This window comes from Rattus norvegicus, chromosome 1, assembly GCF_036323735.1.
Source record: "Rattus norvegicus strain BN/NHsdMcwi chromosome 1, GRCr8, whole genome shotgun sequence".
Classification (NCBI taxonomy): Eukaryota; Metazoa; Chordata; class Mammalia; order Rodentia; family Muridae; genus Rattus; species Rattus norvegicus.
Window position 1 is genome coordinate 258952262 of NC_086019.1, and position 72089 is coordinate 259024350.

Genomic DNA, 72089 nt, shown 5'->3' on the forward strand with positions numbered 1-72089 from the left:
GCAGAAGATATTTTTGGGTTGTTGTCCAAAGCCATCGAGACTAAGACATGCAAGTACATTTTCTGGACATGGTCCACCATTTTGTATGGCCTGCAATGGGTGAGCTCTGAGAATGCAGGGTCCTCAAAAACTTCATCACAGGATTGCTTCTTGCTGAAGAAATACCTTTCCTGTCATTATTATATAGCTTAATAATTCCTGGGCATCAGTCCACCCTATTGAGCAATTGTCCTAAAGATTAACAAGAAAATGAACTTTTTTCATGGGTTAATGCTTTTTAGATGAATTAATGACTTTATAGAATTTCTGATTTGACTCAAGTAATTTTAGGAAGAAAGTTTTAGGGGATAGTTTTAGTTGTTTTGCCAAACAAATGTGATAAGGTTTGAATCAAGAATAGAATGTACCCACTCCTCATAGAATAATCAGTAAAATCAGCATAATAAAAACTACAATGTGCTTTCAGAAACTATGTTAAGAAGAGATATAGGCTTGGAACAAATTTTCAGCCTAGGAAAAACATTTAATCTAGGTCATGTCCAAGGATGAAACCATACATGTGCACTATGATAAAACAAAGCCATATGAAACTGTTGCTTTGAACTTATAGTGAGCTTATAAGGTGAAACACAGCTTTGAACTTACTGTGATTTACTTCTGTAACTCCCCTTTTATGTAACATTTCATTTATGGCAGCACATGCTGGTAAGGATGTGGAGCAAGGGGAACACTCCTCCATTGCTGGTGGGAGTACAACCTTATACAACCACTTTGGAAATAAGTTTGATGGTTTCTAAGAAAATTGGAAATAGTTCTACCCTGGAACCCATTTTTTCATTTTCTTTTTGCATAAGTAGTATTTGACAAACCTTAAGCTGCCTTTGTCTCAGGCACAACACTGTCTTTTGTAGTGCTAGAGAAAGATTGCTGCCTCTTGTTGTTCAAAGAAAGTTACATCTTGAGGTATCCAACGTCCCCCAATAAATTGATCTCTGCTTCTTGAGAAAATGTAGGTATCTTTGAAGCTAAGAGAAGTTTGGATGCAAGAGCTTCTTTATAGTGAGCAATATTTAGGCACTTAGTTTATTTCACAAACACAGAAAGAGTTGAATTTTTCACACATGCACATATGCACTTACAAGAACATACACTCACATTCTGTTGTTGCTTGTTTCCATCTATTGAAAGTTACTAACTTGTCACCTTCTGATGCTTATAAGAGATATGAATAACATAACTGTCAGCAGGATTCCTCACCTCAGATTACTACTCGCCTGTGTATTGCAATGTCTACCGTTCTGTTACTTTCATTCTGGGTTTTCTTCATGAAACCCTGCTTCATTCATTGTGCTCTGGATCTGCCATATTCCCCTTACATCCATCTCTTTGTAGAGAGCTGATACGTACACGGCAGCAGCTCAGACAAGCCTCTTCCACATGCACGGTGGACATTTCCACTTCAAAATTACGAGTGAACCTTAACCTCTACTCATGCATTTTATTTTCTATTTCAGTTAATAACACTACATTTTAATCACTGACTCTCAAGATCACAGCTCTCCATGACCTGACTTCCTCCTGTAATTTCCATTCTAATTACTCAGGAGCCACAGTCTTTTCAATTTGACCCTGACAGGCCTTCTTATTTGTCTCCCATTACTCCCCCAAAGAAAATTAAAACCTTTTAAAATCATCACTGGCTATGACAATACCTATTTCTACTGTGTGAAACTTCTCCCAAACAACAAATTCTAATGCTTAGTTGTTGCTTACGACTCCAATATGAAAGGTCCATATTGTGACTGGTTATAAGGTCTGTGGTTCCTTACAGTTTTTTTCACCTTGCTTTACAGATTGTTTTTTTCAACCCCAAATATATGTGACTAGGCTTATTTTATTTAAACAGGAAAAATGTCTGTGTTCACTATTCTCCATCCCAAAAGATGAATAGCAGGACACTAAAAGATGAATAGCCACTGGAAGGAGGTAGATTAATATTCAAGGTTCATGATATAAAAATATGAAATTTTTAAAGAAAAAACATTGAAAAAATTAAAAAGACATATATATATATATATATATATATATATATATATATATATATATATATATATTCTAATCAAGTTCCTGATAGGAAAAATCTTTGTGACAGTATTATAGTTACCAATGAGATGCGAGATGATTTAAGCTAGGTTTATCATCTTGGTTTATTTGACGGATAGATGTCTTAAAAGTAGAATGGGAAAGTAAAAGACTCAGTTATAGAGACCGTATAGAAAAGGAGAGAAGGAAAGCCTCACGCATGAGAGTCTCAACAGACTAACCCAACCATGGCAGCAAAGGGTCACATATAACACTTGTGAGTCAAAAGGAAGCAGCCAAACAGCAAGCAGTCCTGACTGGATCCAGCAAGGGAAGAGGGCTTGCTGTCTTACAGCTGGAAGTAAGTGAACCTGACCCACCATCTGAATGAATCTGGTGATTCATGCAGGCATGGACTAGCCAGAAGATCAGCTTTATTTTCCAAGGGTAGAGGAATTTTAATTCAGCACCCTGGCTGCCCTAGCAAGAGATCACACCCATAAACCTTCTAGGTCTGTGTGATAGGGCTGGAATACAGACACACCTTTAATTCCAGGAGAGAAAGGCAAGTAGAACTCTGAGTTCAAGGCCAGACTGGTATAGAGCAAGTTTTAGGTAAAGAAAAATGTTAAGTTCAGGCATGGTGGACACACCTTTAATCAAACCCTGCCCTCAGCAGACAGGCGGGCAGATCTCTTGAGTTCCAGAGAGTTCTGTGCAGTCAGTAAGTTCATTCAGTGTATTTTGGGGCAGCTCAACTCTGTTCAGTCAGTGGACAGTCAGTGCAGTGAGTGGAGTGGAGTGGAGTTTATTTAAGAATTCACGCAGTTCGTGCAGGTCAGCAGAGGCAGTTGAAGCCAGAGAATGAGAAAGATCCAGACGATTTGAACAAATTGCCAGAGTTAGTTGAGGTCAAGCAGAGCAATTCAGTGAGAAGTCAGGAGAAGCCAGATTGAATCAGTCAGCTTGCAGAGGAGCTTTGAGACAGAATATATGAGTTGAACCAACCAGCCAGAGTTCAGAAAGAATTAGCCAGGGCGAGCTTATTCAGTAGTAAGCCTCTGACACAACAATTTCATAAAGTGAATAAAAGTCACATTTACAATCAGGTACCTGTAAACTCCTTGTTAGACTCCACTGAGAGAACCTAAAGAGCACATGGCCTGCCCACGTTTCTGAACTACACAGTCAATGATTGAAAACGGAGGTTAAGTTCTTAGTTAATCATCATGGCAGTAATGGCAGCTGAATATTCCATACTTACCACTTGCTAAGCTGGGTTATTTTTCTTTTTCTTGCTCCTACAGAGCCTGGCTTGCCTCACACATAACCATTATTATTCCTTCTGGAGTCTAACCAGAAAATGATACCACAGGCACCCTGGCAAACACGGGAAAAACTGAAGAGGCTAATTTAATTTTCCCAAGTATTCCTCATGCCAGTACTTTTTTTCCTTTCCCCACTCACTGTGGACAGATATTTATCACATTTCCTTCTCTGTGTTGTGTGGTGAACGTAAAGTTGACTTACTGCCCCCCATCCCAAAGCAGATCAAAACCAATTCCTCTATTCTTGTCTTTCAAACATTTATTTCCTTTACCATCCATACAAAGACATTTGTCTCGTATGTTCAATGTAACCATTGATGTATTTGTAATTTTTTTTAAAAAAAAAAACACCCTCCTGTTGTGCTTCATTGTTTTAGAGAAACCATGGATTCTTAAAGGACAAATTCACGTCATTCATTTATTCTAAGCCTCCCACACAATGTCTACCTAAGAACTGAATCAAAGAAGTGTACGATAAATATTGGGTGACTGCAGTTTCCCATTAAAACATGAAGGGTTCTCCTTTGTAAAAATTTCAGAATCTGTTACCTGTCTCACTGTACAGAAAATGTCATTGGTGTTCATCTCATTGCAATCCTGAGTGCCAGTGCAAGCTGCATTTTATTTAAAGGTGAATAATGACACATGAAAGCAACCAGAGAGTTTTGAGAGGCTGGTGTGTGACACTTCCTGTCAATCTGGGTTTGTTCTGTCAGAGTAACTGATGTGACTCTTTAAATTCCTGCTGATAGAGCACACACCTCTGCTGTCGAGGGAATTAAAATAATTCTTCACAACCGCACTGAGTTGTGGCTGCTAAAAGCTAATTCTGTTTGTTTGGTTTCTGGACACCGATGTCAAGTTGTTAAGGGACTAGAAGGCAGGGGGATGCTCGAAAGCTCAAGGGTGCTACTGCTACATTTCATTATGCTGTGAAGACGAAATTGAGGGCAGGGAGAGCCTGCCATAACAGTGCTTTGGCTGCGAGGCAATGTTGTCTCTTTGACTTCATTACTATGCATAGATATGCCTCTGACAGGTTAATAAACCTTTGCAAAAGGCTTTGGCATTATAGGTCATGCTATTAAGAGAAACCACAACACTAGAAATTAGATAGAAGAGGCTTCTTCAGGCTCTCCTGCTGCTTTTATCCCATGTTCATAGCAGTAGCAGGTGACTCCTAGGCATGCTTTGGCTTCATTACAAAATCAATTGAGACCGGAGTCATTGGCAAAATAATCACTTTGGCATGCTTTCAAAACACAAGTGACTATCCACAAACAACAGAGGCAGAATCATAGGAGTCAAATCTTCTCAGCAATACATCAAGGTCCCTTGCTCAAAGAATCTTGACTTAACTCAAATATAATCATGTGATTCTATCCTGCAGCTACTATGAAGACAAAGAGAAATAGATAGACCTTTAATGAATGGCTGCCTGTCAATTTTATGGCATCGGTGAAAATAGAATTCTATCAACATCTTTACGTTTAATGAGATAGTGGAAGCACTATGGATAAAGACATGTAGAATTGTATACTCCCGTTATATTATTTAACTCATAAAGATACGGTGGCTATTTCAACCATAAGAGTAACAGTAATTTTACCTGTGTACACTTTCTTCTCTGGGAAGAATGACCTTTTCAAGTATTCTGTAATTTAGAAAACAAAAAATACAGAGATTTTTAAGTTATTTGTTTAATAGATAGGCAACCTGCCTGAATTTACTAAAGGAAAAATGTAATGTATGTTATTGAATACTTATGAGGCAATGATAATAATAATGGTATTCAGTGCGATGTATTGTGTGATACTGGATTATGTTGTCTCATCATGTAATCCTCTTAGAAACAATCTATTCTATGCACCTTTTTCCCAAGGTAACAATATCAGAGAGAAATTTTAATTCTGAGTTCAAAGCAGAGAGTCTAAATTCAGGGAGGGTGCATACTACAGAGGAAATTAATATTTTGTTGGGCATGCAAATTCTAGTTCAATGAATTTATGATTGAGTCTTTATTGTGAGTGACAATCTGAGCCTGATGAAAATCTTTAATTAGTTATTTTAGATGAAATATTCTTTGTCTCTCTGAATCTCTTTGCATCTCTATTTCTTTTCCTCTCCTACACACACACACACACACACACACACACACACACACACACACACCCCACACACAGTCACAAAGTAACAATCTAAAAAAAAAACCTTGCTTTTCATTAACAGAATACTGTTTAGTCATAAAATTCTAAGTTTAAAATAGTTCTTAAATATTTGAAATATAGAATGCTTCCAATGGAGGAAGCACACTCATGATTTGACTTACACTGTATTGTGAGAGTACAGGAGAAGAAACTGTAAGGATCGGGAGAAATAGATTTCTAAAAAGCTGTTTATAAAGCTAAATATTACAAGGGATCCTGTAAAGTACCTCTTCTATGCACATTCATAAATCATAAACAGACTTCAGAGTTTTCTATGGAATAATTGTAGCCTCTGAGCATCCTTCATAGGCAGTCAACCTCAGGCAGATGATATACAAGAAATATTGCTGTTATGTCAGTGTTCAACTGTGTAGCCCAGGCTAACCTTGACCATGTGATCCTCCTTCCTCCTTCTCCTGAGTTCTAGGATTAGAGGAATGCATTGTGATATATGACTCTCATGTCTCCTTTTGAGATTTGTGTTATTCTTGCTAAGTACAAAATTACATGACACAACACTAAATTACTTTCTTCGTAAGGATTTTCACATTATGCAAAGAGAAATGAGCAGCTATTGCAACAAAGAGAGCAACATCCATTTCGCTGGAGACAAAGATCTCGCTGTAAGATCTGCAAGTGTTTTCTAGGTTAAGCAAAAAAAAAAAAAATAAACAAATAAATGAAAAAAAAAATAAATAAAAATACAATAAAAATAAATAAATAAATAATAAATAAAAGTAAAAAAATTAATGTTTTCTTTCACAGAGGTGTAACCAAGGTTAGAAAAACCCAGGTGTAGAAAAGGGCAGTGAAAAGGTGGCTTAGTGGATAAGAGATCAGAGAAGGGTTTGCCTTGAGGCTATCCCATTCTGCAAGAGCTATAAGGAGGAGGTTTTTGCTGCCTTGGGCTAGGGATTGGTCAATTCAGAAGCCTGAGGGAAGGAGAAAACCTTAAGTATACTTTGTTTAAGAAGCATTTGGTTCAATTGATCTGTGGAGACTGGCAGTGGTCTGGATAATCACTGAGGTAGAAATAATAGGCATTTGGTTAATCTTTATCTTGTCTGTCCTGAGTAACAAAGAGAGCTAGGGCCATGAGTCATAGCTAATCCTATGATTAAGGGGGGTTCTTTGTAGTAAAATACTTGCAGAATAGAACCAAGTTGAGTAGTTTCTCAAACTTCTGATGTGTGATGAATAAAAGAAAAGGATGAGTTGAGGAGAAAGAGACGCCTGCTAAAACTCTGGCCAGATAACAAATGCTAACAAAGGGAACAAATTCACCGTGAGTTGATAAAAGAAAAGATGTGTGCAAAGCTACGTGCGTGGGCTTACATGGGACTGCTCAGAATATTGTTTTATTGACTTACTGTAAAATCTCCAGGGATATTTAACCATATCTCTAAGACTTTACAGAAAAAACAAAATCCAACCAAACAAACACCATCAAAATCTGCCTTGAAGATTCGCACAGTGCCAAGGCTACACTCATGTGATATAATGTACAGTCTCAGAAGCCTCCGTCTCCAGAATAAGAAAGGAAAGGACATGAAGTATGAGATCTTGGCAATGAAATGAGCTTTCTCAGGATTTTGTTTCCCAGTCTCTGCTGCCAAGCCTGGCACGAGGATTATTGTAAATTTCCCAGGAATGATTTGGAAGATGGGTGTTCCAGGTCACCCTGAGTGTCTGATGGGCACCCTTTGCTCTAGCAACAAATAAAGTTGCTTAACACATTCCTTTCCTGCTTCCGGAAAATGAAAAAGGATATATTCATTTTGGTACACGCCTTTTTTTATTGCATTTTTTTCTTATAAAAATTTGTCAGCAAAAAGAAAACCCAATAAGAGTGCTTAGCATTCAATCATTATTAAAATGAGGGACAATATTCAATTTTAAATTCCTATAAATTCCTCATTAAGATATCAAAAACACATTACACATTCCCTTTTGTCTCCTAGGATATGACTTGATAGTTTCTAGACCGTAATTGATCATCACGTCTTTATGTCTGTTTTATGGAGTCCCCTCGTGAACAGCAATCCACTTGCCTTAATAGCATGCCCTTTACAGAGAAGATTATTTCCATTTACCTGCTCTGTGGCTGTGTGTTAAATCCAGCTAAATCAATTTTAACAAGCCCCATCTTCAAATGTGAAGAAGCAATTAGCACCCAGTGATGTCACCTGAATTCCCATAATTACAAAGAAGCCAAGTGTCTGCCATCTTTCCTTATAGGCTTTAAAACTCTGACAACTTGGCACTGTTACTGATGCCTTCACAAATGGAATTTAATTTGTCGTTTACAAAGCAGTGTTTTCTCCAAGTTGTCTAGAATCTTGTCAGAAAAGAAGATCCCTTGACATACATAGAATTTATGCTCTGTCCTCACTAGTGACAGTTTCTGTAATCATGGGGCTGCTTCTGGGAGAGCACCCAAGAGCACCTGAGAGAACCCTGCCTTCTGACAGACTACTCACCTCTTCTTTTATGGTCTACCCTACTCATGTGCCTCGGTGTTGAATATTTTAACTAGCTTCTTTCCTGGTTTCTGGTTCTTTAATTCTGGTCTCATTACATTATGCTAATGCTCATCCTTCTGAATCTATTGTCTCCTAGACCACATGCTAACACAATCAGAATCCTTCTGTGTTTCACAGCCACGGACATTTTGTCTTCTTTTATTTAAGATTGTTTCATCCTAGAGCATATCAAGAAACAGGTCTTCCCAATGGCTGGAAATCTCCCTTCTCATCCCAGACTCACTCTCCCATCTCAAATAGCAGAAGAATGACAGCAGCTTGCTTGAGAAAGGTGCTGTTTCTTTTCTTGTAAGAAAAATAATAAAGATCATTGATATGTTTATAAAAAGATAAAGGATGGTTATGTTCTATGGAGGTATGGTGAGGTATGAGGGAAGGGAATGCTTAAGTGGGCCCATGCTGAGGTATTCCCCCCCCCCCCCCAGGGACCAGCCACTTGATGACATAGTATAGAATAGGGTTTATTCAGGGCATAGGGAAGGGAGTCAAGAGGGTAGTAAAGGCAGAGAAAGGGGGGAGGAGAGAGAGAGAGAGAGAGAGAGAGAGAGAGAGAGAGAGAGAGAGGAGTAGAGAAGTAGAGTAGTAGAGACTGCCCATGAGCACATGGAGAGAGAAGGGGGGAAGGGAATAGGCAGAGAGGGGGGAGGGGAAGGCAAGAGCAAGAAAGCAAGAGAGAGAGGATGGGGCTAAGAGCCCCTTTTATAGTGAGTCATACACTGTTGCCAGGAAACTGGGGACAGAGCATATCTGAGTCTTGCCAGGTAATTGTAGGGCAGAGCCTAGACAGAATGTTAACATTCCCCTGTTTTGGTTTAATTAAGAAAGGAAAACAAAAACAGAAGAAGCATTGCTGGAGCAGGAATAGGGTGGTCTACATCTCTGCTTGTTTTGGGGTGACATGTCTCTCGGGAACCCAGGAAAGTGAGTATGGTGATGTTTGTCCAGTCTTAGGATTGGCTGTTTCCTTGTTGTCCAAGGTCTGTGGAACCATCTGAGGATAATTCACAAGGAACAGGTCCAGTAGAAGCATCTGTGTCTGTGGGAGGAAGTTGGACTCAACAAGATGCTGAAGCACACATATGTATTTATTATAGGTAGAGAACGAGATTGAAGTGCATTTAGGAGAAAGAAGTTTCTTTTCTTGGATGTAAATTTGAAACACAGAGGAACCCCACCCTCTGGAATACATGGGAACTTTAGGCAGACATACTTACCTTGGTGGAGTCTATTTGGTTCATGAGAGGTAGACCTGAGTGGGTGCTCTGTATCTTATAAGTTTACAAAAGAGAAAACAACATGAGTTAACAGCATGAACATTCTTTAACACGAGCTTTTAGTGGAGCGGAAGGAACAAGAATTTGTGATTATGTAGTTGGATCATATAGTGGAATGTTAGAGTTAGGCAAATTTATAAGAACTCAAAAGTGTTAGGACAGTGGCAGAGTAAGAAGAGGAAATAGGAAGCATTTAATCAATGGAACCCATGCTTAGGGAAGGAAGTAACCGATTACATCTGTGAAAGCTTAAGTAAGAACTAGTTCTTAGAAACTGAGTTTAGGGGCCTGCATTCTAGGTACAGTCAAGCTACAGTTACCTTAGCTGTCAATGTAGTCAGAAATCTGAAGAAGAATAAACTATAATCTACCATTCATGTATTATTTGAAAAATGACAGAGTCCATCAGCCAACCGTTCCCTGTGGTCTCTGGGGTCTTCATGACAACTTGGGCAAAGTCAGTGTGACTGTCAAACCCAGAAGACGAACAGCCTTTTTCTCTGTGGAATACCTGGGACATGAGAAATGATTTACCTTGATTTAGATAAATCATTTGACTCTAAGGGTATCCAGTTTTGTCCACTGTATTTCTCAGTGATAATCATATCATAACACAGGCAGATTATTGAAGCTGTGCTCATATATTTTGAGACCTTGTGCAGTAAATTTGTTAAAGGCTTTGTGAGTTTCTGTCTGTCATAAACTTAAATATATTAATAATTAATATATTTCTGACAAGATTGAGGGCTATACCTATTGGTTACATCTGAATAGAGCACACCATAATTCAATGGCAGTAGCAAAAAATCATCATCGATCAAGACAGGATAGGAATGAAAATCTTAAGTGTCTTTGACATGTTGTATAAGTAGAGAAAAACAGGTTTGTTTTTTTTTTTTTTCTCGAGGCTGAAGCGGCCCCAAACAGAACTACAATTTTGCTCAGAAGGCAGGGACCAAATAGGGGAAGGCAGGGCCAAAGCTGCCTTTCTCCTGGCTTTGAGCCAAATAGGTAGGCTGGGCCCAGTGGCAGCTTTGGGAGGCAGAGTGCAGGAGAGAGAGAGAGAGAGAGAGAGAGAGAGAGAGAGAGAGAGAGAGAGAGAGAGAGAGAGAGAGAGAGAGAGAATAGAGCATGCACAAGTGCAGGGCAACAGGTGGATGCCGGCCTGGGAAAGCAAGTCTGACAAACAAGAGTCCCTGTCAGGACACAAGAGGAGGGGCCAGACCTGCTTTTCATGCTATGAACCAGTGGCTGTAGCAGCTGCAGCAGCAATAAGGGAGGCAGCAGGGAGAAGCCTATGCTACAATAGCTAGCAAGAGAGTGTTGGATCTCCGTGTAGTAGCAGGGGGGATGCAAACCTGCAAAGTTTCTAAGTTCGAGACTCCGCACCATAATGTGTTTATAAAAAGATAAAGATAAAGAGAGGGGGGATATGTTCAGTAAATGTATGGCAAAGTATGGAGGAAGGGGGTGCTTCAGGGGGCCCATGTTGAGACATCCCTTCCCCATAAGTGACCAGCTACATGATGGTATAATATAGAATAGAGTTTATTCAGGGCATGGAGAGGGGAGTCAAAAGGGTAATAGAGGGAGAGAAAGGCAGAGAGATAAAGAGAGACAGAGAGAGAGACAAAGAGAGACACAGAGAGAGAGAGACAGAGAGAGAGAGAGAAGAAGAAGAAGAAGAAGAAGAAGAAGAAGAAGAAGAAGAAGAAGAAGAAGAAGAAGAAGAAGAAGAAGAAGAAGAAGTAGTAATAGTAGTAGTAGAGGAGTAGAGGAGTAGAGGAGTAGATGCTGGCCGTGAGCACAAGGAGAGAAATGGGAGACGGGAATGGGGAGGGAGGGCAAGAGCAAGAGAGCAAGAGAGCAAGAGAGAGGGGAGGGCGTAAGAGCCCCTTTTACAGTGAGTCAGGCCTACTTGGCTGTTGCCAGGTTACTGTGGGGTAGAGTGTACACAGAATGCAAACAATAATCACTAATGTTTTGACTCTTTAAAGGAAGAAAGCTGAGAGCGTGCACTGCATATTTAAGAATCGTTGGATGTTTACCACACACTCCAGGTAGAAATTACAAATCTATGGGAAAAGGAAGGGAATCTGAGATGACTTAACAATGCCTCATATTTAATGTCAGGAATAATCTATTAGAAGCAAAAGAAAAAGACAGTAGAAGTACCATAGTGTTGTTCTTTGAAAACCTTGGAACTTTGAAAATCTTGATGCAAGGTACCATAGCAGCTTTTCCAAGAAAGGCTGGTTTACTTCTTTATGAGGATGTTCAACTATATAGTATCTTTTTATTTTACTTCTGGTATCTGTTTACTTAATATCAAAACATCTAAAATTAAATTATGCAATATGCTACATATTAAAGGAAAACATTTCGCCAGGAGTTCCTTTACAGCTCTTGTCATTAAGCAGTAAGTCTGAGTTTTATATTTCTTACTTGGTTTATATTTCTTTAACCAACAGGTAAGAGCAGAAGTATTAGGAATGTGAATAAAGAAAAAAAGATCTGTTATGAGGCATGAAGAAACTGCTTACAGAAGCTAGTCCATGGCGAGACACCTTGGAGAGAGGGATTATAAAGACAGATGTTATGGGCCTTTGCTTATATGCGTAACCTAGATTTACCTATATACGCACATGTGCATAATGAGTAAATGAAGGTAGAAAGATAGAAGTCTAATACTTAAGGGGAAGTTGAGCAGCAGCAGGGGGGAAGAAAGAAAGTAACAAGGAATGATTATTGAGGGGAGGGGTATGTGGGTATAAAAATACCATGTCGAAGTGTATTCTGTTAGACAATGAATACACTATAAAAGCGTATAGAGGTTCAAGAGAGCATCCTCCTTACATAATGGCCTCTGTCTTTTGGGTTACCATATTTTTCTACTTTCTTTCTCCATAGGCACCTTGGCTTTTCTTATTCTTTCTTTTCTCTTCACCTCTACTAAATATTTGATTCAAAGCTTTTACCAACAAAACTGTACCACATGTATGGGGTTACTTGGTGATTTAAATCAGTTTGCACTTGGTGAAGAAATTAGCACTCTGAGGATGGGGTATTAAGAATTTTGAATAACCAAACTAGATGTATTAGGACAAATAAAAATTATGTAAAATGTTTGCAGAACTCTACAGAACTGTAGACATGTTATACTTCTGGTTGGACGATTCCTCTGATAGAGATGTCTGGGTCACACCAGTGTTGTGTGAGCCTTTCCACCCATGACAACTATATTGAGCAACTATAGAAACACAGAAGACAAACAGCAGTTCTCTCTGTGCTTGCCCTGACTGTACCCATATAAAAGCTATGAAGTTTCTATCACTCTATTGTAAATGTTCCCTTCTATTGAATTTGCAAAATATATTCTATTTCTTAAATTTTTATTAAAATCACAAAAGACTATGTTATGACTTAAATGTTCCAAACTAAGATATTTTTACATGAATATTGTCATCTTATAATCTGGTCTCAGGTGAATAAATTAAGTTTTATTTTGCAGGAGTGCCAGACCAAATATAATGGAGTTTTCCCCTTCCGAAGATAATTTCTATGAATGCAGAAATATTTTAAGCATTATCTATGTGACCACTTCTCTTTGTTCTGCATGGCAACTACATTTAAATATATTCTGTATACTCTTTAAATGAGGCCTTCAGACTCAAACACAACCACTAAATAATGCAAACAGAATCAGACATAAACAGTCTAGTTTCAGGATCCAAACCCTGTATGACAGTCTTTTAATAAGATCCAGGTGTTCCTGGGAATAAATGTATGTCAGCCCCATCTCAAGATACAGTAGCAGAGTATCTTCAAAGAAAACTAAAACTCAAATGAAAAGTTTGTGCTAAAGTCACTTAATTAGCAATTTAAAGTTCTGCAACACAAATTGGATTATAATACATCCCAGTGGGAAGTCTTGCTTCCATGCATCAGAGACAGTAGTCACAGTTTCTAGTGGGTGGGATGTCTGCATGCGGAACAGCAGGGGCATGGGTTGGTACCAGTGAATGGCCTGGTGTTGTTGTAAGTCATCCAGTTACAGAGAATTAATCTGGGCTCTAAAGTTCACTAGCTGGGTGATGCTTAAAAATCAGACCACTAAGCTCCAGTTCCTCCTGTGAGAACAATCTGGGAATTAATTGTCTGCTGAATCTCTACTATGTGGTGGGCTCCATGAATACTCTACACACAGTACTTCATCTGACTACCAATGTTACCTCCAAGTTACAACATGAGAGCTTAAGGTTCAAAGATGTTATATAGCTTGACAGGAGACCAGGGCGATTAGGAAGAATTCCAATCCAATTCCAATTGCTGTTTAATCTCTCTTTTTCTGAGCTGAGCAATGGTGCCCCCTAATCCCAGTACTCTGGAGGCAGAGACAGCGTGATCTCTGTGAGTTTGAGACCAGCCTGGTCTACAGTGTTAGTTGCATTTCCATAAAAGGGTAGGCTCACAAATTCTGCATGAAATATTTGCAAGCAGAATTCTGGAGGCCATTAAAAATGTCACAAACCATAATCAAGTTGGTTTTATCCTAATGATCATCCAACATATGAAAATCTATAATTATGGAAAACATAAATAACACCTATGAATATGTATCACATGATCATAATAAATAAAAATAGGCCTCTAAGAAAGACCAGTACTGGGGCTGGGGATTTAGCTCAGTGGTAAAGCGCTTACCTAGGAAGCGCAAGGCCCTGGGTTCGGTCCCCAGCTCCGAAAAAAAAATGGTTGTTCTTGTCCAAACCCAGGACATTGAACTGCCTGAGGATCCAGCTATACCTCTCTTGGGCATATACCCAAAAGATGCCCCAACATATAAAAAAGACACGTGCTCCACTATGTTCATTGCAGCCTTATTTATAATAGCCAGAAGCTGGAAAGAACCCAGATGCCCTTCAACAGAGGAATGGATACAGAAAATGTGGTACATCTACACAATGGAATATTACTCAGCTATCAAAAACAACGACTTTATGAAATTCGTAGGCAAATGGTTGGAACTGGAAAATATCATCCTGAGTGAGCTAACCCAAACACAGAAAGACATACATGGTATGCACTCACTGATAAGTGGCTATTAGCCCAAATGCTTGAATTACCCTAAATGCCTAGAACAAATGAAACTCAAGACAGATGATCAAAATGTGAATGCTTCACTCCTTCTTTAAAAGGGGAACAAGAATACCCTTGGCAGGGAAGAGAGAGGCAAAGATTAAAACAGAGACTGAAGGAACACCCATTCAGAGTCTGCCCCACATGTGGCCCATGCATATACAGCCATCCAATTAGACAGATGGATGAAGCAAAGAAGTGCAGACCGACAGGAGCCGGATGTAGATCGCTCCTGAGAGACACAGCCAGAATACAGCAAATACAGAAGCGAATACCAGCAGCAAACCACTGAACTGAGAATAGGACCCCCGTTGAAGGAATCAGAGAAAGAACTGGAAGAGCTTGAAGGGGCTCGAGACCCCATATGTACAACAATGCCAAGCAACCAGAGCTTCCAGGGACTAAGCCACTACCTAAAGACTATACATGGACTGACCCTGGACTCTGACCTCATAGGTAGCAATGAATATCCTAGTAAGAGCACCAGTGGAAGGGGAAGCCCTGGGTCCTGCTAAGACTGAACCCCCAGTGAACTAGACTGTTGGGGGGAGGGGGACAATGGGGGGAGGGTGGGGAGGGGAACACCGATAAGAAAGGGGAGGGGGGAGGGGGATGTTTGCCCGGAAACTGGGAAAGGGAATAACACTCGAAATGTATATAAGAAATACTCAAGTTAATAAAAAAAAAAGAAAGAAAGAAAGAAAGACCAGTACTTCTTCACAATAAAGTCCTGAAGGAAAGGATGGAAAGCACATGTCTCAAGATAATAAGAGCTGTATATGGTGAACATTTTTAGTCAGAGGGAAATGAACTGAAGTAGTTATCTCTTCAGTTAGAAGAACTGAATTTCAGTCAGAAATTAAGAACAAGACAAATGGTGCGCTCCATTTGCACTTCTCTCCATGGTCTGGTCTTAGCTGTAGCAATGAGTCAAAGGAAAGAATTAAAAGAGTCTCCTATACTCAATGTCCCTAAGAGCTCAGCCAGAAAGTCCTTAGGCCTGATAAATACTTCATATCAAGAAGCATGATGCAAAGTCATGCATAACCATCAGAAGCCCCTCTATATGCTAGTCATGAACTTTGCCATGAAGAAATCAGGAAAAGAATCTCATTCCCAGTATCTTCAAAAATTTAAATATCTGCGATTAAGCCTATGCACAAGGTGAAAGACCTTTGCAGTGAAAAAATTTAAGATACTGAAAAATGAAATTGAAGAAAGGGAAAAAAAACAGAATACAGACATAAGTCCTATTCTACTTCTTTGGCAGAATTAATATTGTTTAAATGGCTTTATTGCCAAAGGCAATATACATAGTGAATGGAATTCATAAAAATTTCAATGAGATTTTTTACTGTGGCAAAAAATCCTAAAGCTTATGTGAAAACAGAAACAATTGAATAGCCAAGAAAATCCCGATCAAAAAGCACAATGTTGGACACATCATATTATGTGGTTTCAAATTTTGCTGGAGACCTGAGAGGAAAACTGTATGGTTCTGCCACAAAGGTAAGTATGGAGACCAGAAATAAAAATCAAATAGGATATAGGAATAGAAATGGAGGGCCCAGAAATAAACTCACAAGATAATAGCCATATAAATTTTGACAAAAGTGTCAAAAACTTGCATTGTTGAAAAAATAGGAATTTTAAAACCAGGACTTGGGAAAACAGAATGTCCATATGTAAGGAATGAAAATAGATCCATGTCTCCCACCATGTCCAACAGTCAACTCAATATGGCCTTTATGTGATAACTGTCACCTTGAAGTCACTAGAGGGAAACATAGGTAAAACTCTTAATATCATATAGACATAAATCAGGAGTTTCTGTTTAGTACAAAGATTTATCCCAAGAACTGGCAAATGGTTTCCACGAAACTAAAAGGCTTTTTCAGTCAACCATTAGACTGAGCACGGGGACGCCAATAAAGGAGTTAGGGGAAGGACTGAAGAAGCTGAAGGGGTTTTCAATGCCATAGTAAAAACAATATCAAACAACCAGATACCCCAGAGCTCCCAGAGACTAAACCACCAACCAAAGAATTCACTTGGACAGACCCATAGCTCCAGCTGTATATGTAGCAGAGGATGGCCTTGTGGGGCATCAATAGGAGGAGAGACCTTGGTCCTGTGAAGGCTAGTTGCCCCAGCATAGGAGAATGCCAGGGCAGTGAGGTAGGAGTGGGTAGGTAAGGGAACACCTCATAGAAGCAGGGGGAGGGGAATGAAATAGGAGGTTTGGGGAAGAGAAACTCGGAAGGGGGATAACATTTGAAATGTTAAATAAAATAACTAATAAAATTATTTTAAAGGCTTTTGTGTAACAAAAGCAGCAGTGTGAAAAAATAGTGCTCTGAATGGTAAGAATTACTGTGAAACATATAAAATAATAGATTCACATTGAGAATGTATGAGGAACAAAAACAGTCTAATGAACTGAATAGAAATTCTCAAAGAAGAAATATAAGTAGCTAGTAAATATTTTAAAAGGTGTTCCACATCCTTAGAAGTCAAGGAAACATAAATAAAATCTGTTTTCAGATTTTAATATAGGTCCAGTCGTAATAGGAGGGAGGGTAAATTAGTATAGCCACTATGGAAGGTAGTGTAGACATTCCTCAGAGAGCCAAACCTAGACCTGGCTATGAGTCCCAGGTGAGTATCTGAAAGATTTTAAGTCCATTACCACAAAAGTACACATAAAATGATAAAGTCATGAAAGGATGAAAAAAAAGCATGAAACTAGAGATCATTGTGTTAAGAGAAATAAGCAAGATTCATCAAGACAGATACCACATTTTCTCTCATAGGCAGAATCTAGATTTAAATATAGGTGTACATCATCCTGTGACGCAGTGTATGTGTGTATATGTGTGTTCCCTGAAAAGAGAAACATATTCATAATAAAACAGTAAAAAAGATATTAAGTGAGGCCCAAAGGAGGTATAAAGAAAAGGGAAGTGGGATTCCTTTGACCTAACTAGGAAGGAAACACGCTTCGATGTTGAAGAAAGAGGTCAGCAGAAGAAGAACAGGAGGACTGGGGAGAATGGTGGGTGAGAGATGAACAATGAATAATGTTGATGAATATCATGCATGTATGAAATTCTATGAAGATAACAATTCCCACCATAGAATAATTTTAGAGATATCGATCTAACATCCTTCTGCAATACATGCATAATTCCACAGTATGCATAATAACAAATATTGTAAACATTAGACAGTCCACCTGAATTATATAAACCAAATAAATTCATTTTGATTTTTATAAACCTGCTCTGTGTGTGTGTGTGTGTGTGTGTGTGTGTGTGTGTGTGTGCAATGTTTCTGTGATAGAAAACTGGGAAATGAAATAACCTGATCTGTAATCGCCTTCGGGTAGATTTGATCTAAAATGTAGACTACATCACTAGCATATACATTTAGCTAAAGTCTCCTCGGCTGTTTCCAACAGCATAATCACTTCTCTCCCTTTTGTTTCTTGTCTCATCCTTCTCAGTGGGACAAATATTAATCAAGCAATCAAGAAAGGACCCTGAAACATGAGAGAAGAATAGAACTTGACATGTGATCGTTCAATATAATTGAATAGTCAAGATTCCTACAAAGATATAGTCACACAGACAGTATTCTAAAAATATTGTGTAAAGAGAATCATGTCTTCAAAGAGGGAATTGCATGGTGGTTTTCATACTGATGTGCTGTGGCAAGAATAAAGTAAGAACTGAGGGAGGAGGAGAACAGGCAGGAAGAAGAGAACAACTGGAAGTTCCTGAAGTCAAGATAAAATACACCATGTACTCCAGCATCCAAGGACTGTATCCACGTGGCCCATGTACCCAGGGTCATGGACACTTACTTTCTGAGGTTCTCCTAAGCAACCACTATTAGAACGCACACAAGATTTGGGGTAAAGATGATTTTTTTGCTCTTTTTTAAAAATTTCTGCAGGAAGATATGTAATATTTAATGTCACATATAATTACATGGTAAATAAAAAAGGGTATGATCTATGCACATTTGGTTGCTGTTAAAATTCCATATAATAAGAACACAAAAAGCTTTGTTCAGAAGTAAAACCAAACTAAACAGACAATAAACAGGAAACCAATAGAGATTATTACTTTCCAAAGGCTGGTATACTGGAGAAATTATATATGTGTGCCTAGCATCCATTTAGAAATATACAATATACAAATTGCACCATGGAGACCCTTCTCTTTTATTTTAAGGTTTATTTAATGTACTATGCTTGGCTAATTGGAATCTTTCATGGAAGTAATTGATTTAAAGATGTCACTAGCACCCAAGTTAATGAAAGTAAAATATTTTGTTTTTCTGATTAGCTAAAAGCCTGGAATTATACATACACACACTATTTTTAATCTAGCCATTGTCTCCTGTGCTTGTTCCTCCCTCCCACAGTTCCTCATCTAGCTTCTTATCCCTTCTCTGAGAGGATGCTCCCCCATCACCAGGCCTCCCCTTTCCCTGGGGCCTCAAGTCTCTCCAGGATTAGGCACATTTTCTCTAACTGAGACCAGATCAGGCAGTCCTCTGCTATATACGTGTGCGGAGACACAGACGAGCTCATATATGCTGTATGGTTGGTGGCTCAGTGTCTGAACTTCCAGGGGTCCGAGTTAGTTGAGACTGCTGGTCTTCCTATGGAGTCACACTCCTCTGCTTCTTCCTTCCTTCCCCTTAGTCAGCCATAGGTGTCTCTGATGTTAGTCCAGTTCTTGGGTATAAGTATTTGCATCTGTCTCAAGTCAGCTGTGGGTTAGGCTTCTCAGAGGACAGCCATTATAGCCTCCTACCTGCAAGCACATCCTAGCATCAGTAACAGCGTCAGGCCTTGGTATATCCCCACAATGTGGATCCCCAGTTTGGCTGGTCACTGTACCACCTTATGGGGGATTCATCAGCCCTATCTTCAAGTTGTACTGCAGAGCAATACTGATAAAAAACCACATGGTATTGATACAGAAACAGGGAAGTTGGCCAATGGAATAAAATTGAAGACCCAGAGAAAAGACCACACACTTATGGACACTTGATCTTTGACAAAGAAGCCAAAAATATACAATGGAAAAAGAAAGCATCTTCAATAAATGATTCTGGTCTAACTGGCAATTTGTATGTAGAAAAATAACAATAGATCCATATTTGTCACCTTGCACAAAACTCAAGTCTAACTAGATCACGGACCTCAACATGAAGCCAGATACACTGAATTTAACAGAAGAGAAAGTGGGAAAGAACCTCAAACTCATTGGCACATGATGAAATTTCCTAAACAGAACTTCAATGACTCAGGCTCTAAGATCAACAATTGATAAGTGGGACCTCATGAAACTGAAAAGCTTCTGTAAGACAAAAGCACAATCAATAGGACAAATTGGCAACCTAGAAAATGAAAACAAAACTTCACTAACCCCACATGCGACAGAGAGCTAATATTCAAACTATATCAGGAACTCAAGAAACTAACCTTCAAAATTCCAAATAAGTCAATTAAAAATGAGGTACAGAGCTAAACAGAGAATTCATAACAGAGCAATTTCCAGTGGCCAAGAAGAACTTAAGAAATATTCAAAGTCCTTAGTCATCAGGAAAATGCAAACCAAAACCACCCGAGATTCCACTTTACACCAATCAGAATGGCTACGATCAAAAACTCAGAAGACAGCACATGCTGACGAGGATGTGGAGAAAGAGGACCACTCCTCCATTGCTGGTGGGATTGCAGACTGGTGAAACCTCTCTGGAACTCAATCTGGCAGGTCCTCAGAATATTGGAAATAGATCTACCAGAAGGTGCAGCTATAGCATTCTTGGGCATATGCCCAAAAGATGTGCCACAATAGGAGAGACACACATGCTCCATGACGTTAATAGTGACCTTATTTGCTTCAGCCAGAAGCTGAAATCAGCCCAGATGTCCCACAACAGAAAAATGGATAGAGAAAATGTGGTTTAGTACACAATGGAATACTATTCAGCTATTAAGAAGTCAGCGTCATGAGTTTTGCAGGCAAATGGATGAAACTCAACAATATCATCTTGAGTGAGGTAATTCAGACACAAAAAGGATAGGCTTGGTATGTACTCACTAATAAGTGGATATTAGCCCAAAATAGAGAATACCTAGGATAACAAGTAGTAAGGCCAGGTGAGGATGCTTACTTAGTAGAGGGAAGAAAATAATCACAGGATGTAGAGGAAGGGAGGGATTTAGGCGGGAGAGGGGAAAAGGTGAACAAGATCAGGAATGGGGGAATGGACCGGAGAGGAGCCCAGAGGGCCAGCAGAATGAATGGAAATACGCAACCTCAGAGGATGGGAGGTGGGGAGACTCTCTAGAAAGTACCAGAGACCTGGGAGGTGAGAGACACTCAGGACTCAATGAGAGTGACCTTAGGTGAAATGCCCAACAGTGGGGAGAGGGAACTCACAGAGTCCACTTCCAGTAAATAGGCAGATGGTGTTACCAACCCACAGTAAAAATTTCTGACCCAGAAGTGTTTCTTTGTGAAAGAACTGCAGGGACAAAAATGGAGAAGAGACTGAGGGGAAACCCTCTTAAGAATATAATCTTGTGTTCTTGTATAATCTCAGTCCTCAGGGGTGATACAGAGGCAGGAAGATCACTGCTGCGTTAGACCAGATGGTCAACACAGCACCAACAGGTCAAAAAGTAAAGACAGAAGGGAGAGATGAAGACAGGAGCCAATTCCAATGACAGGATTTTATGATCTCAACATATCTGTGAATAAATTAAACTCCAATAATGATGCTTTCATTTCTCTAGCTTCTAGAGGGGTAGGTGCATATGAGATTCCCTTTAGCTTAAGTCTTTTCCCATTAGGCTGTATTCAACTGAAAAGTAGGAAATTCACAAGAATAAGAGGTGAACATCTTGCTCTCAGGAATGAAAACAGAGCTAACAGTGTTAGCCCCATGTGAATAAAGAATCAACCTTTCTATCAAATAAAAGTCCCGTATATGTCAAAAGCTATCACCAATGCCTCAGAACAACATGGCGTGTTTAGTTTTATAAGACATCTAACCAAAATCAAGAAACCCTTTATTCCTCTGTGTTGGCTCATCAGCTCTAAACTGATATTGTTTGTGCTGATAGATATCGCTTGGGACTGCTTCATGCTTGTTTTGTCTCAGACAAGGGATTTTCTCTTCCTGCAGTTTCGCTTGTATCATTGGCATGGCAACAGCATTAGAGATGGATTCCTGTGATTCCCCTTTTTTTGAAGCTTCTGAAAGGGTAGCTGCCACATAGTAACTACTGGTCAGAAGACAACTGATCGTGGACTTAATAGTTCATGTAAATTATAGATGGATTGTTTTAATAGCCTTCTTCATCAGACTCTCTTTCATCATAGGACAAGGAAATGTTTTTTTAAGGAGACAAGATAAAGGCATGGCTATGTAAGGTTCTGCATGAGAGTTTAGCTAGAAATTAATATTGACCTGGAAGCCTGCCACGCTAATAATGTTGGTTTAAAATAAATAAATAAATGAATAAATAGTAAATAAAATGAGTAGAGATGATAATTGAATATATACTGCTATTGAATAGAAGTTTTAATGTTAATAAATCATCCTGAGTTACTTTGAGTGCTATTAAATAATTTGTAGCTCTTAAAATAGTCAGATCAGCATTTTTGTGACAATAAAACCAATACAAGCTAAAGTTTCAGCTCATGGTGGGGCCAAGAACTTGACATTGTTAATAGAAAGGGTAATTTTTCAAAAGGGCCAGAAAACGAAGCAGAATTTAGTGGTTAATTTTTTTTTGTATTGACCTCAGCTTCGTGTACCCAATCCAGTTATGATGTGTTCATTGCAAATAAATCAACAAACTAAAATAAAGCCTAAAAATTATCAGTGCAATGCCAATTGAGTTTATTTCAAGTAATTATTTCAAGTATCATTACTGGTTATCAGTAACGTATACATTGTTGTGGCAGTTGCCTGGTTTCTGTGAAAGTTGATGTGAGATAAGGTTATACTGGTCACAGGTACAGAACAGCAGAGAATTTTATTGAATCCACCCAAAACACCATCCTACAGTGAATGGAACCGTGATCTGTTATTAATCTTTATTGCTCCTCTAGCTTAGATAGTGTGTGTCAGCCAGGTTAGCAAAGTGTAGCTCCCCATCCCTCTTAAAGGCAAGCTCCCCAGGTAGACATGCAGGAGATAAACAGAGGCCCAGGAGAGGTGTGTATGCACTGACCATGTGCTCACAACTTCGCTGAGTCTATGAGTTTCTTCCCCATTCAGCACATTCCACTGGTCCGTACTTTATGATCCTTCAAGTGTCCTGTCAAGTATGTGGCATCCCTGTCAGTAGACAAAGAAACATTGGTCTTTTGTGATGATGCTTCCTAGATGTTAAGCCCTGGAAGCTTTGTTAGGAGACAGGAGTTTGTAGTTCACATGAGATTCCCTTTGCTTGCCGATAGGGACCCAAAGGCTTCTCCTAACCCAATCACTTCATGACTGTTTCTTTCTCTAAATGCCCATAACACACAACCTCCTGCTTTCGTAGCTGCTAGCTTTTCTTAGTGTTGAACAAAGAGCAGTCATATCCCTGCCAGTTTCCTTAACACATTTAATTATGCTACCATCCCTTAAGCCACAGGGACTTCATTCTTCTCACCCTACCTTCATGTAACCACTTGGTAAGAATGAGCACTTCTAACATTGAGACATACTTTTCCATCATTCATAATCTCATGTTACACTCAGGAGTTTCCTTCCTCAGCTCTCTGCTTTCAGTGTCTTAACTGTACTTTGGACTACATCATGAATTTTTACAAATACAATTGTGCAAGCATTCATTTCAGAAAGATTTCCTGTTTCCTAATAACCTACAAACATGTCTCCTAGTTCCTTCGACCTCCCCTTATGTCTGCGGTGTTTCGTATGGAACCCAGGCAATACACAATGTTTAGAGCATATAACTGTGAGTCTTTTATTCCATGGGATAAAGGACAGGGAGATCACTGGGCTTTTGTATATATACATTCTCATCATGATATTGCACGGTGAATTACTTTGATACTTTCTAATGTTTGACGTCCATTATCCTTGAATAAGTATAATAGAGGTGTATCAAGTCTATCAATGAGGCGATGAGAAAACAGGAAATATATTACGTGTCACTTCTTAAGTGGTGACAAATATTTTACCCTAGATATGCACATGAGATAGATCAGTGTGGTATGCAGAGGGGATGACTTTATGTATAATCAAGTCCATTCTTTGTCATTTGCTTTACTGAGACCAAGTCACTGTCAATAAGAAAGAAGTAGTCTATAAAGAGTTTGGATCACGGTATTCCATGAGATTCTGAAAATCCATTTCCTCTCTAGTTTTGGTCCAGGTTCCCATTGTTATGTGCCTGCCAACTGGGTTTGCTCCAAATCCCTCCGAGTAATCTGTTCCTACTAAATTTACCATAGATCTAGCACATCTCAAACACAAATAATTTCTGCCTTGACACTTCCTTTCCTTTGATATGAATAGCACCATTAACAAATATTGAATCCAAACCGATTTCACAATGTTTACCACATGCTCAGCCTCGTTTTAGCATCAAACCTATCAAGTGATATAAAATGTATTCCCTGCCTTACACTTATGACCATGTTTCTAAGTCCTGGCAAACCTTGGCTGAGAATTGTAAACTTGAGCTTCTCTCTCTCTCTCTCTCTCTCTCTCTCTCTCTCTCTCTCTCTCTCTCTCTCTCTTCTCACTAAATGTTCCTTACTACTGCCATATTTCCACATTCTTCAATTCTCTCTGTGCACAAAGTTTTATTTACAAAGGTCTTAGGTCTAAATTAAACCATCTGTGCATAAGTCTGTTCAATAATGTTAGTATGAGACTGGCAAACCCATTATCCTTTAACTTTTCCTCAAGTTTTGATGTTTCTTAAATCAATGTAAAAAAATGATGCCCTTACAGCAATAACTATGAGTTCCAAGAGCTAAAACCAGGACAGAGGAAGGTCACAGGAGGTTGTAAGGTGCAAGCAAATGTGAGAAAAAGCTATAAGTGCGTAAGGCTTATGTCATTAATCAGCACACAAACTTCTAAGCAGTCAGACAGTGTCAGGCATCAAACCATATTCCAGCACACACAGGCTGTGCAAAAGCAAGCACAGGAACAGACATGGACAAGCATCTGGGCTGCGGGTACTCACACAGACTGACATAGGCTGGCCAGCAACAGCAAAAGGCAAGGACCAAAGGCAATGGCAAAAGCATGTACTTCTGTTCACCAGGCTATGCTCACACAAGAGTAACAATTTGTCAGGGTTAGAAATGTATGTAAAATACATATTAGAAACATATAAATATAAGCATATATATGTATATATACACATTCTCTCTCTCTTTCTCTCTCTCTCTCTCTCTCACACACACACACACACACACACGCACACGCACAAACACACGTGCATGCATGTAGACACACGCACTTTTGGGTTCTCTGGACAGGCCCTGTCAGCCATCACTAGCTGATTCATACTAAATATTAGTGCCATGCACTCTAAATATGAATGGGAACTTGCATCATTCTACTCCCTACAATATCCCTCTTCAAAGATGATGTTTTACATGGTGGACAGTTTTTGAAAACAAATAGTCACTAGAAATTACATAATTCTTATCTCATATTGCATACTTCCTCACAAACTTTATTTTCATTGGCTCTAATCCTATTAACAGCTTGATGTAATAAATAAAGAAAAGATATGTGTGTGCATATGTCCATATGTGTGTACATATATATGCATGTGTGTGAGTGCATGTGCACTTGTGTGTATTTCACAAATCTCTTCAACTTTAGGACATCCCCCATTTTCAGTTGAAGTTCTGACGCAGTTCCTATGTCTAATAAAATTTAACATGCTCTTCTGATCCACAAATAAGTGCGAGTTCCTATCCTGAAATGCAGGGCATTTGTCTTCTAACCCTCATCTTTCTTCATCATCTTCTGTCTTGTATTCTAACTCTGCCACTTCTAGAGCAACTCATATCTATTTTACTTCCCTAAGGAAAAAGTATGGTTACTCCAGGGGATCAGATACAAGATATTAACTAGGAGATTATCTGTGCCTTGATTAAAGACCCCATTTGCTGAAAAATGCAGAATGTCACTTATATTAAAAATAGGTGGCACAAGTGGGTCACAGACCACTTTTTTGTCACTGCACCATTTTTTGTCAGTTATCCACCTACTCATCTTATGATTGTACCCACACTTGCCAATTCTCTCTCATATCTTTTTCTCTCCCTTGCATACATGGGGAGTACATATATGCCATGGGCACCTACACTGATATAGGAATCATTGCAAATAAATCAACCAAGTTTTATAATTCATCCCATGTGTATATGTGTGTATGAGAAAGAAAGGGCTTAATAGAGAAAAAGGAATATTTCTATTCCTTGAGAAAAGTGTGTGTGTGTGTGTGTGTGTGTGTGTGTGATACCAAATACATTTTGTTAATGTTATTTCCATTAATTAACCTCTCTTCTTTTCCACTGAAAGCCTTATCCTTCCCAAGAAGCCTCCCTTCTGATTTCAGAGGTTTTTTTTATCCCCTGTGACCTTCTGAGTTTAATTGTAGTAGCCTGCAAAAGAATAAGTGAAGGAATAAATTATGAAAACATGGGTTACTAATCAATGACTATACCACTAAATCTAATAATTACCTTTCCCAGTAGTCAGCCTTTTCCTCTACTCTCTCCTGTCCTGTATCTCCATGGTCCCAGTTATGTTCAAACCTCGCAGTTTAAACTTTCTTGGTAGAGAATAGTTTCTTGAGTCCAGTGAAATCCAATCTTTGGTTAACTCAAATCCTGAAGGCTTCAGCTTCCAGCCTGTGTTTGCCAACATAGGACTAGAATCTTTCAGCCTCTGAGATTTTCTGCTGAATAAGCTCACCCTTTCTAGTTCTGTCTGAATTCTGGGTGACTGGTTCAACTCAGCTGTTCTAGCTCAAAACTTCTCTCCAAGCTGACTGAACTGAATGGAACTGCCCTGCCCTGAAATGAACTGAACTCAAATGACTTACACTAACTGAGCTACCCTCCCTCCCTGACTCATGCTGTGCTGGTCTTAAGTAGTCTCTCCTTTCTATCTCTTCCTATGAGAGTTGAGTGTATACTAACACTTATCTATCTGTCAAATCTTTCTCTGATTCCGCCCTTTGCTTGTCTCTCAATTAAAATCAACTTTAGACATGGCTGCTTCCTTCTACAAACTAATTTTACCTTCATTCCTTGGGATTAAAGGTGTGTACTAAATAAGGGCAGGGTCTGTCTGTATTTCAGCCAGAGGGATTAATGGTGGATCATTCCAGTTGGATCACAAAGACTTAGAAATTATTAGGATGGGATCCCTTGCGAGAGCAGCCATGTCGCTGGATTAAAATCTCTCTACAGTACAGTACTTCAGTCACTTATTCTGAGAATTTAACATCTTGTGACTGAGAAAGGTCAAATGTAGCAATAATCTACAGGTATAAAGATCGCAGCAGTAAATATACCACGACAAAAGACAAATACCTAAAAACAAGTTCCTGACTTCATTCTTTTAACAAAACAAAAGTAGCAAGTTCCCCCTTACAGCTTATGAATTCCCCAGGCACAGGGGCTCATGACTAGGCTTTTTATACTAGAAATGAGTTCCCTCCTACAGATGATCATTGGCTACCCCCATAAAAATCATGCCACTATTATAATCAGTTAGGCCATCTTGGCAGGCGATTCATTACTATATCTTGTGGATTTCCCAGGGGATTAGGGAGACTTACGACTTTTCTCTCTGATCATCCTTCATTGCTCTTTCTAGTACACTGAGTGTTATCCAGAAAAGAAAGGAATTCTCGGGCAGTTTCAGCTTAGTTTCTTTCACTACAGTACACAACCCAAGTATGTACTTCCTTTAAGAATTGAGCCATGCAATACAGTTCCTGTGAACAGTCCGGAGCCATGCCAATGGCTTCTTGGGGTTTGAGGACCTCTAGCAACTGTCTGACCAACTCCAGGGAGGTTCCCCATGTCTCTCATTTACCTGAGAGGAGCACTGTGCACCACAGTGCCACTATTTACATTTTCCTTTTAATTGTTAGTTTAATACAGTTAAAAAAGAGTGTTTCTGTGGGACTTTCTCTTTCATCCTCTTCTCTACCCTCTGCTTTCCCCTATGGCCATGAAGAGCATTTGTGAAGTCTAGCCATCTTCTAGCTGAAGTTACAGAACCAGACAACTGTCATGCATTGCAAAGTAGCTCATTCATTTCCATGACAACTCATGATAAAAACAGCATTTATAACTTCAGGTGAAACAAAAATAATAGCAAAAGATGAACTTTTAAAAGCATACTTTTTTCTATTCAACTGCCTTGAAGAATTAAAATACAAAACAGTACGTGACAAAACCTACATACAGAAATTAGCCAGGATTCTTTCAAAACAATGTGGGATTTTATTATAGAAAAGGCCCTGAAGCACTGAAAAGCTATTTAAGATTCAACAATCAAGTAAACAAAATTTGCTCAACACTCTGCATTGTTATTTCAGTAATGAAGGGTTTCAAAGACTCGGGCAGTACTAACATTCTAGGAGGCAGGCGGTCATCTTCAATTTAAGATTTTGGTTAATCTTAGTCCTGGCTTGCCTCACTCCTTACAGATCTCATGTTCTTAAAACCTGCCACTCTGAGTGCAAATCGTGCCTTTTTATGTGACCTCTCCACTCCCAAATAAAATGAGTTCCAAAATTTTCTTCTCGAAATCATTTATTAAACTCTCATTGTACAGGGAAACAAAGAAATCTGGAGGAAGCTGGCTGAATTTGGAAGGAGGATAAATGCAATGAATACCAGTCTTTACTATATTTTCATCACTGATCTCATTCATGAAATTAGTTAAGCAAAACCCATCGAATTACCTAGATTATCAAAATATATATTTATATTTTAACAGTGAATAAGCATTTTTCTTGTTGACCTTGTGGTCACTTCTTATTTATAATGCAACTTTTCTGACACCTTTTATAAATAAAGATCTGAAATCAGTGATGTTCTCTCTCTTGTAGTATACAAAGCAAATGATTGAAAAACAGAATCAATTTTGAAATCCTAGTCCTGCAATTTCTCAGCTGTATGTCTTGGGAAAACTAACTGAAACTCTCTGTAGATTTCCTCTCTGTAAAATAAATGTGATTCCCCCCAATCTAGAAGTTGTGTGAAGGAATATGAATTCACTTATAATTCTTCACAGAGCTCAGAGCAACCCAGTGATAGTTGTGGCTGCAATGTTTATTATTTTCCCAATGATGATTTTCTAGCATGTGTATTGGTCCTGACAGAAAGAAAGGTCATTTTCCTAACCTTAGATAGAGATCATTTTGCTAAAAGGCTGTATTTGGAACCTGGAAAAAAAAACAGAAAAGATAGAAACAAAATTATTTATGGACAATTCTACCACTCAAGTCAGATTTTTGAATGTGAGGTTCAAGTTTTATTACTGGTATGAGATAAGAAACAGCTGCTTGAGATCTGTGACTGTGACCTGGCTGTAGGACATTTGACTGCATGAATTACCTCTTTGTGTTTCTTGGTAGCACAGTGCTTAATGCTGCAGTATTGTAAAGTCATACTTTACAATATATTTATGAAATAATAAGTTGTGGTTGGTAGAGGGTTAGTTAGATCAGTCAACAAGATTCTCAGGCTGTATAACTTCAGTGGTCAACTCAAGTAATCAATAGTTATTATAGTCCATAATAGATTAAATCATCTTTCACTTAACCTAAGTGGATAATTTTCCCACTATTATAAGATTCAATTGTTTAAAGATAAACTGTTTCCTAAAATCGAGCAAGCAAATCTATAAATGAGTTCTGAAACCTTGCTATTTTAACCCGATATAAATATATTTCTTTGTGAAGCAGATTCTGGACTTACAGAATATCCATTTGTATGCTTGGATACTCCACCAAAGAAAAAGCTTCCACACAATTAAACTAAATGTTTAATCCTGCCTCCATATCTACATAATAAACCATACCCCTTCACTGTGGGTCAGTGCAGACCAGTTATGGCTTCTAACAAGTTGTACCTTCAACCTTGATCTCAATTTCCAAATTACAATAATTTTAAGGGGATAGAAAGTTTTCCAATTGTCAAATTGCAAATGGAACCTTAAGAACATGTAGCCTATTTTAGTATGAGCCTTCTATCTCTGTGGAATTAAAGGAAATGGTTCTATCAGTTATGCAGTTCGGAGGTTGACCCAGTACATAATGGCTAATATAATTACTTTTGAGATTGAATAATGTATTTATGCATTATAAGTCCAAACTATTTTTTCACAGTCCCAGCTAAAGTAGAAGAACGCAATGCCTGTGCTTGTATCTCTTATGCCTGCCAATTTTTACCTCAATCACATGATACTCACTAGAAGTGTGAGCCAACATAACCAGACTCAAATCAGTAAATCATTGTCCTTAATACTGAAATTACTGAAATACTAAAATTGTTGGTAGCAGCAAAACTTGTATCTCTGTTCCTTTTCTAATTATTTTCCAAATTACATATGAAAAAGACTACATTGAGAACCTCCATATCAGCATTGCAATTTACATGTAGATATTTGAATACAATGAACAATATAATGAATGTAAAATATGTTAATAATTGTGCATACATATACTAATGTACATTAAAGAGTATGATATCAATTGATGATTAAAATATCCTTTTTTTAAAATGTCAAATTTATCTGGTCTGAAGATAAATGACTCAGCTCTTCCAGAAGCATATTTGTAAAGTAAATCCAATAGATTTCCGACAGTAATCCATATGAGGAAAAAGTAAGTCGAAAAACAATTTATTGGCTCAAGGAAATTTGAATAATGGTGAAGAATTTGAACAGTTTAAAGTAGAGAATAGTATTGCCTATTCACAACTGCCTTATCCAATTGTCATGAATAGTTGAGTTGATTTGTTAGGGATTCACAATAATCAGTAAAAATATAAATGAACTTAAAAAAAATCTCTCCAACAGAATCAATTGTCTGTGGAAGAGTAAAATATCTTTCCTCAACCTGCATTGGAACGTGTGAGAAGTGGAGGTGAGTATGGAAAATATACGGGCCAGAGAGAAAATGAAGCAGATTGAGTTTTAATGGCCTCTGCAAAAAAGAAATTGAAGAGGAAATAAAGACAAAACAGAATAAGTTCATGAGAACAGATACAATATCTATTTTCATTGACCTATATTCTTGTGACATTTTAATCTGATATTGTAAGCAATGCATGAATAGGATAGAGCAAATTGGAAAGACACAAATATAATGCATTTGATACCATATGAAAATGAAGAGGAACTTGGTCATATTGGATCTACAGTCAGAAGATAGAGGTCAGGTCAATTGTTCCTTTTGAGACAACAAGGATCACAGTCCAGGGAATGGTGACACCCATAATGGGTAATTTTTCTCACCCCAATTAACCTAATCATGAAGCTTGTATTTTCCATTAAATTTTCTATACAGAAGACATATAAAGTATACATTTACATGAGTATTACACCAGATAAATAAGGGTACTTTGACTATCAGTTTGTAACAACAGGCTTCATTTAATTCTGTGTTCTAGTGTACGACTCAGTGACTGAATAGTATCTAATCTTCAAATCCAATCTCAGAGACATTCTTGGAAATGAAAATAAGAAACTGATTCATAAAATATTCAAGAAAAGGTGGTGAATATCTTATGTAACCTACAAAGACAGAAACAACTCTTGATTTGCTGGTAACAAACTGAGTTGTGCTTGTTTAATGTGTTTGGCTTCAACCAGTGCTGGACTTGAACCTTGGCTTGCTGTATTGCAACTCTATATCCTTGAATAATTTTCTCTTTCCACCACACAATATGCCCATTCCTAACTGTTAGGATAAACTTCATCTCATGATGATCTTCTTTGTTGATGACTGGATCTTTACATTTTAACTACGTAAGCAGGAGACAGGGCTGCACCCAGACCTCTAGAGGTTTACTCCTGCTGAGCTCGATGCATTCTCAGCCTATTGCACTGAATGCCTGCTGAGGGAATTTAGGGCTTATTTCTTTGCTTGGGTTTGGTTGAGCTCAGGAGACAGGGAACTGTTCCAACTTCTCATAAATAATGTGTCCTCGATAAAATTCCATCTAAAACTTTAGTAAAATTGAACAGAAGCTATCCCTATAGGGCACCTTGGGTAGATCAGAGCAGAATATCACAGAAACTTATCTCCCATCTTTTCAGATCATCAAACTAAATAATGAATCTGAAGTTTCCTGGTGTCTCTCCTGACATGAAGTTTAAATTAGATGTGGTATCCCTTGGGTACCATTCAAAGGCTCTCTAATGACAGCGTAAAAATATTGAGAGAGGCTAAATGAGATTCCTTTACTTAAATATACATAGCTATATGTGTACTATCTTCAATGAAATAAAAAGAAAAAGCTAGTTTCAAAGTTAATATCCCTCTCTCTCTGCTTTCCTTTATATATGCATGCCAATAATTCCAAGGTTTCACAAGATAGATATTTATAATTACTACGTATTTCATTTGCTTGAAAAAAACAGCATTAGAAGGTAAAAATTAGATTTTAATGAACAATTCTTTGGAAGGATGTCACAAATTGGTATCTAGAGGGTATAATCATGACTTAAAAATCAAGTAGATTAAATGAGTCTAGGAAAGACTAGATAAAGATAAAAATAACTTCAAAGACAGGCCTTCTTCAACCACTTTTCCTACCCCCCTGTGGGGGGCTGAAGTGGAAAGGAAAAAAATAAGAAGGAATAATAAATGTGTACTTTAAAATGTAATCTGTGTTTTAATTCTTTAGAGTTGATAGGGAAAATTTGTTTTGACAATTTTATAGTTGTGATTTAGCACAGTAAATTAAACCTTTGTCATCAAATAAATAGACACTTGGTGATGGGTCTTGAAATGGCCTTTCACAGACTACGGGCCAAACTCTGGTTTGGCTTATTACGTGAGTCCAGTACCACGTCAGGAGAAGTTGGTGACCAAGGTAAAGTGGAGGAACAGTCTTTCCAATGCAGCCTTGGAGGAGATCTGCTGCAGATGTGGATAAAAATAGTACTGGAGAATAAAGCTGAGATTCCAGCTGTGCACTCTGCTAAACTCTCCAGATATGTAAGAAGAACAAACTAGAGGAGCTGTAGGAACAAGGAGTCTTAAGAATACGAAGCTAGGATGGTTTTGCCTCAGTTTCTACTACCAAAAACCGTTGTGCATCATGTCATAATAACAACTCATTTTCAAATTACATTTAGGTTTCTAAACAATACCTTATATTTTTAGAATGAAGAAAAGAAGAACATGACCAACCTCTGTCTGCTCGCTGACAATGATGAAGTATCAGGCTTTTGATTTCAAAAGCTAGTTTAAGTTTGAAGTCACTATGACTACCATTTTGTGCATGCAACAGATTGTGAAGGACTTATGTTATTCTTGTACTGGAGCAAGAATTAGAGTTCTTTTGAGTTAATGGTGGAGTAATCCTCAGCACCCATTCACGTTCGTCCATGATCCTCTTTTCCTTTTCTAAAATATATCTTACTTTCTACAGTCTCAGCTTGAAATATCCCTCTATTTCCTATGATTATTTTTATTTTAAAAATGAAACAAGGAACAGCATTTTTATAGCTTCATCTTTGATAGTTCACAGTTTTGTTATGAGGCTACCAACAGTACATCATTTCAAAATCTGATCACCAGAGCAGTTTGTGATACTTTAGATCTCTGTGTGGTATTATTAGTTTTATGCAGTGAGTGAAGACATATGCACATGAGTTCATGTACACGTGCACAGTGATTAGAAAATGAACTCATATAATGTCAATAGGGAAAACCAGGCACATTAGCAGATAAAATATACACATATATTTTTATGGTCTTCTTTTCCCATCTTCTAATAATCCTATGTATATAAATAGATAAATTTTCTCTTCTATTCTACATTTGCTAAAGTATTGACTCTGTCAGACAACACATTTGTATGCAATGTCCTATAGGGGCTCTATCTCTGTCTCAAATTATTTATTCGGATTCATCTAAAACCACCATAACTGTAAGGCCACTCATTAACAGATCAATTAAAAGTTCCAGTAAAATATCAGATTTTCAGAAGTATCTATGTAGATCCTTCACTCACTGTGACACTTCAGTACTAATACATTTATTCTGGGAGTAACCCATGGCCCAATCATCTCTACTCTTATCAATGGTCATTAATACCATTTATTCTAAACATATTCACTGAAGGTTATTGAACGATCTATTCTTGAAATGAAATTTAAGGCCTATATAGAATTTTCTTTTCTATGGTTCTACCCTGAAAAGTTGAGACCAAAACATTACACATTACCCGGGTCTATAAACCCTTGCATTAAATAAAATCATTTTAAAGTGAGGTAATCTAGATTCAAACCTCAGTTCTATGGCAAGTTACTTTGGTTCTCTTTTCCTGTGAGTGCAGTAAAGAAACCACTGAAATGACCACTCCATGATAAGGATAAGGAAATGAGTTTTATTGTGTATAAGAGACAATATCCAGATGCAACTGGAAAAGTTCAGAACAGAAAAAAGAGAAGCAGATTGGACATGGCCAATGATGTCAGGGATATCTGTGAGAGAGAGGAGAATAAGAAGAGAGCAAGAGGATAGCCAGATATAGAAATGAGAGATAGAGATAGGAATAGAGAGAGTGTATAACAAGAGAGAGGAGAGGGAGGGGGATAAGAAGACTATCAATAAAGCAGGAGGGTAGCCAGATATACAGAGAGAGAGAGAGAAAGAGGGAGGGAGAGAGAGAGAGAGAGAGAGAGAGAGAGAGAGAGAGAGAGAGAGAGAGAGAGAGACATAATAAGACAGTGCATAGCAAAAGAGAGGTGAGAGGGACATAGAGAAGAAAGAGAGAGAGCTAATAGTAAGACAGAAAGAACAGGGTAGACACAGCATGTGAATTATGGATAGCTGGAGAGAGGGGAGGGCCAGGAACTTGTGTGACCTTTGAAATGTCTAGCAAGTACTTGTGATACTGAGGGAGCCTGGAGGCCAGCATGGGCTTTGCTAAGCTGATTGGTACTATGGGTAGCTAATATGTCCCTTCTGCCATAGGTAACGAAAATGACTTGAGTGTTTTTGGAAGATGGGAACCAGTATCAAACATTCCTAGGAAATTCTGGCTTTTATCTAACTACAAGAAATTTTCATATAGTTCCACTTGAGGTCATTTCTTGATAGGTGGTCTGCCTGTTGGAATCCCCAAGACCTGACATTAATCATCTTTATTCTTACCATTGATTTCTGTAATCAAGGGCCATTGAGGAGCTTATATGTACTTTTATGAACACTCCACAAATGCCATGTGACTGTTAAATAACTACTGAACTGTTATTTAGTGATAGGTGGGAGACATCGCAGTGCAATCCACAGACTGCACTATTTCTGCAGGCATGCTGTCTCTCAGTTCACAACTGTTGTTTTGCACAGTGCTTTTAGGTAAGTTGTGAGAATTCAGACAAACACTTTGCATGAACCTAGATTTATAGACCTTCTTTGGAGGAGAAAGAACTATTAAAGAAGCTTGATAGGATTTTTTTTCCTCAACTGGAAGTTAGTAACCTTGCCACTCTTGGACATGACAGACGTTCAATAGAACCTGCTGGTCTCCTCCTTGATACAAACTCTGAATGTTGTTTGCAACTCTTCACATCTGACCTGATCTAGTACTCCCTTCAAGCCGTCTATCCAGCACACATAGGCCCTGCAAATCAGAAGACTTAGAAATTACAAGGTAATCCATGAACAATGACTGAAGTTCACCCACAGAGAATGTTAGTTACCACATGGATATTTGCAGTAGCAAAGCAATGACTGTGATCTTGGTGGCACTTTATCAGGTATACATTATTCACCAGGCACTATAATAGAAACATAAGAACTCTCTCCAAATTACAAGGGAAATATTATTGATTTACCTATTTTACAAACAAGGGTTACTTATTCAAGGTCAGTGATAGTGTCCTCCACAAACTCATCCTCTATGTGATTCTAGTTCCAATCATGTCTACCACACTGAATGACATTTACCTAGTCAACATGTTTTGTATTGTTTGTTTGTTCGTTTTGTTTTGTTTTTTACAGTGTATGGGGAAATGATTAAACGAGGCTGGAAGAAGGACATGTATCAGTGGATAGTTAAAACATATTTAACGAATTTCCCAATGAAGAAAAAGACACTAGCAGTTAATCAAAGAACGGGGACAAAGACAGAGATTATTTTAATGTTAGATAAACTATGTAAAAGCATTCATTAAAAGGCTTGTCAATATAAATGGTACAACTAGTCTGTTTAATCCTCTGACATGAGATAAAAGCCCTTACAAAAGTAATTTCCCAATGCTGGCTCTGAGCTCTGACTCAGAAAATGTAAATGTGTATGATTTTGTATGATTTGAAGCCATGACAACCATGTTCTAATGAAGCAGAGAACCAAAGCATTTCAAGTATCATAATAAACGGAAACACGTACCTCAAACAAGGAAAAATTCACTGGTGTGCAGTCAGCTAGGTGTATTCCACATATTTTTATAAGTATGCATAACAAACATTTTCATAATTTTATTAAAAAAGATTTTTCAATTGCTTGTTAATTTTATTGTTTCATTGAGCTTCTTAGTTGAATCACTATAATATTCTTCCTAATTACATTTTATGATATTTCTAAGGCGAATTCTGCTTACACACTTTTTTTATTATTTTTTTTTCTGATTTTCTCAGGAACATTCAATCCAATATTTCAGTTTCAGTGTAAATTACCTTTGAATCCTTTGAAATTTTGTCTTTTGTCTTTCTCTTGGAGACAAATTAGGAGGAATACAAGTCATACATTACCATAATTATCAGGCAAGCTTGATAACCATTTATCAGATTATATGTATGCTTTACTAATTAAGAATTTTTTCCAGTGAATACTGCATATCTAGACCTATATTTAGGTCAAGATGTTGATATTGATATAGATACTTAAACACACACACACACACACACACACACACACACACACACACGCACACACACACACAAGAAATAATGCTTAAGAAAAAAAACAAACATTAACATACTTCAAAGGGATCGCTTGGAGATCAGGTTCACATACTGTGGAAATGAGTTCCAAGAGTTCATGAGCTCTTTAATGTTCATGAAGGGCCTATCCAGGGAGTTACTCTATCATTTTATCAAAAATTATTTACAAGGAAATGTGATGTTACCTCATAAGAGTGGCAAGAAATATCTTATCAGTCTTTCTATTCGTCATTGTCCTACTTTACCCTGTTTAAGCACTAAGAATCCACGGGGGGACTGGGAATGTTATATTAGAATTTACACAGGGTGCAAGAGTTCCTTGGTCGCTGCTGAAAAATGGGTATGTGGTTTTGAAATCCACAAGCAAAATACACAAATAATGAAGTTTCCAGCTCCTTCGAAATTCGCCTTACTCATAGTCAGATTTACAGGCTTCAGCTAGAGTAATAGAAACCGTCACCAAAACCCCCGCCTCTCTTACATTAGCGTGAATTAGCAATTACTGACTATAAAGAATGATCAGGTTTAACGACTTTAGCCGTAGAGTGTCACCATGTAGTTTCTAATCTGTATATACAAAATAATTCATCATTTCTATAGCACCAGCTCCCTTGAATATGTCAACACATCAGCCTGGCTTTCTGTTCCCTACAAGTTCTCAATCATCTGCACGGGAGTAAACAGCCGCCTTCTAAAGGAAGTGAGCATCTAATATATTCAAGCTATTATTGTTCCCTGGAAAACATCCCGAGCCTCAAGAAGGCAGTGATTGGAAATGCACAAAGTATTTTAATATCCTAATTATTTTGATTTAACTTCCTCTAATAGTTTAAATTGATACTGAATTTATTTAGAACCCATTAGAGAGTTGTGTTTTTTTTTCCCTTCACAGATCATAAACACAGGCTGAACTTAAGCTCAAGACAAAATTAATTATTCATGTCTCAAATTGCCACTGCACTTTTCCAAAAACCTGCCACCCCCTTCTCTGTTTGGGCTTTTATTTTAATTCCCTTTCCATTTTAGGAAAGTAATTACCAGCAGTGTAGATGTCATTCTGGAGAGCTAGGAAGCCTTCTACCCAGGGATCTGAACAAGAAACAAACAGATCCTGAGAGCTACAGGGAGAGGGAAGGGCAGTCTCATCCACCTACAGGCTACCAGCCCCTGGCACAGAGCAAAAACAAAGGACAGAAGGCCACAGGGACCATCTCTCTGCTTTATCAAAGGGGCCAATCCTTACAGCACCACACACAGGGTGGCAGGCGCTAAGCTAAGTGCTTTCTGATCATATGCTCTTCCTTGTAAGCTACTATCCCTTTCAGTTACACTGCTCTGCTCCAGTGGTTGCTTCAAAGGAGCAAGGCTTTACTATAGAAATATTGTACATTCGAACTTTGGGGAAGTCTCTGGGGAAAGGGAAAACTTTCGTGGTCTGATGTTTCCAGACCTCAGTGAAGTTGAACAATAAAGGCACATTTAATAAGACAACAATTGATCTACAAATGGCGTGAGACATTTAGTAGCTGTTAGTCAATCTTAAAAGACTGATGAAATACCTTTTATCACTCTCTCCATTTTGCCAATTAAAGCAAAAACATTTAAAGAATCCAGAAGTAAAATAACAAATAACATCGCAGACCACAGAGCTGGTAAATAACACACCCAGATCTAATATCCGGTTAATCACAAAGTAGTTAGTGACCACGTCTGTTCAGGTAGTTCCTACTCCTAGTTTCTCAGCCAACAGATACAGTGAGACATGCTTGTTCTGGGGTTTTCTGTGAAATACACCACGATGGGGCGGCAGCTCTTCACATTAAAGGCAGAAATAGTTAATAAATTCAGAATTCTACATTGTGAAGAATTAATGTACACATTTTGGATTTATTATTACTTTTAAGAAGGTCACTTAGAAACTTAAGTGGAAAAATTCCCCAGGCACAACTCATCTAGACCAGGCAGAATCGTCAAACCTGTGAGTCGGTAGGATTCTGCTGTGAACAGCAGCATTGCCATGTCTGAATTCCAACCCCCTTTTCCAGCATCTCCATCTGTAAGGAGGACACTTCACCATGTCAAAGACAAACATAAAATATACCAGAAGCCACTTGGAAACTACTAAGGTGTCAATCAAATACAGGATGTTGCTAGCTCTGGTTTCTAGCTGTGAGACCCACTCCATCCCTGTGTTGTTCTCCACTTCTGTATCCTAAAATGCACTGTTCAGGCTTCAGATTGTCAATACGTATATATGACTTTAAACTTGTTCTATAGCCCGAGATGAACTTGAATTCTGGTTCCTTATGCCTCTACTTCCCAATACTGTGGTTATGTGTATTGGCCACCATTCTCAGCAACTGTTAAGATTTAGATGAAGACATTCAGTCACTTGTGTGTTTTTGATTGCAGGGACTGAACCTATGATATGCAAATGTCCCAACTCTGACAACAATTTTACTTTTGCAGACGAAGTGTCAGTAAGTTGCCCTGGCTGGCTGCAAAGTTATTCTGCGACCTTTGTATCTCCTTGTCTCAGTCTTTGAAATAGCTGGAATTGGAGGCCTGTACTACCAGGCTGGGTTGATTAAGAACCGTTTTTGTTAAAAGACAGGACTACGTTTTCTTCATTGTCTTTCTCTTTCCTCAAGGCAAGTTTTCTTCAGGGTCAAAGGACTTAGGAGTGAATTTACCCAGAGACTAGGGCAGAAGGAATTACCAAAGAAGCAAGAGCTAACAATTCAAAGGGCTTATCTTTCTTGTAAGTGGTAGTGACACAGGAAGAGTTACCTTCATAAGTCATCTGTCCTGATACCAGTTGCAATTTGTATCTCTGCTCCCAGGTTAAATTATTTGAAACAACTACCAGCTGCACCACACGGTGCCAATAGCGCCAGCAAGCCAATGATATGATTGCAACAGATAGGATGAAGGTAAGGTACAGGCTTCCTAACACATGCAGGGATCCGCCATTTTTCCCAGTTTGTCTTTCTCTTGCCATTTTCATCTATTCAAATTACCCATGATTACTGTTGCAGAGTTTTGCTATTAAAGTAGCAGTCCTCCATGACCAGATGGCTTTCTGAGCTTGGCGCAAACTTAGGGATGCTCTTTCCTGGCAGGGCTACCCTGCCCCTTCCTGCCTCTCTCTGGAGAGTATCCCTGAGCACAGGTGGCTGGCCTTGGCTGGCCTCGTCCGAAAAGGGAACTTGTACAGAGCTCTCTGCAAGGCCACATAACTCAGCACACATGTCCTGCTCTGGCTTCCCTCTTTCATGATAATTAGGTGCTGTGTTATAATCAATAAACCCTTTCTGCTCACTTTACTCAGTGACCAAATAGCTCTTTCTATGCAGACCTCTGAAATGGCCCCTATGTACCCTGTCCCTGAATCAATAAAATAGAGTTGTCTCACTGCAGCAATTTCTGGACACTGTTCAGTCCACACTTACAGTCTTCTGAACCCTGTTCCGTCCTCAGGCTGTTGGCCAACATACTCGGAGAGGAGGGGCGCAGATTATGGCTGCACCATCCTTCCTTCTCTGTCTTCTTAGTGAAACTATGACTTTCTGCTTGTGTTTCCAGTGATTGACTCTTGGTGCCAATATTTCACAGCTGTCCAAGTTTGTTTGGATGAACTACTTAAAATTGATCAAAATTTTGTTCACTATGTAACTAATCTTAAGTATATAATGCTTAGCACAGTGTTTGCTGGGTCCTGAGATTAAAAAAGAAAAGAAAAAAAAAACCCACCAGCTAGTTTCAATACATATGCCTTAAATAGAGCTGTTCTTCAGGTAGAAAGGAAGATTTTGTTGTGTCCCCTGTTTGAGGGTTTACTATTTTTGCTCGTCTCCCCCTTTTCAGGTGTGGCTTTCTAATTGAATTTTGGAGCCCAGAACACACAAGCCGTTTCCTTCGTGTTTTCTGTCATATTATACAGCATGTATTCATAAGATGGGGGCTCTGCAGTGTTTGTTAGGCATACAGACAAATAAAAGGATGACTTATTTGGATTTTGGCATATGACTTTGAGCTGTCTGCTTCTGCATAGTTCGCTTGTTTGTACTTCCCTTCTCACAAGAGTTTGATATTTGCCTCAGCTCCCAGCTTGTGGACAGGTCCATCCTTTTTTTCAGATTCTGCTCCATACACCAAGCAGGCAGCATTCAGCTTGGCTCAGCACTGTTGTTCGTTAGGAAAGGCCAAACTTCACTCTGGTAATGCTGAAGGCACTTGGACTCTGGGACACAAGAGCAGAACATGAGTCTAGATATTTGGGTGATTGACAAGAAACCCCATTAAAATTTCAAGAGCATCTTTGAAGAGGCCAACTGTGCAAATATGTACTCACCAAACACTTAGGTTCTTCTTTCTAGAAAGACAAAGCGCAGCTTTCAGCTGAACACAAACTCTAGCCCAGCTGTGAGAGGAGAACTACCACAGTTACGCCCAGCCTATCAGTGGGGTAATGAAGGACAAGACTCCATTGTTCGTTATTAGTGTAAGTGAACATTTTGCAAGGGAACTATTTCCTTTTTTACAAAAGGGTGGGAAAGCCAGTTGTTCTCTTAAATCTTTCCCAAATGTGGCTATATGAATTATAAAACATATAGCACGGAGACTCACACAGTATTGTGACATACTCCAGCATGAAGAGGTGTATGGTTTAAAATAGCAGAATTTTAATGTCTACTCCCAAATAAATAAAACTTTCATTTTCATGGAACAATTCAGCTATAATTTTAACTTATCCAAGGCAATCACTTGACTTGGAGTCAAACTATGCATATAGAAAAGAAGAAAAATTTCCTGTGAAACAGCTCAGAGCCTATTTCAGGACAGCGACAGACTTGAACAAAAGGTGAAAGTGAATATTTCAAGACCTAGAAAAATGTTCCTTTAACTGAATGATGAAATTTAGAAAGCTTTCTACTTCATTTATCTGCTTGTTTGCCTTCATTGTCTAAGGTGTTTAAGTCAGAGAACTTTTGGTATCTTGGAAAGAATAAATTATGAAAATTGGCTGAGTTTTCTTCTATTTACTCTCCTGTACCTTGTGAGCTTTAAAGAGAACTAACTTAAGGCTCTGTTTTGTTAAAACCTGTACATACATGCACTACATGTATACATACATATGACACACACATACACACTGCACACACACTACACACAGTGCATATAGACACACATACATCACAAATACACTGCACTAATAGTACATACATGTGCCCTCTCCTCTACTCACATTGCACTCTTACATCCCAACACACTGTGCACACACAACCACACGTATGATACACAATGCACATATACACCCACACCGCCCCACCCCACACACACACTCACAGTCTCAGAGGAGATGCTAGGAAGGACGAGGGCAGAAGGTGTTAAAGGATGCTCTGTGCCTTCCTATTGTCCAATAACCTACAAGTTTCCTAAGTCACTTGGCAGAGCACCACACATAAAATTAAATCTGAAGTGATAATTTGGCACATTTTTTATTCACAACATCAATTCTCAACACTAATTTTGACATGTTCTCTTTTTTTAAGACTTCCAATTGGACCTGAAAAATGACTTGGCACAGTAGTATTTAGTGAAGATTATGACGGAGTTCCTGCTTCCGGCTAAAGAAGACCAGTGTTTCTTGCTCCTTCTGGGTAGTGAGAGTTATTTCTTTGCTGGCCCCAGCAGCTCCTCTTACTCCAGTTCTATGCCACTGGCTCCGAAAAGTTGACAAATGGCACTTATTTCCTACTCATGACCTAGTTTGTAAGATCATAAATCACAGAAAAGTCCATGTAACTATTAGTTTGAATTTCTTCTAGATAAACTTCGAAGCTAAGAATGGATCAGAGGTCACAGGTTCAGCTCTGAAAGCTGGGCTCTAGACTCTTCTATCAACTACTTCCGATCATTAGTGTCCAAAGAGTTATTTACCAGGGGAAGTGTGTGCCTGTGTGTGTGTGTGGGGGGGTGCGGGTGTAGTGTGCCTGTGTATGCATGTGTGTGGTGTGTGTAGTGTGCCTGTGCATGCGTGTATGTGTGTGTGTGTGTGTGTGTGTGTGTGTGTAGTGTGACTGCGTGTGCATGTGTGTGTGTTGTATGTGTGTGCCTGTGTGTGTATCTGTGTGTGGTATGCCTGAGAATCCCTGTGCAGGCATGTGTGCGTGTGTGCGTGTGTGTGTGTGTGTGTGTCCACAGTGTAAGCATATAACTGGAACCAGGAAAGGAAGACATTTGTGTTAGCTTTGGAAACAGCAGAGGGGAGGCTACATGGCCAGCACTAACACTCAGAGACCTTACACATAAATAATAAATAAAAATGTATCTTGAAGTTGGTTTCCCCGTGCTCAGAATTAAGATATTTCTTTATTGCCCAAAGAAGACTTCCCAGATTTTCGTGTTCCATGGACATTGATCTTTATGATAAAGTCTTATTGTATATCCTACGCTTTCCTCAAACTCTTCACAATCCAATTTCTGTCCTCAAAGTCCTGGGATTACAAGTGTGAATCAACACACCTGGCTTCCATATCTTAAAATATATCATCATGTAAACTAATGGGATTTACATTCTGCTAATGTGTTTTATATGTTCTAAGTCACAAAATTATTTAAGTATTTAAAAATCTCTAAGCATTTGAACCATTGTGTTTATTGCCAGCACTTGTAAAATACATCTCTGGTTTGTGAACTTGTGCAAAAAACCTCAAGCTTTTAATAACAAGGTTAGAATTTATTAACAAATAAGTTGGATTTGTATTTAAGAATGGACACTAATGGAGAAATCAGTGTTTGGGAAAGTAACACTACATTCCCAACTGTAGACACGTGCTTTTCAAGAGGGGGTCTTTAAAGTCAAGTTCTTCATAGGGATCCTACTGGCTACTCTATGTATCGTACTGAATCAAGAACTGCTGAGATGTGTTACAAAGTTCAGATTGCTAAAGTCCAGCTAGCAAACAGTTTTGATACATGGTAGACCCATGTTATATTAGTTAATCCCAGAGAACTCAGTTAAAAACATTCTCTCAGGAAAAGAAAACCCCAAACTTAACATATTGTTCATACCTTGAATCAAAACTTGATTGTGAAGGATCTTATAGTGAACAGAAAGTTATGGTATTTGTTTTAGCTGCAAGACTGATCTCGTAGGTAGTTCATGGAGCAATAGGCTTGACCAAGTGGCAAACATTTTCCTAGAATTGATTATAGAGAACCAAATACTTGAACGGCCATTATTTTTATGGGAGAAAAATGGAAAGAAAAATCTAACATAGTATACTTTGCTGAATTTTGTTTTTCTGTGACTTGCAAAAACATCTTGAATATAAAATTTATTAAAATATAAAATATATGCAATAAACAGCACCAAATTGAGGAAGATAGTTCTATTAGAATTAATCCTCTTTACAACGAGTTAAGAAACATTAATTTCAGGGTAAGATGGTTCACTTGGTAAACTGCTTGCTACAAAAGCATGAGACCTTGAGTTTAGCCTCCAGCATCCACATAAAAAGCAAGGTACAGGAGTAGACGGCTGCAATCCCAGGAGTGGGGTGGCAAAGATCAGGGGATCCTGGGTGGGATTTGCCAGACATCCAATCTAGTCAAATCGAAGAGTCCAGATTCAGAGGCAGACTAAAACTCAAGGGTGAAATGGTGATAGATGGTGTCTGCCTAGAGTCACCATGACATCCTGGTTCAGCCATGCCTGAATGGAACCCTGTGCTCAACTCCTCAGACCCCAGCCAGCTGCTCAGAGCCCTCTATCACTCCATCAGCCTGCCTATGTGCCACCACCACTGACTTTCCCTCTGCCAGGAGCACGCCTCCTGATGTGCTAAAACTGCCACCAGGACCTATGCTCCCATCCATGTCTTGTTGCTTCAACCACGATGATAGGAATTTTGAAGAACATTGACTAATATTTCTCCCACTAATAACATAAAAATCAATATCTCACTGACAAAACAGCAACACTCAGGAGTTGACAGAATCTTCCCACAGCATGTCAAGAAACCAGCCTGTGATGACCGTGAGAGAGCACTGACTATACAATGGGCTGTGCATTGTACTTGCCAATGGAGAGCAAACAGGTCACTCTAGAACTGCGCAGCCTGGCCAGTGACAAAAGCAACCCCATTTATGTGACTTCATTGAGACTCATTACCTGATTAAACAGGTGAATCCACAGAAGAACCCCAAATCTCGCATAGTAGAGTAACTCTTTGAAAAATACACCTTGGTATTAATCTATGCCTGCATTACTTGCTCTGAACATAGTGGTTTGAAATTAATCTGCATCATATTGATCGATTAATCTATACTGCTATAAAGGAGCCTTTTGAATAAATGCATTATATGTTCCTTTTTGTTTCATATGTCAGTATACAGTGCATCATTTTACAGTTTGGGAAACTATTGAGCAAAACAGTCTAAATATTGATACATCTCATGTTATTTATTGCCCTGTGGTCCATATTTGTTTATTCTACTGGTGTTTTGCCCTAGATGATTATTAAACAGACTTTTAGACTTCTTTATTCTACGTTGCTTTCTCTCTCTCTCTTCCAGTGTTTTGCTATATACTTTCTTGTGCCCTTGAATTTAATTTGTCTCTTTCATTTAGCAAAATTATTAGGCTTTCCCTTTTTAAAATCAGTGTATCAAAAAGTTCAAAACAACTCTGGGCTGTGATAAAATGTACTATGCTTCAGGGTTTAGTATATTCTTAAGACTTGAATTTTCAGCTCTGGATTTTATATAAAGCACCAATTTTTGCACTCATACACTGATAAAAGCTCAAAAAAACACTTTCCTCTTTGTAAAGCTACTGAAAAAGATCTGTCAGTAGAATAGGGGGACATGTAAGTTAATGTCACCAAATCCTTCCAGAATCTTATTTTGTGGGAAGTTAACTGTTCTAAAGAATTTCTTAAATTGTCTTGCATTTTTTTCTTCCTGTGCTTGAGAAAGCATGAGTCTTAAGATTATTCACAATTTACTCTTTTTGTAAGAATTTCTAAATAGTTTTAAGCAACCTGTGCAGGTATATGCCTGACAGATATTTGATTCATAAGCATGTCTCTCAGACACAATCAAATCAAACATTCTTTCTTGTGGGTCTGACGCTGCCCCACCACTGGGCAGTATGCTGGGAGTTTGACTGTACTTTCCCCAGACCCTGCTGGGGTGGGGGCTGGGTTATGGGGAAGCCCTGAGGCATGCTCTGTGGTGGTAAAGCATAGTCTGAGATGTGCAGAAGCCAGAGCTGATGCAGGGGTCCCCAGAACTGCGATGAGGGGGGCCATGAGGTTCTCTGACCCTTGAACATCCAGGTGCTGCTGGGATTTGCAAAAAAGCAAAGAATATGTCAGAGGACCATAGGCTGGGGACAGCATGTTGTCTGGGGTCAGAGGAGAAAGAGGAGCACTTGTTCAAGGAATGATTGTCCTTAGCTTGGTGGAGGAAGGCATGGTGGCAGTTGTGACAGGGAGCACACAGAGGCCTTCTACAGGAGAATTAAACTGTAACTCTGTAGTCAAATGCCTTTTCATGGCTTCCCACAGTGGATCTTGATGAAAAGAGACAGTCCATGGTTCTAAAAAGTTTATTGGTTGTTCATGGCAGAAAATAGATGCAAAGTGTACCATACTACTTATCAGGATAGACCTGAGATTAAATACCTTTTACAGGGAGGAGTGTCTGGGAAGGAAAGTTTTTAGCTAAGCCCTCCAGGCTTCTAGGTACTTCATTAGCATGGAAACTCTATTTTGAGCCTACATAACCATAAGGCACCTTTCTTTATGGGAGCAGTGTGACACATGTTCCAGGGCAGGAGTCTGGCAGGGAGTAGGGAGTCTCCTAAGTCTCAGGTGTGTGTCCACTGAGTATCCGATTCTCAACCTGCTTTACCTTACCTAACTCCCTGGCATAGTTTTATGTGCCACACTTCTCCCTTATATAACAAGACTTAGCGTACTTTATGTACTGGGCCTGCTTGCTTCTTAGATACACATTGAGGAAGTTAATAGTATCTCTGTTGTTTATGTGCCATACATATTAAAGCCAAAATATTCAAATAGTCCTCAGCAAACCAATAGTATATCCTTCTGTATATGCAAATTGTGCGTGTTTTATCACTATCTGGTACGAAAATACATGTAGAGCCCCATTCCAGTTGGTGCCATAAAGATTTCAGCATCAGCACCATGGACAGGTCTCCAAGATTGTTGACTCTTTACATATTAACAGGGCTGATATTATTCACACTGTACAACCTCCACAAAGACTTACCATAGTTCAGAGCAAACCTGGAGCTTCTTCTTGATGGGTTACAAATTATCGGTATGTCAGTTGGGTACATGATGCTACCTTTAGCTTTTACCTGCGAATGAACCAGAATGAAAAATCTAGTATGAATTTTTGCTCCATAGCCCTTCTCCTATCGTTTCTTGAGTTTCTGGAGGTGTAAGATAAAATAAATGTTTCCTTCCCAACTGTTTTGGCCGGTGTTTTATCATAACAATATAAAGCAAACTAAAATTGAATTTGATACTGAGATGGGAGCTGTTACTGTAGTGAATTTGACCACGCTGGTTTGAGAAAGACTTATGGAGAACTTTTGACATTTGAACTGGAAGAGCCATTAATTGGTCATAGTTTAATTGACTGTTGTGCACATGGTATTGTTTTTTTTCTTTTTTACTCAAAATTTTAATATGATATTTTTATCACATTCTTTCTTTCTCCAAGCCCTCCCAGAACTATAACTCTTCACTGTTCACTCAACTTAGTATTCTTTCTATCTTGCTTAAAAGAGAAATGAATAGGAGACAAAAATAATTACCAAGAAGCAATAACAAAATTTTATAGTCAAAAGAATAGAGTCCATCTGAAGGAGCTGAAAGGGTTTGCAACCCCTTCAGAAGAACAACGATATCAAGCAACCAGATCCCCCAGAGCTCCCAGGTACTAAGCCACCAACCTACCAAAGAGTACACATGGAGGGACCCATGGCTTCAGCTGCATATGTAGCAAAGAATGGCATTGTCTGGCATCAGTGGGAGGAGAGGTCCTTGGTCCTGTGAAGACTTGAAGCCCCAGTGTAGGGGAATGCCAGGAGTGACTAGGAAGGGGAGTACCTTCACAGAAGCAGAGGAGGGAGAATGGGATGGAGATTTGTGGAGGGGAAACTGAGAAAGGAGATAACATTTGAAATGTAAATAAATAAAATATCCAATTTAAGAAAAAAAAAGAATAGAGTTGTTTATGTTGCCCAGTTGAACCTGAGCATCAAGTCGACTCTGGATAGACCCCATGTCAGTCGCATGTATATTAACCCTCTTGTGTCTGGACAATGTTATTTCCTTGGAACCATCCACCATCTTTGGCAATTACAACCATTCTAACTCTTCTTCGTTATAGATTCCCAAACTCTGAGGATAGGGATTTGATAAAGACATCTCTCTTAGGGATATTTGCTCTGAGTTGTCTCACTCTTTGCCCAGTCCAGTTGTGGATGTCTGTGCTAATTATCATCTACTGCAAGAAGAACCTTCTCTGATGAGGGTTGAGTATCAGTGAACTGATCTATGGGTATAGCGGTATTCTTTTAGTAGTTATTTTATTGCTTTGTATGTTTAGCATAATAATAGTAAGTTTCCCTTGGGGCCCATGACATATGTAGTCTTAGGTCTTTAGTTCCATTAATAGGGTCAAGTTTGATTCTTTCTCATAGAGTGGCCATTAAAGCCAATGAAAATGTGGTTGGTTGCTCTCGTGACTGTTTCTTCGCTATCGTTCTAGTATATATTGCCAGTGAGCAGCTGTTGTAGGTTGAAGGGTTTATCACTGGGTGAGACTGTTGGTTAATTTTCTCCTGTACTAGCCTCTATAGTACCATCCAGAACTATAAATGCCTGTCATTAAGGATAAAGTTTCTAGTCAAGTTAGACACTGTGTGGTGTGGCAAGACCCAGAAAAGAGGCTGTTGTTGGGGTAAGGTCTCATTTGCAATGAAGACCTCAAGATCGAATGGCAGCAGAAAGGAGCAGATTCTGTGCTTTGTGTGTAAAGACCCTGATGAGAGGCTGAGAGACCAAAAGAGGCCATTGTGAAGGTGCAGCCTCCACTGCAGTGGAAACCCCCTCTGGAGAAGCCAAGACTATAGAACATCTACCAATGGCAGAGGAAAGTGTGGGCAGAGCTAACCTGAGTCTATAAGACAAGGTGTGTGTTATAGACAGCAGAACAGTAGGAGTGCTCAAACCCTCTGTGTCCCAGAAGATCATTAGTAGGTGAGCCAGTGAGTAATCAGCATTTCGTCTTGGTTCCTGCTTCACAGGCCTTGAGTTCTTGTCCCGATTTCCCTAAATGAATGTGACCTGGAAATGTAAATAGAAATAGATCCTTTCCCTAGTTGGTTTTGGTCAGTGCATTATCAATGAAATGAAAAGACAAGCAAAACATACCTCTTGAAGCATGTGATGGAAGGTTAGGTTGGCAACTCAGCTGAAGAGACTATGTCTATGTTGAAGCTGTGATGTCATGGGTAAGCCCAGTAGATCAAGCTTTACTGCTTTTCTCAGCACCGTGCGTCCCTTTAAGGTCCAGTGCAAACAAGCCTTAACTCCTGCTGTCCTTTGATGTTCTTTGTCTCATTTCAATTTCCATTTTATGTGAACACTAAAAGGACTCATGTGCAGAGCCCTAAAACTCTTCCTTTCATTATCATATATTTTGTAGCAAAATTTTCATACCGTTCATGTACCCTTTTCCATTTTACACTTCCTAGTGCTGCAGAAGCTTACTGATTCAAAACTGTCAAATTGTAAACGGAATGTTGAGATGTAGAGCAAAGTGCATTGTGTACAATTGCCTTCTTATAAATTGGTGGAATTCTGGGTTGGTCCTGAGGATATGTGCTAGAATGTTTCACTTGATGTAAATGTAGGAAGCCCTGGATTCCATCTCCAGCAGAGAGGAGAGAGAGAGAGAGAGAGAGAGAGAGAGAGAGAGAGAGAGAGAGAGAGAGAGGACTTCCAGTATGAGGCTCAACATTTCTAGTTAGAGGATAACTGAAAACATAAACTACAATGGAATATCTAACCTCAATTTTGAGTGACCTTTATTAGTAACACAAGAAATGAATATACATGTAGATGTCAAAAAATTATAATTATAACTGTAACCTTTGTGTTTGTTGGTAAGAAAATAAAATATCACAGTTGCCATTAAATAAAAAGCCTTGAATTTTTCAAAATATAAGCAGATAATTTTGTGTGATTGAGCAATCTTACTCTTGGTGATATCCCGTCCTCCAGTCTTAATCCAGGATTTGAAAGAGATACTAGTTTATCTTGTGCACTAATATAGATTTTGTACCTTGTACCTCTAAAGTCCTAATCCCCAATGTAAAATGATTTGGACATAAAAGGTTTTGAAAGATCACTGGGTTTAGAAGAGTTTTCATGTTTCGATAGTGATTGTTTTCTTAGAAAAGGAATACTAAATCCTCTCTCTCTCTCTCTCTCTCTCTCTCTCTCTCTCTCTCTCTCTCTCTCTTTCTCTCTGCCATGTAAGGATAGTTAAGAAGTAGGGCATCTTCATGTAGAAAGAGCTCACCACAAAGCCTGACCATACTATAACACTGATTTTGGACTTTTTGCATCCACAATTAATATAAGAATCTTTATTATAAATAATAATTTATTTGTTATCTGTTCAGCCTGTATATGCTTCCTCAGTCGTTTTCTCATAACAGCAGGAGCTTGTTAATTTACCCACATTACAGCATTTATTTTCCATACTTAAGAAGTTGAAACAACTTCCTTAGGTATAACCAAACAGCTAGTGAAAATACAATCTGTCTGTGCAAACATTGAAGTTTGCTGTCTTATGGATGAAATTTAAAGATACCATTAGTTATCCACATACACAGTCATAAAATAATGTTTGCTGATCCACTGAATTCCTAGAAACAGAAATAATTGTCTTTGCTGGAGTAGGCAAGGCAGAGGAACTTTGTTTCATGAATATGATATTGCACTAGGGCAAAACAAAACAATTTGAAATCTTTACACAGTGATGTGCATCCAGTCATGTAAAAAACTGAATACCCAAAAATGAAAGAGAACCCAAGCTGTTAACTACTCTTTTGCTACCAGGGTCTCCAGTTAACTAAATAGCATCTGTTCATTAGTTTAAAATCAGCTCCTTAACTTAGACTTGGAAGCTAACCAAGAACCTGTACAAATTAAAATGTTACTGTCTTGGGCTGAAAGTCAGCCAATTGTCCCAGAAGAAGCTAAATATTGTATTAAAAAAGAGAGAATCATTTCCTGCAATCTACAAAGTAAGCCATGGCTTGTGAGACTAATTGTCACAAGTCTATCCACGAGTGAGAACACGTAGTCCTAAATACCATGAGGTTGAAGTCATATGGGAAGCCTCAGCTCTCCTTGTCCATGAAGACTTCATTTCACTCTTACCTGGTTAGAGCTTTAGATATGATTCTCATGTAGGTAGTAACTAATTCTATTCTATGTGGTTGGGTGGTGCTAACTCATCTCTGGGCTTGTGTAAACAAACATTCTAGGCACATCAATCGGAAAACTACTTCCTATAGGCCATCAAGAGAGACTCAGAAATTACGTTGTGGTGGTCTAAATAAGAAATTTCTTTTAGCAATTAATTCATTTCAAGGCTTTCTTTCTGGTTATCATTTCTGTTTGGGAGGTTATAGAAAATTAGGAGGTACAGCCTTGCTGGAAGAAATAGTCCAGTGGGAACGGGCTTTGAGGTTTTATAACCTTACCCAGCTTGGTCTTTCTCTTCCTTCTGTGCAGTTAATCATGAACAAGATAGCCCCCTTTGCTGTTCTGGCCTACCGCCTTTCCTCTGCAGTAATTATGGACTATAGCCCTGTGAAGCAAGAAGTCAAAATAAAACCTTTTAGAAGTTGTTTGTGGGCATGACATTCATCATGTCATTGAAAAACAACTAATCCACAAGTTAGTACCAAAAGTGAAGCTGTTGTAGTTAGCTTGTCCATGTGTGTGTGTGTGTATGTGTGTGTGTGTATGTGTGTGTGTGTATGTGTATGTGTGTGTGTGTGTGTGTCTGTGTGTGTGTAGAAAAGTAGAAGACTTGAGAAATTTGGAGTAGAAAAGTGGTTGATGGCTGTATTAATGGTCATTCTAGCAGGATCCTGGAATACACTAGTACTTAGAGCCATATAATCAGTGAATCATGAGTTTCAGAGTTGATACAAGACTGTATTAACCATTAGGACAAAGGCCATTTGCTAATATATTGATAATGAATCTAGTTATTTTTTTCTCTATGTTCTGACAATTTATGTGAGGCTGAAATTTAAAGTAATGGACTAATTGCTTATGACATTTCAAGATAGCAAAATCCTGAGTCTGTGGAATGGTTTTTATAGATTACTCTTATACACACATACACCTATAAAGAATAAGTGGGCAGGTTTATAGTATCAGGCAGGATTTCCCTCCAGTTAAATATGTCTGAAGTCCCACTGGATGGCTATTGGTTAATGTCAAGATATAACTGCCACTATGAAACAAAGTAGGCTATGAAAGGGGGCAGGGGGAGGGAAGGGGAACATATAATGTTTGAATTAAAATTATGTTTAAACCTAAGATAAAAATAAGAAATAAATAAATTTACAATATTTAATAATTTAAAAGTAAAACTTTTAAGTAGTAAGTAGAGAAAAATAGAAAATGTTCAGTTTGGACATGAGGGTAGCACTTAAGGCTACCCTCAAAGCAGTAAAACAGGAAGAGTGAACATATGGGAGGACCCTTCCAACTAGTCTTTCAGCTTCTGAGAAAAAAGGCATAAGAGGTTTCCTGCTCCTAGAAAGCAACAGCATACAAAACTTGCTGCTAATGTGATCCAACTCCCAAGACTAGCAGACAAACTTGGCAATGCCATTTATGTGGTACTAGTAGACGTTGGAGGCAAGAAAAGTGCAAGTTTGAGTGGAAGATTCTTCCATGGTTTCAGAAAGCCACTGAGGCCAGGGAACATGTCATGTCTTTAAAAGAAGGCCCTGCCAAGCTAGTGCCTGGAGCCATGAAGATGAAACCAGGGTTGTGGTAGAGACAGAAAGATGTTAGAGAGGTCAGATCTATGAGCATCTGTCAAGGAGAGCCTGAAAAGGAAGTTGAGTCATCTCTGAAGCCCCAGATGCCATCTATCAAGCTGTTGAATTCTGTTCCCCTTCCTAGCTTTTAGTTTTGCCTTTCCTAGCTAAGCCTCTGTTGCTCATTTTGGAGTGATAATGTATATGTTGAGCCATTGTATATTAGAAGTACATAATTAAAAGGAAATAATAGGGATTGTAGTTAGGAGATTGCCTTAAATTTCTGAAGTGATTTGAACTTTGGACTTTCAAGTAGTGTTGGGAATGCTACAGATTATGGATATTTTTGAAGTTGGATTAAATGTATTTTGCATCATGAGATGGCCAAGTACCTGTGAGGACTAAGGAGGTGAATGTTGTGGTTTGAAAGAGTAATATCCCCTATAGGATCATGATGTAGGTATTGAGAAACATATTCTCTGCTGGCTAGTTTTCAAGTTGGGAAAAGGTGACGTTCATATTCTGGAAGTCATTTTAAACACAAAGGAAAAAGAACCAAGAGACAGGCAAGTGATGTTTCCTGAAATCTCATGTTTGAATTGCTAAAAATGTTCTTTCTATTTAAACTGGTTTGAGTTAATATTCCTTAATTTACAACAGAACATGATCTAAAAATATATCATCAAAGTTTACACACACACACACCAAACTTCATATATACTTCCTTCCATCTGGCTTGCAAATCCTGGGAAAGAATTTTGCTTATTTTCTTATGGAACCAAATTTTTGAGGGTTTTTGTTTTATATTTTGTTTTTAAGTTGTATTGTTCTTCTCTTGTATCAAAAATCCAATCACATCTACTTCAGGTAGACAATAAGGCTCAACAAGTAAATAAATAAATGTCATAGAAATTAAAACTCACATGTATGTCTATGTATACATGACAAAAGTAATTTATTTAGATACATTTTGGTTCATTCTATATACTCTTTCTCCCTAAATTGTCAATCTTTTGTTCTAGACTGTCTTCTGAACTTATGATTTGAATATTATCTTCTACATCAGGGATGCAACAAACCCTGGTGTGAGTGCAATAGGCTTAGTATCCTTCAGTTTTCAGCTGGGCAACATTGTCTTTGTTTGATCTCTAGGAATAAATAGCAAATGAGATGGCCATTTTAAGGTCCAGAGGATATAAAGTGATGAGTGTACTGATTCCTCAGCTCCTATATGAGCTTTCCCTATGGACACCAATAGGTCTTCCTCAGCTAATTTATGCAGAACAAGAAAAAATGTGAGCACTATCATAAGTAAGAAGGTGACCTACTCAATATTGCTGGAGGAGAGCACGGGAGTGAGTCCACGTCTGAGCCTAGTCAAGCCCAGTATTTTGATGGACAGTGTTCAATGACAAGCTTCTAGGATTTAAAGCACCACTAATTTAGCGATGTGACCACTCCTCCATGAGACTCAGTTTCCTAAGTGTAAAGTTGGTTCATGATACAATATATTTCTTCAAGTAACTGTGAGGATAGAGTAATCAAGTATAGAGATATATAAAATACTTAAGATACTTGACAGTGTAAATTCTGAGTAAATGTCAGCTTTACATCATGGGAAACTATAAAAGTGGATCACGATTATTTTCACAGGGCAAGGAAGACTCTTTAAACAATTGATGAGTAAAATATCCATCAAAATATGTTCATTTCCTCCACAGCAGTTTTTTTTCCCCTGCTTCCTTCCCTGACCCTCTTTGCCTATCTATTTCTTGAAGTAAAGCAATTGCAAAAAAAACCCAAAAACAAGAAAAATGAATATGTGCTGTTTGTATGGATTTTTCTATGATACACTTTTCCACATATAACTACTTTTTAAAATGTGTGTGCTTTTCTGTATGGGTGTCTCTATATGTGCTTTTTTATATGCGTTTTTATGTGTATGTGCTTTTATGTAACTACACATGTTTTTCTGTGTGTGCTTTTCAATAAGTAATTTTCTATATGCATGTTTTTATATTTGCTTTTCTATGTGTATGTTCCGATGTTGTTGCCACTCATGACTGGAGGATGTATTTTCATGAATTTCCCAGTCATGTTCTGATGACTTAACCTTAAGAAATGACCATACTGTTATTTGTGAAGACATGTTTTCTCTTAGCTTTAGTAGTTAGGGGACACGTTTTGCCAGGGCAGCTCCTCTGTTAGCCCCTGTTTCATATTTGCCAGCTGCATGAGAATGGGGAATATGCAATCCCACCTTCTCACTCGCCACAATCTTGGGTACTGATGTACACTGACTGAAGCAGACTTTTGCGCACATACCAACAAAGTACTCTCAAAGAAATTTCATCTTCACCTTCCCCCTTTCCAAGCTGAGACCATTATCATTGCTAATGCTTGAGTGGGAAAGAACCCTGCGTGTGCTCGAACGCATGGTCCCTCACTTGTAGCACTGTTCTGGAAAGTGGTGGAAACTTTGGAGAATGGTTCACACCTGGAAATTATAGAATTTCCACATAACTGGGGGTAACTTGTAGAACTGTCCCTGGACTCTGCTCCTTACCTCGTCTCTATCTTTTCATTTGACGTGATATGACCAACAGTTCCACACTTCTACCTGAACGGGCTGAGCTTCCAGCCCATCCATGCCATGATAGAGTGAAATATCCTGAAACGATGAGCCAAGTGAAGTACTCTCTCTCTCTCTCCTGTCCCAAGCGCTCAACACCCACCTCAAGCATTTTGTCACAGCAGTAGGAGGAGTAACTCACAGAATCCGTCTTGCATCCTTACTTTTGCCTTCAGACGTGTCGGTTCTTTTCTGAGCATTTACTACTTTTCAGTGCCAATGCAGTAGTCACTTCTCACCTGTACTTTTCTGTTTTAATAGGGAATACAAACTTTTGAAAAATAAAAGTAGAAATTATTTTTTGTCAAACCCAGGACAGTGGTTGGTTGAAGTATCTACTTAACATATCAACACAGACTTGTCCTTCAGGCTATAGGACATAACTGACATACCCTGCCTTCTACCCTGAACTCTCTAGCCTAGGGTCTGGGTTTGGCCTCCTGGCTGCTGTACTTAGTTCCCCTCTTTCTTTTCCCCTTCCTCTCTCCCTACATGGTTCAGGGTCATGATCCCTTTGGAGTCTCCCAGATACTTCTGCCTCTGCCTGTGCACATCCATTTGTCTATCATAACTTTCTCCTCTATCATACTTAGGAGCAGCTATTTCCTTTCCTTTTCTTTTGATTTATTTTTTCATTCAATTATGTTCTTTCCTGTTAAAAGTGTAGAAAACTTCAAAAGCCTTGAAGTTTAAAATGGACCACATCAGTTTTAAAAGATGTAAAAAAAAGTCTGAAAATGATTAAAAATAACAACATTGATTAGAAAAAAGAACACTAGGAATGAAAAAGTTAAAATGACAGCTGTGCTCATTGTTGACGCACATCCTTATCAGCTATGCCTAGTGTTTCTCGTTCCTCAAACTATTGAGTTACAACATTAGAGTGGATAAAACCACCAGAGAGGATGGTTTGGATGACCAAATGTGTCAACCTATGACTTCCTACATAAGTAACTATTTCCTTTTCTCTTCTAGTCTTCCCCATGATTTTCTTTTTAGTAAAATGTAATAATTTGCATGTGAAAAAATGTAATTAACTGTACATACTGAATTTCATCCTAGGAATTCCTTAAGCTATTAAATGAACTAATGTTGAATTTGCACACAACATTTTACATCTTTTTCATGAAGTTCAATGAGAATTTTTAAATGAGTATCCTTGTGCATGTATAATTACCGTGTCACACAACAACTTCATTGTCTCTTTTCATTCTTCCTCAGCAGCCCTTGTAGCCAGCTTTCAATGAAAATCAAATAAGCTGCTATAAATAATTTTGCCAGGGTTTTAACTCATAACTAAATGCCCGAAGGATGTAGTAGTTGGATATATGATAATACCTTGTAAAACTATCTTCCAAATGGCTTTCTAGGGAATTTTGAATTCTACAGGAGTCTGAGGTTTTGATTATCTTTCTACAGCAAACATATGATCCCAATTCTCAAGTTTATATGCTCTTAAATAATCTCCTCCTTGAGTTGTGGTTGGATCTCTACCCTGTTTCTCATTGGTAAAATATGCCACAGTGGTATGTAGCGATTGTTTTACACTATTTAAGTCTCTGGTTGGCTATTACTTTGCACACTCAGTACATAAACTGACCTATCATTAAAGCACACATGACAACCAAAGTCAGTCTTTAGTAACTGGAGGGAATGTACAGGAGCTGAGATCACTCCTAGCTGACAGTCGGTAAGGTCCTCACTTTTACAGTCTTAGAAAAATGATCCTGCCAAGATCTGAACTTGAAGGTAGATTCTTCCCCGGTCCAGGAACTAACTCCAGAGAATGATCCAATTCCAGCATGGTGAGACACAAAACAGAAGATCCAATTAAGCTACACCTAAGCTCCTGACCCACAGAAACTATAAGTGCAAATTTTATTAGACTCTGACCTTATATCTGCTGGTTTACTCGTTAATTAATGAGTTAAATAAAATATTTGGCACTTGTTAATTACCGCTGTATTAGTTAAGATTTCCAGGGAAACAGAATCAATAGGACATGAATAGAAGATTTATTATAAGATACATAGGTTCACATACTTACTTTTTAGTACAGAATAGGCAGTGTGGATCAGTAGCTAGAGTTCTAGGAGAGCAGTCTGGCTTCTAAAGAGGCAATTTCCTCTTGCTGACAAAAGTCATGCTTCTTATTCTCCAAGAATTCGGTTGATTGGATGATACCAGTCGACATTTTATATGGCCATCTGTTTCTCTTCAACTGAACTGATTCCAGTGTGAATCTCACCCCAAAATCTTCTACAAGTGTCTTCGTGCTCTAGTGCTCTGAAGAGACACCAAGTCTATGGCAACTCTTATCAAAGAACACATTTAATTGCTTGCAGTTTCAGAGGTCTGGTCCATTATCATCATGGCAGGAAGTGTGGTGGAATGCAGACAGACATGGTGCTTGGGAGGTGGCTGAGAGGTTTACTGCTGTGTCTGTAGTCAGCAGGAAGAGCTAGCTAGACACTGACCCTAGCTTGAGACTTTGAAACCTCAAGGCCCACCCTCAGTGTCTTACTTCCTCCAACAAGGCCACACCTGCAAAGCTGTACTTCCTAATCCTTTTAAAGAGTGCCGCCCTTTAAACATTTAAGTACTTGAGTCATGGGGCCTATTTTTATTCAAACCACAACACTAAGTCACCACAGTGAATTAGCCAGGCCAGACATACCTGTGAGACTTGGAAATTTTAAATGAATCACTTCTTAGGAGAGGGAACAAAGAGTGCAGAAAGCTTTGAAGCGGTGTACTTCAGAAGATCTTACCAAAACAAGAGGGGACTAGGAAAGCAGCCTAGAAGAGCAAGCCTCCCCTGTGGGAGTCCCCTTTCTCTCAGAAACCTGGAACCTGCCAAGGTGAGAGGATGAGGACAGTAAGGATGAGGGCAACCATTGGAAGCTCAGGAGCTGAGAACACAGAAAACCAGTGGATTTTAATCTACGTTACATGGCAAGACGTTCTGTGCTATGAGGATTTAACTGAGAAGTAAACTGGCAAGTTGTCACTATTAACATCATTCCAGTTGAAATAGGACTTAAAGGTAACAAAGCAAGAATTCTGTCAGCTCTGTCCAAGTTGTCCTTGCTGTAGCTGCCAGAGCAAATTGTCCACAGCCACAGGATGCACAGCAAAGAAGCTCTACCACTCACTTGTTTTCTCTCATGTGATTCTGTCACACAGGCTATTGCCACCTTCCCTGCAATCTGTGCCAACTTCAGAGCATTAGTTGATGATCATGATATAAATGCAAAGGCCATAGCTTTGCGTGCACAGCAAGAGAATTCAGATCCATTTACATATGGATAGTTTCAACTCCTCTCCTTCCTCAGGACTAGGATTTGTGTGCATCTATGGAAGCCACTTCTGCCGCTTACTAATGTTCTTTTCCTTAAAAATGTCAGCTGGCTTATTCTCCAAGGTTCAGTCTACTCAGTGATATAACCCCCCGCCCCCATTCCTGCATCTGGTGGGTAAGAAACATTTCTCTGGATGATGCTGTTACAATATTCAACTGCAGCTCCCTGGAGAGAAAAGATAATTCAAAATCTTAAATAAGATATTCAATTTGAGATTAGTTAAGTGGTTATTTGGCTGAAAGGGATTTGACAAACAAGAGCTCCCCTCTCTCTTCAGGTAAAAGAAACATTTTGCTGGATTTAATTAGCACTCGGGTTTTTCTGGCATTTCTCCATAATAAATCTTCAAGCATTTGAAGGATAATTAAAATTTCTACAGATTAATAATCACAATAAAGTCTAATTTAAAAAAAAGATAATTCTCTGCTACAAAGCAAAATACCAGTGTGTTTTCCCCAAGTGTAGTTCTTCAGAGATCATAGTTAGTATACAGTTATATATTTTATTAAGAGTTGTGGCCTTGATCAACTTGCTTTAAAAATCACGGGGCTTTCAAGTCTAATATATTTGAGCTTGGAAGAACATATGTCATGAATGAATGTTGGCACTCATTTTAATATAAAGCCCTCACTAAGCCCACTATATAAGCACAGAAAGAAAAAATGAGTTAGAAGACAGCCCTTCCTCTCTTTCAATGCTCTTGAAAGGGATTCTTTGGGAAGATAACAGATCAGCACAAAAGACCGTGCTCACCAAAATCAGAAGTTTGGTGAAATGTACCAGTGTCCTGACAGAGGTACGTCCTGAGAAAAGTAGTCCAAGTTTTATTATTCTGTATAGGTTTTATTTTTCTACAAAATCTTATTGACACATTTTCTACCATCCTTGCAACTTTCGTCATCACTATTTTAACCCCTAGTGTGGAAGAAGGCTTTGAATATTAAGTTTGGCCCATCGCAAGTCTTTGAGATGTGGTAGCTATGAGAATCTGGGAGAAGCTTGGCTTCCCTTTCCAAACATTTCATCCATAAAGAATGTGGAGGGCTTAATGCAAAAGACTTCAGAGTGGGAACACAATGCTTCTGTGGGGTTAAGCCCTTCTATACAAAAAGCTGAGGGGAAGGAAAAACAGAAAAATTAAAGGGATAGTAAACTTGAGGGGCACATGATAAAGATGGCGGACTCTCATGAGACGCCAAACTAGGGTGAGAGGCTATCAGGTTGATAATTTGGAGAGGGAGTCACTTTTCTTTAGGGATATGGAAGCCAATAGGCTGTCATGCCCCAGTGGACGGCTCTATAGCTCTGCATATATTGGCAGCATTAATTACAGCCAATGTGTTAAATATGGACCAAATAGAACAGGGAGTTGGGAGGAAAGTGTGGTAGGAGTGGCTATGCGCCAGGCACAGCGGCTACAGATGGATACAACCAAGATAGATTACATGCATGCGTGAAAATCTCAAAAAAATGTTAAAACATTATTTTAAAGTTTTTTCATGATCTCTGGATGCTATGAGAGGATGCCATACCTTGTGATGTGGTTCACAAGGCAGAGGTATGAGTTATTGTCTATTTATAAATGTAATATATTAGCATTTTTTCAAGAGTCCAGTGGTCTAATTAGTGTATTAATGGCTAGCTTGAAATTAGTCTTCTGGGAAAATATTCTATGTTTAAACCTAGAAAATGCTAGTTGTGTTTATTGACCATTGCTCTGCACTTTAATTTGTTTCCCTGACTCAAATAGCTGTTGGTTTGAGAGGCCTATGTGAGTTAAAACATCCCTAGACTATCACAAGGCTAAACGTGTAGAAGTATGGTGGCCCTGGACCTGTGATTTCTGGCTGTCCAGAAGATACCCATTTAAGTGCTCCCCGAGGCCCGTGGGAAGACTAAGCGCTACTCAAGCCCATTGGTGCACCATTATAACAGATATGTGATGGACAGGTGGAAGATAGAAAAATGGAGCGACGCATGTGCCATGGAGAGAGGTGGAACTGGATACTTGATGGTGTTTACCATTAAGCGGTCTACATGCTGTCATTTTCCAGTAGGGTCAGGGATAATGTGCAACAGTCTGGAGTATATCCTGAATCTGTCATGGGGCAACGGGATACCAGGCTCTGGGAAATGACGCAGGCCAGAGATGAGGAAAGGTTCACTTCCTAGATTAGACCTCCCTGAAAGAACACTGTGGGCCACGTTATTACCAGAGGGCATGTGGTTGTCAGTGGTCAATGCTACCGCCCCAGACTGTGATGACGCCTGAGGTGCATGTAGATTTAAGCAGTCCGGGTTGCAGTCCAATATGTCGGTGATATTCTCAGGTTTTGCTGCCTGCAGGAGCCATGCTGATGTGAGTGGTTTGTGTAATTGCCGAGACCTGGTTAACGCCCATTCGTGGTCCATGTAGCTGCTGAAGTCAGAGGTCCTGATACGGTCAAAGGCCGTGTGTGTTTATGTCTGCAAGCTGTGTTACCACCGAAGACCACATGAATGTCCATAGTCAGGACTGGGCCTGAAGCTGTGTTAATGTCTATGGAGGCGGGGCAAGTGACTCCCACCGGACAGAAGAACTGGTAAGGTTGAGCTAGCTCAGGCTCTGAGGAATCTCAGAATTGAGAACGGCAAGCATGCGGCCATCTCCTGGACAAACTACCAGATCTGGAACACATATGGATGACACCCCACTGAGAGGACCATGGCAATGTGGTTGTAGCATACAAACCTAGAATTTTCCTTGCTATAGAAGTATCTAGATGGAGCCCGACTGTTCAGCCAATGAGCTTCCCTTCTTGAACTGTTCCTTTCTGCAAAAGGTATTTACTTCCCAATTTCACCCTGAGTAAGGTTTAAGCATTCACATTCACCATCAAATAAAACAGTCCGGATAAACAAGGACTCTTCCTTCTTCAAGGATCACAGAGGGAGAGGCCTTCCTTAAGAGCCATGCCTAAATCTCCAGAAGAAAGCCTTTTGTCTCCCAGCCACTCCATACTCTTGGCACTCACTCACTCGGAAACAAACCAGATTCTACCCTACCCCCCAACCCCCGGGGGGGGGGGAACCTCAGCCTTCCCCTCCCTTCCTGGCACAGACACCCTGGGAGGACTTCATTCCAGACTTCCAGAGACTTCCGGTCCAGGAGACAAGAAACCACAGCATCCATCTCTGTCTTCGCTGTTTCTCATTCATGGACTGTGCCCTCCTGTCCCCCATTACAGACTGTTCTGCCTCCCCTGAACAGTTTGGCTGCAGCGCTTGGGCACCCCAGCAGCAAGGCAGACTCACAGGCTGGGCATTCGTGGGCACGGATGAGTTGGCTTGGTATGGCCGCCATAGCATCTCCTCTGCTGATATGGGTACAGGTGAGAAAAGACTGATCTTCCCTTGGAGATGCTACCCACTAGTAATTTGACAATGTTTCAGTAAGAATATGGACCACAAAAATGGACTTCCATTCTTTTGCGGGGAGAGGCATGTTACTGGGGAAGGGAACACCAGAAGACTGGAAGTAAGCACATGATGGGAGCTTCCCAATTTGTCAACAAAAAATAAATTTTAAGTATTATATTGCTGGCATTTTCTTCATTACTTTTTACAGATCTTTATATTTGTTTACATGTGTGCCTGTCTGTATATGAGAATGTGTGTATGAGTGTGGGTACCTATGGAGGCCAGAGGTATTGAATGGCTCTGTAGCGCGAGCTGCCAGGGGTCATGAGCCGTGGGTGCTGGGCAGCAAACTCTGGGTCTCTGCAAGAGCAGATTTATCACTTTATCAATGTTTTCATTCCTGACACAGAAGAAGGCTCTAAGAAAATACGTCTGGTAGATTTAGTTCAGGCTTTGGATTTCTCTGTTCTTTCTCCCTTATTGATGTGAAATACCAACGTCTCTTCCCTTCCACCAGCTTCAGTGAAGGCTGGATTTACAGAGCCTCTCAGCAGCGGTGACATCAGAGTGTCTGGCTTCAGAGGCAGGCCCCCAAGGGCACCAAGATTCCTTCTTGTTTTCTTTCTCTTGTAACACTCTTGGGGAAGCTGGCTTGTCATAAGTACATAAGCTTGTGTTTAAGTAGCGATTAGTTGTGAGTCTCCCTTCTCCTCAGGGGCGATGGCCCACAAAGACAAAAAGAGCCAGAGCAGCGAGCAGGGTTCAGAAGATTGTGAGTGTGATGGAAGGACTTCGAGTCTGCTGCAGGGAGACGACTCTGCTTTATTATTCCAGGGTTTGGGTGTATGAGGGCTTTTACGGGTATGAGTGGAAAGGGCTAATTGCTCATAACATAGTACTTAATTATCACGTGGGAAGCCAGAGAGGGGCTCGTATGCTGAGTTATGCAGCACTTGCACAGGTCTGTACAAGGTCGTTTTTCAGACGAGGCCAGGCACCTTTGCTCAGGAGCACGCTCCAGAGGTCACGCAGAGCAAGGGCAGCCCTCCAGAGAAAGGGAGAGCCGTCCCGACATGGAGGACTGCGACCTTATTAGCAGGGTTCTACCACAATTAGTATCCCAAACGATGAGGATAAGGTTCTCGTGAATGACATGGCATTGATGTATGTCTGTGAGTTCTCTTACTATGGTAATCCTGGCTGACGGCAAGGCTGCAGTCTCTCGAGAAATCCTGAGTCAGACTGCTTTTCTTTTCCTCATTCTTGAATCCTTACCTCATAAGAACTGCACTTTTAAAAGTGCTGGTTATTTAAAGCTGAGAAATTTCGGTTTAATGTTTAAAGTAGCAATAGATAACTGCTGTAACACCTGTCTTTTATATCTGCTGTAAAATCAATTCCGACAATGGAGTTTTGATCATTCCATCTGGATGCAAAAATCCTCCAGAGGAACTACAATTGAATTTCCTTCTCAGAAAAAGGCATATCATTTCAGTCAAGTATTCAAGGTTTTATACAATATATTACCAACACATCTCTTCTGTTTCATAGCCTAGAATACTCCACTGCAGTAGACGTTTCAGCCAATTGGGGAGATTATCTACTTCCTGTGTGATGCTCTGTGAAACTTGTATTTGTTTCTAAGGAAGAATGCAGGGAGTTTTTTCATGGTGACCATGGAGACTTTTATTCTCAACACCATTTACAAGCATCATCCTTAAGGAAATGCTGGCATGGATGCGTTACAGTGCAGGGCTGCGTATAACTTCAGGATGATATGACAGAAATAAGAATATTCTTTCTGTGGTTTGATATTTCTCTTGATGAGGTCACTGGTATAGCTTTGCTTTGCATCAACACAAGAGGTGTTGTCTCTTCCTCTGTTGACTTTGGGCCCTTGTCCTCTAGAGCTACAGGGTGTGGACCATCTTGTTGGAAGGTTGATTGCCTTGGCTTCTATTTAACCAAAAGGTTGTGTCTTAGAACTGTCCACACCTGCCCATATTACAAAACTGCTCTGTGTTACATATCTAGCCCAGAAGAAAAAATAATACTTACCATTTTTTCTGTTTCACTTGGTCATAATATTTTAGTTTTGGGGGCTTTATTTTCTGTTTCTAGCTTCTCTTTAGGGTCAAGGCTTACTCTTTGGTTTGTCTTTCCATGGCTAGCATACTTCCATTTATGTTCTCCAGATTGGTCTTGATCTCAGAGACTTCATATGCCTCTGAATGTTTAATGTAGAGGTATTCTCCACCACACCTAGCCTTCAAGTATGATACTTTATAATTTCTCCTTGGGTAAAATGTTTTCATTAACTTTTATGTTATAAAAGGTCCGTAACACTGCGTAATTAACGAAGAATAATCTTTGTTCAGCTTCTGGTTTTCAACATTGGAAAGTACAAAGGAGTGCTGCTAGCATTTTGTGTGTATGTTACATCCCTGCCAGTTCATGAGCTCTAGGTTCAGTTCCTGCCTCAAAAATAAGATGAAGAGTGACAAAGGAAGACACATAGCATAGACCCCTGACATCCATACATATATGCCTGGCCATGTATATACCCATACATATGTATGTGATCAAGAACATAGTCACACATATTCACCACACATATACACTCACAATTGTTATAACCCATTAAGCTCTGCAATCCTCCAAGGCTGTGACTCTAATAAAGCAGTTTGGTAGGCTTGATTCTTCACAGCATTGTCCTCTGAGCTCTGAAATGTGTTCCCTTGTTGGGTTACTTTCTGTCTCTGCTTTGTAGGCACGCATGGCAAATACTGTCATTCTGAAACTCGAGAGTAGGCCACTGTTGTTGGTTTTATAATCCAACCTGGAAGTGCTTTCGCTGTGTCTGTCTAAACTGCTTACCACACATTATCACTTGTGCTCCGGAATAAAACACACAAGCTTTCAGGCACGTTAAAAAGGTTTGCTTGAAAAAGTGCTAAACCTGAGTTAGTTACACGTTCCCTTGTTACATTGTCTTCTAAAGCTACCCTGCATATGTCCCAAAGGAAGGGTAGTACAAAGAAGAAAACATGAACCTAATAATGAATGAATGTGAATTCTCCTGTGTCAGGTTCTATGTCACGCCAAAGAAGCTTTGAAGGTGAGGGGAGTTCTATTATCACAACTTGAAAAACAGTGGATGCACAGTGTCCCAGAACCATCTTTCAGCCAAAATTAAAACCTGTGTTGGGTTCTTCAACTCATTTGCTCTATCTTTAGGAAGTTATAAGGTTTTGGGAGTATTTGGTATGCCTTGGATTATCTGAGGACACTCAGATATGGACTGAATCCAGCGTATTCTCTTGCCTACCATCTGGTTCAGCTGTGAGCACTTGGCCTTTGCTAGATTTTTGCTGAGACATCATATTCCTGACATATCTTGACATGGCCCATTGAATTTAGATGTTATGTGTGGTGGCTTGAATGAGAATGGCATCCCTATGATGAGGGAAAGATTAGGAAACATGGCCTCATTGGATTAAGTCTTTCCTTGTTAGAGATGTCACTGGAACAGACTTAGCGTCTCCAAATCCCATACCAGGCCTAGTCTCTCATTTACTCTGCCTGCAACTTGTAGAACATATGTGAGCTCTTAGCTGTGTCTCCATCACTTGCATGCCAGCAAGCTCCCTACCATGGTGATAAATAGACTAATCCTCTGAAACAACCCTCCAGTTAAATGTTTCATTTTGTAAGAGTAGCCTTGGACATGGTCTACCCTCGCAGCAGTTGAACAGCATATAGGACATCATAATTTGTTTCTGATTACATCCCTTCTAGAAGCAGCCCTGTAAGGACAGATGTTGTTACAAACCCAATACAAACACCTGTGTATGCACTACTTTTCCATTGCTCTCAAAAACTCCACAACTGAGGCAACTTAGAGAAGAAGGTTTGTTTGGACATATAGTTCAAGGGGATAAGAGTCTATAACAGCAGGGTGACCACGTGGTGGTGGTTAGAGCTGGAAACTCAGAGTATACATCTTGAAGCAGAAGGAGGAAGCAGAGAGGGAACCAAAATGGGATGAATTTTTAATCTCCCAAAGCCAGGCTCCAGTGGCACACCTCTTCCAACAAAGCCACCCTCCCATCCTTCTCCCAAAGCCCCATCAGTTGGGGAACAATGACATGTCCCATGGGGAACATTCTTATTCAAACCACCACAATCTGGACTGTGTTTACCAGCATGATGTTATTATTGATTGTGCCAATATCGTGCTTGACTCCTATTTGTATATTGTATTAAATTCAAGAAATAGGTCAGCGGTGCTCATTTCAACTCACCATCTTTACAGTCTTCTTCTTTCCTCTTTCCCATGTCAGTGAAAGATACTACATGATACTACAGGATATCTCAAACTAGGTCTTCCTATTTGAAAGGCATATATATTCTTGTGCAAAATGGGAAGTCAACACCACATCGCTTCTCCTCAATACAGAGGGATTGCTAGAGTCAGATGGTGGAAAGAATTGCTAAAAGACAGTAACTTCTGGGCATGATGGGACCATAATTGCATATAAAAACTACCTATATATGACCTGAAGAAAATCAAGCTAGTGAACATCCCAGCATGGAGAGAGGAAAAGATCATGAATCTCCACTCCTAGCTGATATGCTATTGCCAGTTAATGGCTCCTGGTGGAAGAAATATTACCTTTGGCTAGGAGTGTGACCCTTGGAAGACTGCCCACACTACCATGCATGTCCTATACTCATGGACATATGGATAGCAATAATAAACCCAATGTTAAATTCTTAAAAATGTGAGAGTAAGAGAGGATCATAATGGAGAAGTTCTGAGAGGAGCTGGAGTGGAAAATATGGAATCAGATATGGTCAAAATATATTATACATTTTATGTATGAAATTCTCAAAGGAAATAAAATTTATTAAAAAATACACAAAAAATCCAGAACAAAACCAAGTAAACAGGAAAATGTTCCATGAAAAGTATTCACATGCAACAACAAAACCACAAGGCTTAATACTACAAAAAAAATGTAAAATGTGCAAAAGTGAGGAAGGAAAGTCTAGTCTGGAAATAAGTTCATGAAAGAGGAGCCTCCTATATGAACATGAAAGTGGGATCAGTTGAACCATCACTAGGAAGATTGTGTGTGTGTGTGTGTGTGTGTGTGTGTGTGTGTGTGTGTATGTGTGTGTGTGTGTGTGTGTGTGTGTGTGTGTATTAGATAGGCAATATGACCTGCTAACTCTCAGATTACTTGGTGTTGGTATATAGAACACATTTCTTATATATCCATTTGTTTCCTAGAAACAGAAACAAATACCAATTCTTTCTTTCTGCAGAGCTTAGATGGCCCACCTCCTCCATGTCTCATGTCAAGTCAGGTCAAATGGAATAAATCTTTATTTCTGTAGCTCAATAGCATGGGTTGGCCAAGGATTTGTTGTGTGCTTTTAGAAGAATACTTTTTCCTTGTGTAAACACTGTGCTATATTTTCAAAGGATTGTGTGACCTTTGAAGTGTGATTAAGCTTTTCAATGTTATATCCCTTATTATCCAATTAACATGTCTATCTCAATATTTGCACATTTTAATCAAATATATTTATCTATTTTTTAAGATAGTAAATATCTTCCAGACCACCCCCTTTTTCCTCTACTATCTAATGGCTTTTTGGACCCTGTTTTTATCAAGCCTTTTGCTATCTCTTGGCTCACATCTATACAGATTATTTTTATATAAACCCAAGAGTATAAAATAGATGAGTGATGCTTATAGTGAACTTGTAAACACATGTAGAACTTAAGAATGATGTACTAGGTAGCCTTTTGAATTATGAAGAATTAATAAACAGAATCTTCCCTGCTTTTTTTTGTCTCCTGGGGGCACTTGTGGTTATTTCTACGGGAAAACTCCATCTCACGAATGAAGGAGGAGTGTGGAAAGGAGAGAGGGAAGAAGAAAGGGGGAGAGAGAGAGAGAGAGAGAGAGAGAGAGAGAGAGAGAGAGAGAGAGAGAGAGATTCGTCTCCTCTCCTCTTCTCCAGTTGCTGAGAGGATGTGCTTTCCTAGTCCCTTGAGATATCTATTGCTTTTCCAGCAGTAGCCATGCTCTGAAGAGAAGGGTGAATTCAATCTTTTCTGGGCACTCTTCCAGACAGAACCTTGGCCAGGCACACTGCTGAGGGCAATTGCATCTGCTTTGCTTTTGAGCCATATGAAATGTGGCACATGAAGACGTTGGAAAATGACTCTCATGGCTTTGAGCAGCCCTTGTTTAATCTGTCGCACAGCTGAGCCCTGATGGAGGCAGGCCCACTGAGGATTCTGTCACTCTCACAGTGATCACAAGGTGTCCTCCCTGTTCTCTGAACTCCACTTTCACCTACCATGACAGAAAGCACCCACTTTTCTCTTGGACTCCCTTGTAGAGATTAAATAACATAGTGGGTGCAAAGTGATACACACAACTTTAAAAATTAGACTCGTTCTACTATCGTTGCTGTATCTTCCATTCGCAATTTCTTCATTGTTTCTCTGTGTTTAATCTATTTTCATTCAAGCCAATCAGAAGTCCTGTGCTAGGAACTAAAATGTTGGTAGTGTTTGGGCCCAAGTGCTTAGTGTTCCAGCACATTCCAACCTTCATTTGCATCATTGTTATGGCCACTGATGTTAAGTCTGCTTTCATGTGGATTGTCAGACATGCCTCTGTGTTTTGGCATTAGCTAAGGAGAACTTCCTCTCTCTAATTCTTCAGCACTCACTTGGCTAGACCAGCCCTAGCCATTTTTCAAGTGTGTATATCTGGTCAAGTATGGGAAATACGGTTAACCCTATTGCTTAAGGAGGGTTGGCACCCATTTTAGTGACTGAAACAGGGTAAAGGGAACAGCTGCTGGTTAAGGAAATCAACTGGATAACTAAGAATTTGACACAGACGTGGGGGGGGGGGGATCTGCAACAACTTCCACGTCCAACCTCAGAATAGCATTTCTGTCTGCATCTTCCTTCTAACTGGTGATGGTCATCATGACTGAAGAATGACACAATCCTCGAAAAGCATTGGGTTGGAATCAACAAAGCAGTGCGTGTCCCGTCATAGCACAGCTTCCTGTGTGTTTATGAACCATAACTGATCAATGTTACTTCCTTTCATATGTAACACATGAGTAGATTTTACCTATGTGTGAATATACCTAAATAATGTAAAAGTATGAACTTGCTTCTACCATTGAGCTATGCAATTTTATTTAAATTATTTACCATATCTTTACGCTATAAATGTTGTTATTCATATTCTATAAGATTGTGTATATATGTATTCGTGTGTACATACATTTTAAGAATTTTGAACCCTTGAAAGTTTACTATAGTTGGTGGGGGTAACAAATGGTAACAAAGAATGACACCTATGTGAGAAAAGGTCAAAATGAAACTCATTACTTTGCACGATAACCTAAAAATTTAATTAAAAATGAATAGAATATATTCAGAAAGTTCACAGATTACAGATACAAAAACAGCATAGTAATATGTTCATCTCAGTATGAATTTCAATTGATAAAAATGACATTCGGAGTGGTTTAATTTTTAGTTTTCGAAGAGAATAATTACACACTTTAATAATTGTGATCTTCCTAGGAACTATATACACAGTTTATAATTAAGGTATGGGTTCAATAGGCATATAGATTTCCTTATAAGCATTCCTTTTGTTTCCTATTTAAGATAGGTTTAGTCCAAGTCTACGAGGACTACATGTTCATTTTAAAGATGAAGGGAATTAAAACATCCATGGTTTAGGGAGTTAGAAATAGCAAGGGGTCATACTTTTTGATTTCCATCCAGTCTTCTTCTTTATTTTTAAATATATATGCAGTACTGGAGAATTGAATCAGAACACTGTGCGTTTTAGCCAAATAAGAAGTCTATCGCTGAGATGCTCTCTGCCCTGTGCTTTCTATACAAACTATTATTTCACCCCATGACGTCTTAAATTCCTCTCTTCACATTTCATAAAAATTTTCTTATGCCTCTAAGTACTTTATAAAAATCGTTTTATTTTCATTTTATGTGTATTGGTGTTTTTCCTGGATGTAAATCTGTGCACCACGTGTGTTCCTGGTGCCCATGGAGGTCAGAAGAGGGTGTCGTATCTCTCGGAACTGAAGTTACAGATGCCTGTGAGCCACCTTGTTGGTGCTGAGCATTGAACCCGGGTCCTCTGCAAGAGCAGCCAATGTTCTTGACCGCTGAGCGATCTCTCCAGCCTCTAGAAAAATAATTTTAATGGAAACCATCTATGTTAAATATGATTCGGTCACAGTGTTTTAATTCGTTTAAACGAATTCATTAAATCTTTCTTTACACCTAAAAGCTGTTGTTAATATGAAAGCAAGATTTTTAAGCAGGTACACGAACATGCACATCTTGAAATACCATAGTATTATTCATGAAATGATTTTATTATCTAGAGATGGATACTTACCTTTAAAACCTCTTCCCCTGCCTTGGCTTCCACAGACAATCTCAAATGTGAGCTTCGCACAACCCTCTGTGGTGAAGTCTGACAGTAGTTTAACCGTTTTGGGGTCAGAGTTAGGTTGACAAATGTGAGTTGCTGCAAAATCTATGAACTATGTGCTGCTTCCAAGTGTGTGGAAGTGGGCGAAGCTGTTGGTATCATCTGGGGGCCTCTCGCTGCAATGATGATGGATATGAAAGCTGTCTTATTCTTTTAACTTCCTCCTCTCCTGTTCTGCTGCTATGTTCAAATACTTCCTCTTTGTTTTGCTTATAGGGTCGCTTCCTTAAGGCAACAGGCGATCCTCCTGCCTCTGAACGTTGGGATTAGAGAGTGGTACAACGCCAAAGCCAAATCAAATTACTTTTAAACTACCAACCACACTGTTTAAGGTACTACTTATTTTGTGTATTTACCAGCACTTGGAAAAATAACCCGTCCTACCGCTTTAATGGGGTTACTACCTGTTAATTAGGTTTTATTGTTGCTGTGTCTCGCAGTGTGGTGATTTTTTTTTTTTTGAACACACATGCTTCTTAATAAAACCAACTGTCTTTCCTCTATGGGATTCTTTGGCCGAACTCTTGAGCACTCGAAGTCAATTTTCCCATAAAATAGACTATTTCAATCTTTTAAATTTCTAATTGTGTTTGTTTCCACGTCCTAGGATTAAATTTGGAAACTGGGTCAATGCACTTTTCATCCCAACAGATGCCCTAGTTTTCAGCCTTTCGGCTACAAGAGAAGCATTCCTGGGACATAGAGACATTTTTGCTTCTGAAGGCAAACTCACCTGGCCCTTATTCCTGCCTTTGACAGTCTGATACCTAGCATTGTTTATTTTTAAATTTCATTGTCTTATATGTAAGATAGCAATATATGTGCTAGTGACATAATTTCTTTAATACCCTCATTAGCATGTACATTCTATGGAGGCAGCTGTGCAGTCCCTGCCTATAGCCATGTCTGCACATATAGATCAATTCATATCTATACTCTGCAAACCACAGATTCCTAGCAGCGTATGCAACATTTATAATAGCTAGCCATGCTATTGCAATTTTTCCTCCTGGTATTATTTTGGGATTCTCTTATGCAAGCAACACCCAAACATGCATTTTCCTTTATATATGATTTTTTTAAAAAAATAATTATGTACTGTGTGTGTGTGTGTGTGTGTGTGTATGCGCGCGCGTGTACAAATGCATGCATGCTCTTGGGAGTCAGTTCACTTCTGCCACCTTGTGGGATCAGTGGAT

General features: G+C 39.1%; 1 protein-coding gene and 1 long non-coding RNA gene across 5 annotated transcripts in view; one reads left to right on the forward strand and one right to left on the reverse strand.

Annotated features, from left to right (window-relative positions):
* Nucleotides 1-11370: 11370 nt before the first annotated feature.
* On the forward strand, nucleotides 11371-43135 carry LOC102554215 (uncharacterized). Of its 3 annotated transcripts, XR_010063288.1 has the most exons (5): nucleotides 11371-11494; nucleotides 18079-18489; nucleotides 30693-30759; nucleotides 41175-41299; nucleotides 42351-43135. It is a non-coding gene; the product is annotated as an uncharacterized LOC102554215 (long non-coding RNA). The 3 variants fall into 3 exon arrangements; XR_010063289.1 differs by lacking the exon at nucleotides 18079-18489 and having other exon boundaries at nucleotides 11392-11494; XR_001836167.3 differs by lacking the exons at nucleotides 30693-30759; nucleotides 41175-41299.
* A 26610-nt stretch (nucleotides 43136-69745) lies between these two features.
* Sorcs1 (sortilin-related VPS10 domain containing receptor 1) overlaps nucleotides 69746-72089 on the reverse strand; it is a 513725-nt gene continuing 511381 nt past the window's right edge. For both annotated transcript variants that reach the window (XM_006231521.5, XM_006231519.5), the window contains one exon: nucleotides 69746-70578. In XM_006231521.5, the coding sequence (XP_006231583.1) occupies nucleotides 70371-70578 (208 nt within the window). In that variant the 3' untranslated portion in view covers nucleotides 69746-70370. The remainder of the gene's footprint in view (nucleotides 70579-72089) is intronic.